The 72089-nt window shown below is 32.3% G+C and overlaps 2 protein-coding genes, 4 long non-coding RNA genes and 1 pseudogene across 8 annotated transcripts; 4 read left to right on the top strand and 3 right to left on the bottom strand.

Annotated features, from left to right (window-relative positions):
- Window positions 1-3930: 3930 nt before the first annotated feature.
- LOC108458880 (uncharacterized) lies at window positions 3931-7664 on the bottom strand. The gene is made up of 6 exons (XM_017758283.2): window positions 7508-7664; window positions 6896-7231; window positions 6148-6592; window positions 5475-5773; window positions 4552-4919; window positions 3931-4218 (listed from the first exon to the last, which is right to left on the bottom strand). Exons 2-5 carry the CDS (start codon window positions 7196-7198, stop codon window positions 4575-4577), a joined length of 1392 nt encoding a protein of 463 aa, XP_017613772.1. The 5' UTR covers window positions 7199-7231; window positions 7508-7664; the 3' UTR covers window positions 3931-4218; window positions 4552-4574.
- Window positions 7665-22351: 14687 nt separating this feature from the next.
- On the top strand, window positions 22352-24013 carry LOC128295156 (uncharacterized). The gene is made up of 2 exons (XR_008285478.1): window positions 22352-22469; window positions 23795-24013. It is a non-coding gene; the product is annotated as an uncharacterized LOC128295156 (long non-coding RNA).
- A 3326-nt stretch (window positions 24014-27339) lies between these two features.
- LOC108473792 (uncharacterized) lies at window positions 27340-28174 on the top strand (annotated as a pseudogene).
- A 19-nt stretch (window positions 28175-28193) lies between these two features.
- LOC108455548 (long chain acyl-CoA synthetase 1) lies at window positions 28194-34447 on the bottom strand. Of its 3 annotated transcripts, XR_008285762.1 has the most exons (21): window positions 34149-34447; window positions 33355-33518; window positions 33060-33123; window positions 32890-32979; window positions 32727-32783; window positions 32557-32605; window positions 32064-32140; window positions 31937-31976; window positions 31766-31860; window positions 31400-31567; window positions 31106-31216; window positions 30634-30721; window positions 30486-30552; window positions 30307-30382; window positions 29844-29961; window positions 29363-29608; window positions 29133-29272; window positions 28864-29046; window positions 28660-28779; window positions 28473-28572; window positions 28194-28397 (listed from the first exon to the last, which is right to left on the bottom strand). XR_008285762.1 is itself a non-coding variant. In XM_017754099.2 (20 exons), exons 2-20 carry the CDS (start codon window positions 33507-33509, stop codon window positions 28528-28530), a joined length of 1989 nt encoding a protein of 662 aa, XP_017609588.1. In that variant the 5' UTR covers window positions 33510-33518; window positions 34088-34445; the 3' UTR covers window positions 28194-28527. The 3 variants fall into 3 exon arrangements, 2 of the variants coding, with proteins under 2 accessions (XP_017609588.1, XP_017609595.1); XM_017754099.2 differs by having other exon boundaries at window positions 28194-28572; window positions 34088-34445; XM_017754106.2 differs by having other exon boundaries at window positions 28194-28572; window positions 34149-34445.
- LOC128295361 (uncharacterized) lies at window positions 34149-34650 on the top strand. The gene is made up of 2 exons (XR_008285763.1): window positions 34149-34264; window positions 34363-34650. It is a non-coding gene; the product is annotated as an uncharacterized LOC128295361 (long non-coding RNA).
- Window positions 34651-52915: 18265 nt separating this feature from the next.
- On the top strand, window positions 52916-54530 carry LOC108485638 (uncharacterized). Its single transcript, XR_001871341.2, has 2 exons — window positions 52916-53616; window positions 53698-54530. It is a non-coding gene; the product is annotated as an uncharacterized LOC108485638 (long non-coding RNA).
- On the bottom strand, window positions 53610-58487 carry LOC128295217 (uncharacterized). Its single transcript, XR_008285557.1, has 2 exons — window positions 58251-58487; window positions 53610-53870 (listed from the first exon to the last, which is right to left on the bottom strand). It is a non-coding gene; the product is annotated as an uncharacterized LOC128295217 (long non-coding RNA).
- Window positions 58488-72089: the final 13602 nt, after the last annotated feature.

Here is a 72089-nt window from a genome sequence, read left to right as displayed (position 1 = left end):
AAGGCTAAGTGTGATTGGCTCTAGCTTGAGAATCATAACACTAAGTTTTTTTATAGTCGTACTATTTAAAGGAGGAAATTCAATCGTATCATGGCTTTACTATCGTTAATGGAGAGTGGTGTTCTGACCAGAATATTCTTAAAAATGTGGCTGTAAGGTTCTTTAAGAAAATCTATAGAGAAATCCCTACTCCCATGATAGACCTTCCCTCTAATATCTTTACTTGCCTTAAGAATTAGGATTTTTTTTTATTTAGAAAAGCCAATTTCAAATGAAGAGATAAAAAATGCCCTTTTTGACATGACTTCGCTTTGGTCTGGAGAAGCGATAGGTTCAAGCGAACTTCTTTCAAAGTCTAGGAATCATTGCTAGTAATAAAATCGAGGCAGAGTTGAATAATACTTTGATTGTGCCTATTTTGAAAAAAGATAGACCAAAGGATTTTAATCAGTTTCGGCCTATCAATCTTTGCTCTGTAATGTATAAATTAGTGATGAAAATGGTTGCTAATAGATTTGAAGTAGTTTTTCCGAATTTCATTTCACAGGAGCAAGTTGAGCTTAATGTTGGTCGTAATACTTCTGATAATGTTATCATTGTGCAAGAAGTCGTTCATTCTATGCGTAGTAAGAGAATTGGTAAGAACTGGATGGCGATCAAGCTGGATTTGAAGAAGGCCTACGATAGAGTTAGTTGGGAATTTATTGATACGTATCTGTTAACAGCTAGGATTCCCGAGTTCCTTAGAAAAGTGATTATGGACGCTATTTTTTCTTCTTCTTTTTCTTCTTCTTCTATGCAAATATTATGGAATGAAGTTCATACTAAAAAAATTAAGTCTGTGAGAGGGATTAGACAAAGATGTCCACTATTGTCATATCTTTTCGTTCTTTGTATGGAATGGTTATGTCACATTGTTCGTGCAAAAATTGATACTGGTAAATGGAATCCAATTCAATTATCAAGATCGAGATCCGCATTATCTTATTATTATTATTTTTTTACAAATGATCTAGTCATTTTTAGCAAAGTAGAGGTGAAGCAAGCTTATTTGTTAAAAGGAATTCTGAAGCACTTCTATGATTTTTCGGGGCACAAAATTAACTGAAAGAAGAGCAACATGTATTTCTCCAAAGGAGTTGAGATAGAGTTATGTGATCAAATTAGCTAGATATTTGGGATTCAGAAAGTTCTTAATCTTGGGATCTATTTGAGGTGCCTCTTCTTCATGAACGGGTTACCAAAAGTATTATAAATTTCGTGGTAGAAAAAAGTGAGATGCAAATTGCAAAATTGGGAAGCTATGAAACTTTCCTTTGTGGGAAGAGTCATTTTGGCTCAATCAGTTCTTTTAACTATTCCAAATTATTTTATGTAGTCCATGTCAATCACGAAAGGCGTATGTGATGAGATCGAGAGGATAGCTAGCCAATTTATATGGGTGGTTCTGTGGGACATCCAAAAATTACTTTGGTGGGTTAGGAGTCTATCTGTCAGCCAATGTCTCGAAGAGGACTTGGATTTTGACACATTCAGTATCAAAATAATCCATTTCTTATAAAGATTGGATTCAGTTTGGTCACTATGAATGATGCTTTATGGCTTAGAGTCATTCATTCAAAATATGGATGGAAGGATCACATTCTGAATTCTCTTATCAGAAGTCAATGTTCACACTTATGGTGTTCCTTTTTAAGGTTTGGCCCCTCTTTCGTGAGAATCTTATTAGCATTGATATTTGCTATTGGGAGGATTCTTGGATTCTAGGAATTGGTTCTCCTTTTCTTAAGTTTTAGCTCACGCAAGCCTTGACTTGGAGAACACTGTAAGGGACTGGATCCTACTGATGGTTCATGGAACTTAGATTTGTTTCGTATTTGGTTACTCAAAGATGTGATTAAACGTATAGTGAGTATCCCCCTTCATTCTGCTGGTGGAGTGGATAGTGTCATCTGGGCTTAATCTAACTCAGGATCTTTCTCTGTTCACAGTGTTTATTGGGCCTTAAAAGAAGAATCTTGGCACCCCACAGATGTTAGTTAAAAGGTTGTTTGGAAATTCCAAGGTCCTCAAAGAGTTCGTCTTTTTTTTTGGCTTACATCTAAACAGAAACTTCTCATTAATTCGAAGCATACTAGAAGAGGAATTGGTTATTTCAACGCATGTCCTTTATGTGGTCATGATACTAAGGACATCCTACATGTTATTCGAGACTGTTCAACAGCAAAGAAAACATAGATGCATGTAATTCCCTTTAAGAAACAACATAGGTTCTTTTCTGACCCCTTTCAAATTTGGTTTTCCATTAATCTTTGTTGTCATTTTAAGTTGCAGGATCAGGGAATTACTTAGTCGTGCCTATTCGAATTAATTGCATGGCGAATTTGGAAGAACATGAACTTATCTATTTTCCAAAATACAACTTGAACGACTTATGATATTATCACAACTTGAACGACTTATGATATTATCAAAGTTTCTTTAAGTTGGCGCAACAATTTGAACTTTTTCTTAATGGTTCCAAGGCTAACCATCTTAATCTGGCAATCCACTCTCATTATGATGAAAATTGGATTCACTTATTTTCTGATAAAGTTGTGGCTAGAAATTCTGAGAATGCTTCCACTGAAAAGGTGGTTCGTGATCAAGGTGGAAAATGGATATTAGGCTTTAACCATTATCTTGGTAAATGCACGCCTTTTAAGGCTAAACTTTGAGGCATTCTTGACGGACTCCTTATTTTACTAAATAAGGGAGACAAGAAAACTATGATTCAAACCGATAACCTAAAGGTGGTTCAAGCTTTGACCATAGAGGAGTCGGTGGACTCATGTATTGCCTCGCCCAAAATGATTCAACGACTTATGCATTCTGAAGGTCAATGGGAGATCAAGCATGTACTCAGAGAATGCAACTTAATTGCAAATCAATTGGCAAAAATTAGCCTTACATGACAGGCAACCTTATAGATTTTTGAACTACCTCTTGATATTTTGTCTATGGTTCTTCACGGGGACAAGGCTTTTAGAATCTATTAATAGTTGATGTAATTTTGTTTTATTTTTCACCATAAAAAAAAAAAAACCTACAAAAAGTTCAAAAAAGTCAAATGTTGAAATCTATTGAATTTAATCGATAAGCATTTCGCATAATATATAGTGAGGGAGTATTTTATATTTAAAATTTATTTAGATATTTGCAAATATTGTTTAAATGCATTAAATATTTTTAAAAATAACAATACCGATACACACAAAGTACTAACAGGAAAAACATAAGCACAACAGTACAGTACTAATTTATATTCCAATAGCAGTAAAAAGTCTACGTAATTTTTTTATTCGAATTCTAAACGGGCAAATTTCTACCTTATAAGGGATAGCATAGCCAATGCCCACTGAGAGCACCGATCTACTGGCCAGAAGGAAAGTAAACACACCAAGCTTTTGGCAGCCAAATGTTCTTACAACTATTAGCATTCCATCAAATACATGACTAGACTGGCAAGTATGCCTTGATGAACTTAAAAAGTTGAAAATAAACCGTAATAGTTAAAACCGAAAGAAATTTTCAGATTACCAACTTAGGCAAATAACCTGATTTTCCACAGCTTCAACAATACCCTACTTCTAAAACCAAGTAGATAGATTAATCGCTTCTGAACTAAAAAAGGCTCCATCATACAAACATTTACAGGTTTGATGTCTACTTCAAACCAAAAGAATTGCCATGACACCAAATTTACTTGAAAGAGAAATAAATAAAAACCTGGCAACTATCAAATACCTGGAGCATGGACAGTACAATGGTCCATGAATAACACATTGGATGCAAGTGAAACCCCCCCCCCCCCCTTTTTTTTCAAATGATATGAAGGTTTAGTAAGAAATATAGTACAAAAACACAACAGAAAACTTGCTCATGCCGCCCTTTAAAATGTAGAGTCCACTACTTAATGCAAATCAACAATCATTCAGGACAAGGTTCATTTCCAAATATTACTACTCTCACTAAAAATCCAAAACTGCGTCTGATATTCTTCAATAAAGTTCTGGACAGAGCCAAATTATAATACTTGAATTTGGAACAAACTGCAATGAAAACATTAAAAGAGTAGTAGTAGTGTTCCCTTCTCAACTCTGATACAGAACCAACTTACTTACCTAGACTTGAGCTCACCAATCTTTTACTCCCTAACCGACCAAGATCTGATTGACCCTGAAAATTTTTGGAGCAAAGCTTTAAAGTAATTCAAAGAAGAAATAGAATCTAAAATAACCACAAATACAACTCCACTAACTGTCTTCCTACCAAAGTAGGACTCGGAATTAACAACCTAAACCCTCAAACATTCTTTCAACTGAGTACCAACGAAGAATGAAAATAATTGAATAATGTTTTCCATCCACACCCCAAGAGTATCTTATGTAGCAGAGACTTGCCACTTGCCAGAAATTCAGATAAGATTAAGAACAACGAAGGAATTGAGAAAGAAAAGAAATGAATGGAATCAATCATTTCCAATTATCATTAAAGCGTGCAATAACTCACCTAATCAAGCCTGTTATATTGATTTAGTACCGATTGTAAGCTTTCCCAAAATCGTCACGCCTCTGACGTTGAAACTCACCATAAGAGTCATGAAGCCTAGAGGAATAATTTTCCATAGGATTTGGGTACCTGCCCCTAGAATCCATAGGTAAACCAGCTCCAGCGTAATGAGCATGGACAGACGGGCCATCGTATTCAGAATAACCCTGCTGTTTATAAGCACCAAAGCTTGAAGCAGACATTTGTTGCCGTGCCTGTTGCTGACGCCTTTGGGCATCAAATTGAAGAAACTCTTCCCACTGTTTTGTATGTGTGTCCCTCAATATAGCTGATTTCTTGATGTAGTTCTCTCTCATCTCCTTGATAGTCTAAAATTTGTAAAACCATAAGTCAGAATCAGAATTTCCATGCTGATACAACAAACAGTGGAATGGCTCTCCTCTCCCTATATCATTCGATGATGAAGACCACACAACAGCAGTTCTTTCTTCTTGTCCCCCAGTGTAAAAGAGGTCAGATAATTCAATGTGACAGCACATTGACACTGATAGATACCTCACACACTCATCTCTAACATTCAACCCACACCATAAGATGCCCATAAACAATCTAAATGATGTATGGCTTTCCATAAACAGAGATAGTCTAAGGGTATACAGATTAGCCCCATAAGGATGAACAAGAGGGAAAAAGTCTACACAGCACTCCAGGAATATGTTCTACTAAGAAACAAAGTAAGAACAAAAACCTCTGTTTCCAGCTTTAGAGTTTTGAACTTCATGGTGTTCATTGTAGTTAATTAACAGTACAGAAAGTTACAATCCAACATTGATAACTAAGTTATAAAAAATTTTACCTTATCTCAGAAAGATATAGGCAGCACCAAAAGCACACACGATAGTCAAACAAGATAAACATCTTACCTCCCGATGCTTATAATTCTCTTCATCTTCTTCCTTATCACGAATTCTTCCAAGTTCCATTGCCTCTCTCTTAAATTCCAACTCCAACTCATCTAACGTTTGAGGGAAGGCATGGTATTCAAACTGATTGCCAGATTGCAAATCAGATCCCCGTCTCTCAGTATCCCATCCCTCAGTTCTATAAGCTCCCATGTTTCGATTATGACCATCGTAGGAATTAAATGAGTTGCCACCATAAGGTAAACGGCCTGGGGATTTAGAGTGGCTCGAGCGACTTCTAGCTCCATCATTACCATAAGCTTCATGAAATGAAGAGTATGGTAAGCACTTGATTCAAATGCGCAAAGATCAGCTTTTAACTAGACACAATATCTTATATTCACAAAGTGCACCCATCCGTTGCAATCCACAAATGCTTTCAGTAAATAAATTTTGGAGACAATCCATTCAATTCGGACCAACTCTTGACATTACTTCAGAACCGTATACATAATGCTTGAACATAAGAACTTACCTCTTGCTGCAACAAATGATAAAATGTAAGCAGCATTATTAAAATTTACAATCAAATAATTTTTATAACATACAGGATAACCTAGACAGCAAACACGCCACGAGCATGGGATTACCAGCTTTATATTGATGCCGTAAACATATCCTATGCTGTCCCTACCTTGCGGAGAATCTCTAGAAATTTTCCGTAGATCATCACGTACACGGTCTTCCACAGCCTTATCTTGCCTACCAAATCGCTGTTGGAAGTGTGGTGAGTTATGTGGTCCTGAATGAGCCCTTTGTGATTCAGGACGTCGCAACCGTGCACCAACAGGACTTCGCTCAGGTGACCTTGATCTGCTCATGCGAGAACTAGAAGAGCCCCTTTGATCACCTTCATCCTTTACTTTGTGTACAGCATCCACACCCTTTTTCAATATTAACCTATCCTTACCACTAACAATTATAAACTTCTCATCCATTTTGATTTTGCAACCAATATCTTTCTCGATCCTCTGAATAACTTTCTCGGTGAGAAGTGCTCTGGCATGTGGGTCTCTAGCAGGTACCCTTTCAAAAAAATCTTGAGACTTGCGATTTGCTCCAAGAGTGGAGGGGCAACCCTACAAATATATGAAACAGCATCACACCTAAGAAACAAGGGAATGAATCTTCTCTTCTCTAGGAAATTAAGAAATTCTACCATTACTTCTACCTAGCTCAAACAGGGATATCTGCCATTACTTCAATAAGAAATTGTGAGTGCAGAAAGAAAAGATAAAAGCAGAAAAAAGAAAGTGGGGGGGTTACATATACAAGGAGGTAAATGTTTATCACATTATAAACAGGTTATTCATGATATCTGTGTTATCGAAGCAACTAATGGTACATTCGAACAGAAACACGAACCCATTGATAGTTAATACCTGAGTAAAGTGACCCGATTCTCCACATATTTTGCAAATCATTTCTTCTTCTTTCCTCTTCTTCCAATTCCTCTCAGTAGCCTTGGATTTAGCCTCCCAGACCTTGGCTTCCCGGCTAGTGAAGTCAGTGGGGACAGCATTGGGGTCACGCTGTTCCTCTTCCTCATTTGAAGCAGCATGAGAACGTTTATTCTCTTTCACCCTATCTTGTGCCTTGGACACTGCGGACCCTAGCGGGCCAGTGTACTCCTTGTAAATTTCACTGAAATCATCATCGATATCTGGCTCTGGTCTGTTTGCCATCGATACTAAAACAAACTAACCATATAAAATTCCCTGCCCAACCGATTATATTCATCAATATCTATCATCTGGAAGCAACAATCAGAGAAAAAAAAACATATATGCAGGGAACATTTATAATTATTATAAACAAACAACCTCTTGCACTGTTTCTAGGTTTCGAATTGGATTCCCATCAAAATCTATTTATATAAAATCGCAATACAGAAAATCCGTTCGAAGGCAATAAGCAATATCGTAATATCATATAAGTATAATCAGTTCAGCGATCGAGAACGCAGAAAATAAAAGAGGAAAGGGAAATTATACCCGGAAAAAGAGAAGCTTTTGAGCGGCGAACAGTAACTTCGACGATGAATATAAAATCTTCTAGGGCTGTGGCTGTGGCTGTGGCTGCGACTGGGGCTGGGGCCTTTTACTTTGTTTTTGGGGACATGCTTTCGGGACTTTCCTCTTTAATAAATACTAGCTTACTTTACCTGTTTAATATTTAATTAATTTTTAAAAATTATATTTTCAATTTCAATAATTAAGTAAGATAATTTTTATTTAAAATATTGAATATAATTAAAAATATTATTTTATTAATTCAAAAAGTTTTCAAACCATAATTAAAACATTTTCAAATATAATTTTATTTAATCTGCAATATAATTTTATTTTATCTAATTAATTCAAATGACATTATTCAAAAATAATAGTTGATTAGCTTTATTAATTTTAATATATTAATTAAGTGTCTTTTACACAAATAAAATTAATATAACTTTTCTTAAATAAACTTTTTAACTAATAATTGTCATTTAAATAATAATTATTACAAACTTCCTGTTAGATTATATGCTTAGAGTTCTATTTAAATAATAACTTTATTTTAAAATTAAATCAACATTTTTTAACTAATAATTATATTAAATTATAATATTTTAAACGTGTAATAATTATCACATCTTCTATTAAATTATAATTATTTTACTTCAATTTTTATTTTAAATATGAATTTAGTAATATGATAGAAAATAAAGGGTATTCTCGTCAATTCAAAATTTTTTCAAACTCGGACTTTTATATAGAAAGAGATATTTCATTTCTCACCCTCATTCTTGTATAATTTTCATTTTAACGCTCATATATTTGAAAATTTTATATTAAGTTCTACTTAAGCCCTATACTTTACTCAACTTCCGTAACTAATCTCTAAACTTTAATTTTAGTAAATCTATTCATTTATTTAATAATTTATAAATTCAGTTTAATAGTTAATACCCATGGGTCATTAAAATTAATGATATTATAATAAACAATCAATAAAAATATAACATGTGTACAAAATTTACATCAAATCCATGTCATAATAAATAGAATTTTTAAAATAAATAATCCAAAAATTTAAAAATTTAAATAAAAATCTTGAAAATATAAAAAACTATAATAACATAAAAAATTACCTTTTCAAACACACAAAATTCTAAAAATCTAAAAATTCAACATGAGTGTATTGTTAAATTAACTTTGTGATTTGATGTGGTGGGATTACATGGTATGTTAATGGGTTAATGGGTTAATGGTGATGTGATGGGGTTGTCCTAGTTGTTGAGGTCCAACGAGGGAAATGTATAAGAATTGCCTTCAGTCTAATGAAAGGTTTTAAAGTGACTTTACTTGAGATAAAATATATTTGTAAAACCTTTGTGTTGCGGGCAAAATCTATCTAAAAAATGTTCAGCATTTTTATTTTCGAAAAATTGGAAAGAAATTTTCAAAATTTTTCTATGGTTTAGTTGTTATTGTGAAATTCTCATGAAGCTTCGAAGGTGTACGTTGTAGAGTTGAGCACTGTTGAGATAGTGAGATTTGACGGAGTGCTTGTTTTTATCATTTTCGATAAATATATCTATTTTACATTGCGATTTCAAAAGAAATTACATGAGGCTTTGGGAACAAGGTTGAATTTCAATACAACTTTTTATTCATAGACCAATGGTTTGCCTTAGAGAGTGATTCAGATTTTGGAATATATTTTACGATGTTGTGTGATTTGCCACGAATTATACTATTATTTACATCCTCTTTTACACATAATTGTAGATTGTTTAATAGTAAATCAAATCGTCTTAGTATATATTTATGTTTTTATTTTTGGAATAGTGATTTATGTTTTTTAGTAGTTTTTATTACATCTTAGATATCTAAATAAGGTTATATGGTCTTGTAGGACAAATCAGGAGCTAAAGATGCATATTCGAGCCGAGACTATTGCTTATGTCGCACACCAAGACATCGATGTCGCAACACCGAATAAAGAAGCAAAAAGAAGTCCTGGAGCGAAACTGCCTACTATGTCGCGACATCGACCTATGTTGCAACACGACTTCTGCACTGCCCAAAAATCCCTACACTTAATAGCTGAGTTTTTTAAGGCAATTAAGAGTATTTTTTCCTAATTGAATTGTAAGTACTTCAAGGATAGTTTAGGCACTTTAATATTCCGAGTTTAGCCTATATAAAGGCCATTGTAACCAGATTAAACACACAATTGGAAGGAGACAAAAAAATTTCTTAGGTTTTTTATTTCGTTCTTAGTTTTTACTTAGTTTATTTTATGTTCGTGTAATCAGAAAATCCTATTCTGACGTTAGACAATCGTGAGCGGAGATTGTTTTAGAGTTGCACTTTTACATTGATGAAATCCATGAGCATCTCTTTTCTTTATTCTATTCTTTATATCTCTTTCTTTAACATTGTTAATTGAATGTTTGTATAAAGATTATAATTAATTTATGTTTTATACATATTTCGCATGTTTCAACTATATTAACCTAATTAATTGGTTGACAGGTAGAGTTTAATTTGGATTGGTTGGATCTAGTTAAGTGTAATTAAACCCTAAGATTGACGACCTTAGGAAGTCATTTAGGTAGGAATTCACCCAAAATCGGTATTGCCTACCAATCATCATTTAACATATCAATGGTTAGGGAAGGAAGAACTTTAACCCTAGGCTTGACGATTCTAGGAAATCATATAGGTGGGAATTAACCTGAAACTAGCATTGCTTACTCGTGAAAACCTTAACTTGCCTCGGTCTGAATTGTGTCATCAAGAGATGAGTAGTTCTTTCCGACTAGTTAGGTTAGTAGAAGGTTGAGAAGCCTTACTAAGATAATTAGTAGTCAAATTATTTAAAACCCTACATCAATAGTTAATAAGGTAAAATAATTGGATCTAGGCTAAAGGAACTCGCGTAGTTAAAACAAGGGATAAGAGAAGTCGATACATGAACTTAGAAGTAGATTTAGGTATAGTTCAATTCATTTAGTTTATTATTACTATTATTATCATCATGCTTCTAGATTAACACTACTAATTCGTGACCCAAGTAGACTAGTAGTTATTTTTGGTAATTGGCTCAATAACAGTTTTCCCCAAACTGCAATCCCTAGGGTACAATCCTCAGAATACTTACTAAGTGTTTCGTTGTAAATAAACTATATTACAATTGACCCATATACTTACAAACACTACCTCGATTCCATATCTCTTGTAGCAATATTCACACTCTCGATGTTAGTACATCGGAAGGCGGTCAAGTTGTTGGCATCATTTCCGGGGATTGCGACGGTGATAGTTGTTATTGAATCAACTACTTTGTAGAATAATACTAGTCAAAAGACGAAAAAGTTAGATAGTGTGCTAATTTAATTAATTTATTATTTCAAATTTATTTTTGTTTTTATTATTTTTATTATTTCGTTATTTTTCTTGTTGATTAAGCAAATTTATCATAAGTGCAATTAATGATAATTACAATTGGTATGAAGACAAGACGTAAAATGATTTATACGATGACATAGAATCAAGTGGTTGGATTGAGCCTCGATAGACCAATGGAGTTCGGATAATGAATATGGAAAAGAAGGGTATCCCTACAAACCTTTTTATGAGTTAAATGATAAAAAGGCTGATATGCCTATGTAATAGCCCGATCTTGGGCTCAGTAGGAGTGGTGGTTTAGGGAACACCAATCTGAAGTTAGAGAAATTATTTTATTATTATATTAGAATTATAGCATGTTTATATAGGTGCATGAAAAATTTGATGAATTAATTTTAGCGTTTGGAAGCTTAATTTTGAAAAAGGACTAAATCGCATAAAGGGTAAAAATTCTATTTTACTTGATAGATTTGCTAAATAGCTAGAGAGCCATAATTAGAGGCCTTTACAGTACAATTAGACCTTTAAAAGAAGCTTCGCCGGCCATAGGGAGATTTGACCAAGTTGACTAGGTTAGGTGGGTTTTGTTGACTAATTTGGTTAAAAATAAAATTAAATAAGAAGAGAATGATATTTTCTTTTCTCTCATCTTCTTCCCACCGTTCATACCAGCAAAAGAGGGGTTTTTAAGCTTAAAAAATTTCAGCCAAGCTATCCTTTTGCAAGTAAGTCAATTTGAAGGTTATTTTTTATATTTTTTGTACTTCTAGAACCCTTGTAGCATGAGTTAGCTAATGAGGGGACCATTTTACAAAATGGTTAATAGTATAGGGTTTTGCCATGAAACTGTTTATGATGTTTGCTGAGTTTTTGTGGAAGAAAATGAATCTTAAGGGTGTAGTGAAGAACTTTTATGAAAAAACTTCTCATGAAAACCCTAAAGATGACCATTTTATAAAGTTTATAAAATGGATGGTAATGTTGTGAAAAAAAGGAAATTTTGGGTCACTATAAGAGTAATAAGGGTTCGGCTAGGATTAATATTTGAAGAAATTCGATAAAAATCAATTTTCAAGCCTAGGGGTAAAATGGTTATTTTGTGAAAGTCTAAGGACAAAATGGTCATTTTGCCAAAAATGTGAACTTATGATTGCTTAAATTTTTTTAGAGGTTAAATGAGTGAATTTTTATTATTTTATATCAAGAAACACGAAAACCGGTCTTGGACCAGGAGAAGACCAAGCAAGTTGAATAAATCGTCTAGTCGCCTACATTTTGTAATCCAAGGTAAGTTGTATGTCAATAATGCAACTAGATATTTATAATGTGTATTTGAGTTGATATGGCATAAATCGTCTCGATTTTGAAATATGAGAATACATGTTGTGAAACTTATGTAGTAAAGACTTTTGTTAAACCTTTGGAATAGACTTGGATATTTGTACCGTGATAATGGGCAATATATGCGCTAGTGTAAGACATGTTTGCGACACGCATCAGCAACAGTATGAGAGCTAGTGTAAGACATGTTTGGGACATGCATCGGCCTCGAGATATTTAAGCCAGTGTAAGACATGTCTGGGACATGCATCAACATTGATACGAGAACTAATGTAAGAAATGTCTGGGACATGTATCGGCCTCGCGATACACAAGCTAATATAAGACCTGTCTGGGACATAGCGTCAGCTTGTAGTGTGTCAGTTGAATACCTGTCTGGGACATGGCATCGACACCGATAGATAAGAGCCAGTGTAAGACCTGTTTGGAACATGGCATCGGCCTCGCTATATGAAAGCCAGTGTTAGACCATGTCTGGGACATAGCATCGGTATCTTAACTCATGTTAGGGTTATTGAGTATCCGTTAGCATTCCAAATGGTTCAATAAAAGGTTTATGATTTATATCGAAATGAGAAAAGTCATGATTATGTGATGAGTGGTACAAGTACCTAATTGAAATGTATGAAACATAGGTTCAATGTATGCAGTATGAGTTGTATTGGATGGTGATAAGCAAGTTGTACTTGCGTTTATTTATGGTATTCACGAATAATCTATGAAAGGTTATGAGCATACTGCCTTATGATAAGTATTTGTTGTTTATTTTCATGCAACTTACTAAGCTCTATGCTTACCTTATTTCCCTTTCTATTTTCTTATAATGCTGCCATAGTAGCTTAAGGATCATCTCTACATCGGAGAAGCCAGTCACACTATCATTCGAAGCACTTGGTATAGTTAGATCTTTTATTTTGATTATGACATGTATAGAACCTCGACTTTTGAGTTTTGTGTCATTGTTAATTTGCCAAATATGTTGGCTCACTTTAGCATTTGATTCATTTTGTATAACTAACATTGAAAGTTATTATGTGAATGCAAACTAGCCTTTCATGAATGTGAATTTGTTAGCATGGTTGATGTTAGATTTTGTTTCAGAGTGGTAAAAGCTTGGTAGATAGCCTTACATTGTCCATACGGGTAGACACACGGTCAGCTCCACGGACGTGTATCTTGGCCGTGTGCCCCAAATTTGGTGCTGACGTCAGAAATAGAATGTCAAGGTTTTTAGACACGGGCTAAGACAAGGGCGTGTCATGGCCGTGTGAGGGACACGGGCTATAGACAATGGCGTGTGTCAGGCCGTGTGAAAACCCCTGTAGGTTCTCATATAGAATTTAATTCATACGAGCATGGGACACGAGCGTGTCCTTAGATGCTTAGGTCGTGTGTGGCATACGGGCCATTAACATGGCCATGTTATAATGACCACATGGGCGTGTTGCTATTCCCCACGGGTGTGTGCCTTGTTTCAAGTGATATTTTTCAAAGTTTTCATAAGTGATCGAATTAATCTCAGACTGTTTCCAAAGCATAATTTGGGCCTCATAGACTCATATTAGAAATCAACGGACTATGAAAGGAAAGTTTTAATTTGACCTAGTTTTTACATTTCAAAAAAGATTGAATGCATGTGTTTAAGTCAGGTAATGCCTTGTGGCCAGCTCCGGTCTCGGACTTGGGTAAGGGGTGTTACAGCCTAAATACCCAATGGAGTCTTTTTGCAATCTATAAGAGATATTGTTATATGAAACAATTGAGCCCGACAAACCTTTAGCCCAGAACATAGACGCATAGATGGATAAATTTGATGATGATAACTGGTCTAAGTCAGTTTGGTATGACGATAGGTACAATAATGAAAGATAAATTTGGTTGAACGGAGCTTCGACAAACTAGTGGAGTGATAACAACGAATTCAATATACCCGAACATCTGGACGAGCTACCTTATAATATCTATGAGAATTATGATCACGAAGATAAAAGCAAGTATTCGGAGGAACCCTTACGTATGCCACATAAACATCCATCTGAGTGTGATCAAATCCACCAAGCTAACAACGAAACATCCATCATATTATCAAACATGTCAAATAAGATGACACAAATGATGGCAATTGTCACACCCCGAATTTGACGGATCCGAGAAGAAAGCGTGTAGGTGTGAAGTTATCTATTTTGGCGTGATTTGGTAGTTAGTCCACCAATTTATAAGTTTCTGGTGAACTAATGTTTGACGCATAGAGTATCTGCTCATAAAAGTGTCTCAGGATTTAATTCTCGTAGTATTCTTCAATTGAAGAAAGAGTACGAAAAGCGAAGAGTACGCCTCGGAGTTTTGGTTGAGTATAACACGCCTATCAAGCATATGAAAAAGTTGTAGAGAATTAAAGTGTCTATAAGGTCACGCCATATATGAGTTATCGCCAATAGGTATAGTACACCCAAGTTTACTCATATGTTGTGTAAGTGGGTTTTGTAACACGGTTGGTTGGGAGTCAACTAAAGGGATTGACTGGTCAAATAGTACCAATATCATGTCATTTGATTTCAAGATGACTGAAGTGCATCTCATGTCTTATTATTTAGGCCTAGAAGTCAAACAAACGAAATACGACATATGTTAGATCTAGTGCCTTAAGTGTAGTATTTTCGTCCATGTACAATTGTAATTTTTTTAAACAGATTGGTTAATAAAATAAATTCATGAATTATATTAATATACTTTGTATAATTATCCTTATATGAGTTTTTCACGCAAAGTAAAATGGAAGCAAATGTTGCTCACTGGTTGTCTAATGTTTAACTAATACTAAGTAGTATTACATGGTCGAATCATAATACGAAAAGACGCTTATATTTAGTAGGCAAATCTAAACATGTCCTTAGTCTAATCGAAAATGAGAAAACCTAAACATATTATCTATCAAGTCCAATTGGGGAGCTGCACTATCTTAGGCATCAAAACAAATGACTCCCAAAAGATAGAGGCATAAATATGACTGACTGGACTAATAGTACATCAAACTGGACCCAAAAAGAACAAATCCTAAATCCATTTATGGGTTTATTCACTTGTGACGTTCATAGTATGACATACCTAAATCCTGAGTAGATGACGGACTATGTATGCGTGACTTGTACACTTTGATGTAAGTAAAATCCTAAGTTCAAATAGATAACGAACCTAAAGTTGGTACATTGGGTTTACGACTTCTGCAGTATATAGTATCATTTACAATAATGGAATTCATAGCCCGAGACATGGGTAAATGATATCCTCTCATTGGCATTACATGGTTGATAAAAAGTAAACATTGTCACGGGTCGTTCGCCTTTGTGATGAATGACTTGATTACTATTTGATAGTAATTGACTTTTCATGAAGGAAGATGTAATGGTTACCATGAGATAAAATATGATCATATTGGGAGAATGGATGTTATCCAAAGAGATTAAGGATATCCTATGGGAGTAACACACTTATGACAAGGTCATTGGATGAGCATTAATCAAGTTGCTTTCGTAATGATATGCTGTTAGGGAAAGCTCAATCACAATACTATAGTGGAATGACTTCGTGACTAAATGAGTTTATAATTAATAGGCGAAAAGTTGGAACTTAATTATAAATCATTTGAGCCTCAATTGCATATGTCAAATTCGCTAGCTCGTTGAAACTAGAAATGAATTGCATGATAAATCAAATGAATATAAATGGATAGAAATGATAAAGTTAGAGAAATGATGTTACATTCAGAAATGAATGTGGTTTTCTCATTAAGTATGAAAATGACCGAGAATTAATTTATGATTTTTGAATTATTAATTAATTAAGTGAAGTTCAAAATGGATTAAAATTAATTACTTAAAGTGATCCAATTAAATGTAGAATAAATAAATATATTTTCTCATAGATTCTTTTATGGTAAAATTGTCATGATTTTAATGGAATTAGAATTGGGTTGAGAAAATTATTTAATTGAAAAATTAATTAATTTAAATTAATTGAGCAAATAATATTTAATTTTAGAAATAGAAAAAACATGTACTAAGTTGGAATAAATTATAAAGTGTTGGGTTGAAGTCTAGGAAGCACATATAATTGGACCAGTACAGGAGAGACTTATTCCCATTATATGGAATACATGTGACGACAAACCCTAGTAATCCTATCTAGGACTACCACCCTTCTCTCTAAATAATAGGGAATTGGAGATTTTTTCTATCGAAATAATATTATTTGTATTCTACCTGTAACGACCCGAATTTTACCGTTACTGAAAAGTATATTTTGGTCTCCGTTTCGAAAAATGGATTCGTAAATATTTATTAAAAATATTTACTAAGTAAAATAAGTAGTTAATTAGAGTTTAATTAAGTGAATTTAATTTAATTAAGAGTAATTAAGAAAAGGACTAAATTGAATAAAGGATGAAAGTTAAATTGTAGATTAAAAGAAAATGAAGAGGACCAAAATGGCAATTATGCCATTTGTCCTAAGTGATGACATAAACATAAAAATCTGAGATTTTATGTGTTAAAATATATATTATATTATATTATATTATATTATATTATATTATATATTATATATTATATAAATAAGTAAAGAAACATAAGAAACAGAATAGAAGAAACGAAACAGAGAAGAAACAGGGGAGAAAGAAAGAAAGAAAAGAAAAAGGGAAAATTAAAGGTTTGAAGCTTTAAGCTTTAATAGTCAATGTGGTACCGGAAATCTCGGCTAAGAAAGGACAAGACAAAGTCAACGGGAGTTAGCTCGAAAATTACGGTTTGTATTTCTATAATCCAAACTTAGTTATTATTTGTCATATTTATATACATATGGCAATTGTTAGTGTTAGAATTATGATGTTTTACAATTGGAATGGATTGATTTTGGTATGCGATGAATTTATTGAATTTATATTGATTGAATTTATATTGATTGAATTATATAATATATATGACTTATGTAGAAATTTGAATATTTGGTATTGAAATTGAATTGTATTGAATTATGAATTAATGTGCATAATTGAAATATATTTGTTGAATTGAATGAAATTGTATGAATTGTGAAAATGGGTAAATATGTGTAATTATCGGAATGAGATATTGATGAAAGAATTATTAAATTGAGAAAGTCAATGAAATACCCTATTAACTAGTCGGTGAGTCGGATATAATTGGCATACCATAGGATCCGGAAGTGTACGGATTTGCGGCTTTATCGATCGTGCACTTTATGTGTCGATTTCGTGCACCTCGTGTGTCGTATCAGCACCTCGTGTGTCGTTTTAGGCACTTTATGTGTCGTATATCGATCAAGTACTATGTACCGCTTTTAGGCACAATGTGCCGCATCTTGGTGTGTTTGGGTTGAATCCGTGTATCCGTCAAAGTCCGGGTTTGTTAATAGGGGTAAATAAGTGAAAGATAAATCGAATAAATTTGATTGATCAAGCTATTGAAATGAAACGAGAAATTGAATTGAGAATTGAAAATTTAGATATGAAATTGAAAATATGAACCAAAGGTTCATGAAATGATTGGAGTTCGAATTGATGATATATGATGCCACTTGATGGATTGAAATGTGATTTGAGATATATGAATCGTATGTATATCTTTGAAAGCTATCGAGGATAGTAAATTGATATGATATAAATGAAATTGACTGTTATTGAAATGAATTAAAATGGAATATGATTGATAAGTGTATAGTTGAATATAGTTTAATGAAATTGAATTGTGAGTAAATTAAGGTATAAAATAACTGATTATTACTGAATAATTGACTGTTATTGAATAACTGGTTATTACTGAATATTTGATTGTTACCGAATAACCGATCATTCTTGAATAAATAATTGTTCGAGAGTTAATGAACATTACTGATTGATTAATTGCTATTGAAAAATAATAAATGATTTTGAATTTAAAGTTGACCAAAATATTTGGTTGGAAAGTGAATGTTTGAATTCTCATTGAGTTTGAATAGTTCAATATATATATATATATAAATTAATACGTTTATAATTGTTTAAGTGTTCGATTATAGAAATACCATCGAGTATACCATACTCAGTGACGGTTTGTTTCGTCGCGAGTTGAGTAAAGATAGTACGTTGAATCAAGCATCCCAAGACGATCCCGAATTCATTAAGGTAAAGTATGTTGAGTATTGATAATGGCATGTACCTAGGACGTTTTATGAGAGTCATTTAGGTTATAGAAGTATTGATGAAATGAGTAAATTATGGTTGGCAAGCGGTATGTAGTATGAATTTTGAAATTTACTAAAAAAAAAATTAGTAGTGATTCTAAATTAGTCCCGAATTGAATTTATCGTTCTTATTGGACCGCGAGGGCCCATTAAAGGACGAAATCTTAAAACTAGGATGTGTGTGAATATTTATTTTAATTAATGACCGAAATTGGATCAGATCTTGTCGGTAATGTCTCGTAACCTTGTTCGATGGATTGGTATAGGGTTAGGAGACGTTACAAATTTAGTGGTATCAGAGCTATTCAGGTTTAGCCGATTCTCGGACTAAATCGAGCTCGGAATTGAGTTTAGAGGTACATGCCATAATTGAGTCGAAATTGAGTCGGGATCGGATGCTGATATATTTGTTTGGTACTGTTTTATAGTGAAAATGTTAGAGAAAAATATCGATGGTATTGATTATGAAATGTGTATTGGAGATGAATAGTCTCGTGAATTAGATGAAAACCTGAATCAACAACACCGGTATAAACTCAATGGGTAATTAATTCTTGAATAATGACTGATGAAATAATAGAAAAGAAATGATAAATAATTATTTAGAATTATAAGCGATGTTCTTGATGAGTAGAAGAAATTGTATCTGCCATGATATCTATCCCTCTGCTTTCTTACTCGGTTCCCGAAGTGCTTTAAGATATAGAGCTTGTCTGAACGGGTAAATTATCTGCTGTTAATAATCTGTACATATATATATAGTGTGGATGAATTGAGAATTACAGTTGAGAATGATCTTGAAAGAACTAAAATCTGGTTAGAGAATATTATCGGGATTGTAAATGAATTGTTCTATTCACCGATTAAATGTTAGAAGGGTATAACATTTCTGTTAAAAGATTTAGGTTATCAGTGGTAGAAAAATTGATTATGTTGTGATTAAGAAAGGGTTATTTGGAAATTTTCTGAGATGAGTTCTGAAGAAATATATATATATATATATCAGTCAGAGATTTCTTGATCAGAAACGTACAGAATTCTTGAAGCTTAAACAGGATTATATAACTGCAACTGTGTATGAAGGGAATTTGTTTAATTAAATAAATATATCAGAGGGTATATTCTGATAGAAACTATAAGGTACAAATGGTTTGAAGATGGTTTAAAAGAAGATAAAAAGTTGAGGAATGTAGAATAAAGAGTGGCATATGTGATTAGATATGATTCTTCTGATTATTATCTTAGTGATTGCTTGAAGAAAATTGAAAAAGACATTATTCAGAGTTCAAGACCGAGTAATGTAGTTAACAGAGGTAGGTTACCCTGTAATCTCAGAAATACGAGTGAAAGCCGAAGTGTGACAAATGACTTCACTGTAAAATCTGGAGAATGAACATCAGCCAGGGTATATGTTAATTGTATATAAGAAGATATTTCTCTACCGGATGTCATTACAAGTACTTTCTTCTTTATCGACACTAATATGATTATTTTAAATTGATCTTAGTTTCACTATTCCTATGATTACATAAGTTCAGTATCTATTAAAGGTTTGCCTGTTGGGTTTGCTGAAATTTTTGGGTTGAAGCATTAAATTTTTCAGATTAGTATTTATGGGCTGATAAGATCTGCAGGAACTGTTTGATAATGATACTACTGTTTTCTGATCGATTTGATATTCTTACTGTTTGATATAATCTCAATAATGAAATGGTTAATTTTGCATGATATGGTGGTAAATTATAAGTAGAAGTACAATATGTTGCAAGATCAAGATGATGAAATGTTTTGTTGAATCAGAGAAGATTGAGCTAATTGTCTATTGTGATATTGAACATGCCAACACAGATATATGCTGGAAAGGGGTCATGGTATTTACCTTGTTTATGTATTGAATATTAAAATATTTAAGTTAAGGTTTAAATCAATGGCAATAGTGCAAGAGAATTCGATGTGTTTCGGAAGAGTTGCCGAACTCATGTTGATTGAAGAAGTTGAATGAGCTGTAGATTTTGTAACTGAAATGATAGTGAAAAATATATTTGAAATCAGAGGTTTTCTAAAACTAGTCAGTTATTACAGAAAGATGTGGAATTGGAATGATCTGATAGACATTAGCAAGGTTCTGATTAGTTGAAAGCTCAGTTAACTGAAGCACTAGTTCTGGTTCAGTCTGAAATCCGATAAAGAAACTTGTGATTTACAGGGATAGCAGTGTTTTGATGCAAAAAAAAAAGTGAAGTAATGGTTTATGTTACGAAATGTTAGAATCACATAGGAAGAATTATTTGATACCTGATTCGGAAGTGGTAGTTATTGTTCTTGCATTAAAAGATCAAGATATGATAATTAATTATCATCCGAGAAGACAAATGAATGCATGTATATTCAAATTGAAAGATTTGTTTTGTGTTATGAGCTATGAACACTCGATTGTCATTATCTGATGATCGCTCAATTCTAGTTGAAATAAATGTTAAACTTACTTCCCTACAGTAGGTCTGCACGTTCAGAAATGTAGCAATGAGTTATCGGTTAAATGGATATAGTATACAGATTTCTGATTAAACATTTCGGATTGGATATGATGGTTGTTTGCTATTTAGAAATAAAAGCTGAACAGAGAGATTCAGAACTTATACAGGAGAATTTGCATGAAATTATAGTAGTACTATGTCTATGCATTCTGGAAGAATAAGATGTACAGTGATTTGAGACAGATGTATTGAAGACTGAGAAAAGAAAAGCAATACTTTGAATTTGTATATAAATATTTATATTAGGTACAAATATCTTCAAAACTGTTACAACCAGTGGTGACATCAGAATGGAAATGTGATAGAATTTTTATGAAGTCTAAGTTGGAATTATCTCTATTTTTGAAAAAGAATATGCGGAGCTGTTTGATTCGTGAAATTGAAGAAAAATGGAAGTAATTCGAAATAGACTGAAAGCAGTTTTGACAGAGAGAAATTATATATATACTTGAAACGTTGGGATATTGAGTATTTTGTTAGTGATATGATATTTCTTAAAGATTCAGTTTGAAAAAAAAATTAAAGATCAGGTTGAAAAAGAAATTGAGTTCTTGTTCTGTTGGGCTATATGAAGTTGTAGAAAATTCAGACCGGTAAAATATTGTTTGGTTTTGCTTCTGAAGTTGCAGAAAGTTTATGATAATTTTTCATGATTTAAAGCTCAGAAAATTATAGAGATCAAATCTCTTGCATGTTATATCGACAAAGGATATTGAGATTTGATGTAATCTATAGTATGAAAAAAGAGCCGGTTGAGATACTAGCCCGAGCGGTAATGTCATAATATTGAGGAAGCAATATGGGAACCGAAAGGAACAGCGAGATCTTTGTACTTATACCCCCACCTCTCTTTTAGGCAAATTTCGAGCACAAAATTTCTTAAGGGGGAGAGAATTGTAACGACCCGAATTTTACCGTTACCGAAAAGTATATTTTCGGGTCTCCGTTTCTGAAAAATGGATTCGTAAATATTTATTAAAAATATTTACGAAGTAAAATGAGTAGTTAATTAGAGTTTAATTAAGTGAATTTAATTTAATTAAGAGTAATTAAGAAAAAGGACTAAATTGAATAAAGGATGAAAGTTAAATTGTAGATTAAAAGAAAATGAAGAGGACCAAAATGGCAATTATGCTATTTGTCCTAAGTGAGATGACATAAACATAAAAATCGAGATTTTTATGTGTTAAAATATATATTATATTATATTATATTATATTATATTATATATTATATATTATATATTATATAAATAAGTAAAGAAACATAAGAAATGAATAGAAGAAACGAAAGCAGAGAAGAAAGCAGGGAGAAAGAAAGAAAGAAAAGAAAAAGGAAAATTAAAGGTTTGAAGCTTTAAGCTTTAATAGTCAATGTGGTACCGGAAATCTCGGCTAAGAAATGACAAGACAAAGTCAACGGGAGTTAGCTCGAAAATTACGGTTTGTATTTCTATAATCTAAACTTAGTTATTATTTGTCATATTTATATACATATGGCAATTGTTAGTGTTAGAATTATGATGTTTTACAATTGGAATGGATTGATTTTGGTATGCGATGAATTTATTGAATTTATATTGATTGAATTTATATTGATTGAATTATATAATATATATGACTTATGTAGAAATTTGAATATTTGGTATTGAAACGTAAATTGAATTGTATTGAATTATGAATTAATGTGCATAATTGAAATATATTTGTTGAATTGAATGAAATTGTATGAATTGTGAAAATGGGTAAATATGTGTAATTATCGAATGAGATATTGATGAAAGAATTATTAAATTGAGAAAGTGAATGAAATACCCTATTAACTAGTCGAAATTTGAGTCGGATATAATTGGCATGCCATAGGATTTGGAAGTGTACGAGATTTGCGGCTTTATCAATCGTGCACTTTATGTGTCGATTTCGTGCACCTCGTGTGTCGTATCGAGCACCTCGTGTGTCGTTTTAGGCACTTTATGTGTTGTATAACGATCGGTACTATGTACCGTTTTAGGCACAATGTGCCGCATGGTGTGTTTGGGTTGGAATCCGTGTATCCGTCAAAGTCCGGGTTTGTTAATAGGGGTAAATAAGTGAAAGATAAATCGAATAAATTTGATTGATCAAGCTATTGAAATGAAACGAGAAATTGAATTGAGAATTGAAAATTTAGATATGAAATTGAAAATATGAACCAAAGGTTCATGAAATGATTGGAGTTCGAATTGATGATATATGATGCCACTTGATGGATTGAAATGTGATTTGAGATATATGAATCGTATGTATATACTGAAAGCTATCAAGGATAGTAAATTGATATGATATAAATGAAATTGACTATTATTGAAATGAATTAAAATGGAATATGATTGATAAGTGTATAGTTGAATATGGTTTAATAAAATTGAATTGTGAGTAAATTAAGGTATAAAATAACTGATTATTACTGAATAATTGATATTCTTGAATAACGGTTATTCTTGAATATTTGATTTTTACCGAATAACCGATATTCTTGAATAAATAATTGTTCTGAGAGTTAATGAACATTACTGATTGATTAATTGCGATTGAAAAATAATAAATGATTTTGAATTTAAAGTAGACCAAAATATTTGGTTGGAAAGTGAATGTTTGAATTCTCATTGAGTTTGAATAGTTCAATATATATATATAAATTAATACGTTTTATAATTGTTTAAGTGTTCAGATTATAGAAATACCACTGAGTATACCATACTCAGCGTACGGTTTGTTTCCGTGCGCAGGTTGAGTAAAGATAGTACGTTGAATCAGCATCCCAAGACGATCCCGAATTCATTAAGGTAAAGTATGTTGAGTATTGATAATGGCATGTACCTAGGACGTTTTATGAGAGTCATTTAGGTTATAGAAGTATTGATGAAATGAGTAAATTATGGTTGGCAACGGTATGTAGTATGAATTTTGAAATTTACTAAAAAAAAAAAATTCGTAGTGATTCTAAATTAGTCCCGAATTGAATTTACTGTTCTTATTGGACCGCGAGGGCCCATTAAAGGGACGACATCTTAAAACTAGGATGTGTGTGAATATTTATTTTAATTAATGATCGAAATTGGACTGTACTGACTGGTAATGTCTCGTAACCCTGTTCCGGTGACGGTATAGGGTTAGGGGACGTTACACTACCACTCCAACCAGGATTCTACCAACTCTCCCTATAAATAGATGACACTGGTAGGTTTCAAATCACACCAAAAAAAAAAAAAAAAAGAAAAACACAAGTTTCTATAAAGTTTCAATATTTTTATTTTGGCAGAAAGTAGTGAAAATTTATTTTTAAGAATAAATTTTATTTTTTGAGATTGCAATTCTACCAGTTTCTATTTAAGAAAGATTTACTTTCCTATTGAAAGTAAAGAAAATATTTTTGGTTCTGTGTTTGATTCGATTTGTTCGAGCCCACACTTGAAGCAGTTCATGGTATGAGAATAGCGAAGAAGATCGTTTGGTTGAAAGTCGAGAATGACAATTATCCGTCTATCCAAAAACACAAGTACGATTTCGCTCTAGAGTTTATTGCTATAAATATCACAAATTGGGTTAGTTTTCAAAATTTTTATTTTCCGTTGTGTAAGAAAATCATTTTCAAACCAGATTTTTTCCAACAACATATTCATCACGTAAGAAGGCTATGCAAAGCAAGTATTGAAGAAATTCAAAATGTTTGACTGCAATCATGTTAATACTCCAATGGAGTGTGGAAGGAAGTTTTCAAAGTTTGATGATGAAATAAAGAAAAATCTAACTCTTTTCAAAAGTCATGTAGGAAGTTTGAGATACTTGACATGTACAAGACCTAATGTCCTATTTGCAGTTAAAGTAGTGAGTCGTACTTTGAAGCTTCTATGTTACCTCACATGAAGGTTGCTAAAAGGATTCTTTGTTACCTAAAAGGTACAATTGAATTTGGGTCATTCTACTCATCTTTAACTCATGGGATTTTGTGATAGTGATTTTTCCAGTGACATTGATGATAGAAAAAACACCACTAGAAGCAACCCATTGTGACACTTTCAACTTGTGATGCTCAATATGTGGCAGCAACTTCTTGTACTTGTCATGCTATTTGGCTTAGAGGATTTTTGAAAGAACAAGAGAGAGCAACCAAAATTTGCATTGATAACAAGTTAGTACAAGCACTCACGAAAAATCTTGTGTTCCATAATTGAAGCAAACATAAAGACACAATATACCATTTTATCAGGGAGCATATTATCAAGAAGGAAGTGAAGCTTAAGTTTGTGAATACTCAAGATCAAGTGGGAGATATTTTTACAAAACCTCTCAAGGTTGAAGATTTTTGAAGAATTCATGGAAAACTTGGAGTAATCAAGAAAAGTTCAAATTAAAGGAAGTGTTGGATATTATAATTTGAATATTCTAAAATATATTTGCTCATTTATGTACATGTATATGTATTTAATGAATGAATTTCGAGTGGACGAATATAGTGCTCATGCATGAATGTATTTAATTAGTATACATGAATGTATTGAAACCAATAATCACTTACAACCTTCATATAAAGAGTTGTATGTGATGAAGCATAACAAGAGAGAGTGAAAGACACAAAAGTATAATACAAGTGAGTTCATTTTCAAATTCCTTCCCAAGGTTGTTTCTTCCTTCACAAGATAATTATTTCTCTTCCACCTCCTTCCAACAAAGGTTTAATACTTTGATTTCAATCCGCCCTGTGCTTGAGGACTCGTTGTTCTCTTTCTCCTCTTTGAAATAGCAAAGAGAACAACCTTTGATATTGGAAAAAAAGGTGTTGCCTCATTGTAATAGCAAGCTTTTGAACCTAACCAGAAGATACCTTAACAATTTATGGAATAGAGTGGGAGAGAGCAAAGAAGGTTCCAATATCATGTTATACTTGACTGTCATTTTTAAGTTTACATCAAGCTTTCAATTACTCAATTGATAGAAACTTAGATAAATTAATGATTTGACAATTTTTAAAGAAAAACTCATTTCTTCTGCTATAGAATTTCACACATTCACTCTCTTCTTCAATCATATAGTGTATTCAAAATAGAACTCAGAACTGCGGCTAACAATTCGATTCCTCATCGTGAGATTGTTGTTGCTGTCGTGAGAATCAACGGTCTGAGCCGACAGCCGAGGCACACCATGGCTCGAAGAAGATGAAACTGTTATGAGAGCAATCATACAGATCAGAAACATGATTCAGAGCACCCATATTTTTCTAATTTTTCTCTTTTGATACAAAAAAAAAAAAAAGAAAGAAAGGAAAAGATGGTGGAAATAACACTAGAAGAGCTTCTCGTTCAGATTATAGGCAAGATAAAAACGTTGGATCTTTTAGACTAAAGAAGCCACTGATTCATTTTGTTTTTCTTTTAGACTGACTTTTTTTTTTCCCTTTTATTTAGTGAGAAGTTAAAACCTAACATGAAATGGGCTGATGATCAAAGCTGTTCACTGCTTCAAGTATGACTTGAGTTTAAGTCGCATTAATTGTATTGATTATTTAGGCTTTGACATATTATTGTAATTCAAAAAAAAAAACTTAACGATGTAAAATAAAATGAATTTAAACACGTGTCAACATATTATAAGTGGGGCATGGGGAGGGGCAGAATTTTTGCTCCAAACCAATCCTAACTATTATGTTCGGCTCGGCAAAAACGCTTATCTTGACTAATGACATTTTTAGTTAAATTAGAAATTTATATTTAATATTAAACTGAAAAAATAAAACCTTCCCTACTGTTTTGTGCATAATTGAAAGAAATTATGGTGAATATATGCAATGTTTGACTAGTAAATACAATCCTGGTGAAATATGACAAAACAGAACACTTTAATGTGAGGGCTGGGGGCAAATCTAAGGGCATACCCACATTATAAACAGTGGGGGTTACTTGACTTAAAATTTGAAGTTCCATCCCATTTCTACTAAAATCTTAAATCCCTTTCAATCTCTTTGCAAAAAATTTGTCCTTGAATCTTGTTGGTGCATGATTTTCTTTTCTTCAAATGCATCACTAAACCCATGCACAAATGTCATCCATGCTGCGTTTTGGTTTTAAGAATAGTTGAAAGAATTTCTTTTTTGGAAGAAGATGAAATTTAATTATCTTTTTATGAAGGATAATCCAATCAAAGTTAAATATCACTTTTAAGTATTTAATTGGGAAAATTGCTATAATTTAAGAGCTAATTTTTTATTTAACCCAAAAGGCATCATTTCATTGACGTTATAAAATTAAAATTCCTTCATCCTCCAAAACGTGTGAAAAAAAAAAAGTTCAAAGCTGAGCATTAATCAAAAAATTACATGCAGGCTCCACAAAAGTGAATGGAGTCAAAGTCCCTTTAGTTTCCCTATTCTAATAAATGCAGCCACTCATGGAATTTCTTAAATTAGTAACTGGTATACAGAGGAGCTTTAACATTTTGGTTGTGAGAAATGGGCTATTACACTCACTTGGTTCCCTTCAATGCCAAAATTATTGAAACAACCGTCACTGACGAGGCTTCTGTAGCAGAAATTTGGGTTCTCCAGGTTCGATCCAAGTTCATGTTCAATGGGCAAAAACTTACTATTGCAGGGCTAAACTGTAAATGGAAATCTCATCCAATAAGATCAATGAGCAACAAAATTGCCACTCTACAACTCTGTGTTGACACCATGTGCCTCGTTATTCAGCTCCTCCACATTAACCACATGCCTCAGTCCATCAAAACCTTTCTCAGTGACACGGACGTGGTTTTTGTGGGAATCGAAATTGAAGAGACTGTGTTTAAACTCCAGAATGAGTATGGACTGAGTTGCGGAAGGATTATTGATGTTCGTTCCTTGGTTAAGGCATGGTTCCCACTCAGCTACTATGGGAAGCCTGGTTTGAAAGTTCTTGCTAACAGATTGGTGGGGCTCCATAAATGGAGACCAAGTGATGATGAGTGCCTCAATAAACTAGGTTTCTTGACGAGGATCAGGTTAAGTTTGCATGTATTGATGCATATGCTTTGTACAGGATTGGTCACAAGCTTTTCAAGGAAGATGAAAGGGCTTCTCAAGCATATGTGAGTGGATGAACAAGTATGGTGAAATTTGTGTTTTTCCAGTAGTGAATAGACATAGCCATTGCGTTTTTGTCAATTCTGAAATGAGTTTTTCTAAATGAAAATATATAAAATACATATTACCAACTCAAAAGTATAGGTGAATAATACAAATAAATAAGAAGGTGAAACACCCACGCGTATGATTAAATTTTCAACTTTTGTTGTGCTAATATCACCATAATATCTTCTTCCTTTCCCCACTGAAATGCAACTTGTGCCTTCTGAATTCTATATTGAAAACCAGTTAACGACAATTATTACTTATATTATGCATTAAGCATAGGCATTCAACACCATTTTCACCTATAGGATGACGATAAACCGTGGGGGTATGGCACAAGCATACTACTTCGGCTTTTCATTTTTTTGTAGTCAAGTTATGGTAGAGTGCATCTATTTCAGCCTGTTCAAACATCATGTGAAGTAACTTGGTAAGTCACCTGGTAACTAACAAGAAGCATATATGAATGAAAAATCATGCACACATTACCTGATAATATTTGAGCAGATTGTTTCTTTTTTTCTTCAATGTTGCAGTCACTAGATCTCGCTCCATGTCGAAAGCCCGGGCTTCCAAAATCACTCCTTTGATATACTCAAAACCTCTCATCTGGTGTTCAAATATGCAAACAAAATGTTAATGGAAAAAAATGTAAAGAAAGATGTAGAGGAAGAAAACTAAAGTAGATGTTACCTTGTTTTTCTCAGCTGTGAATTTGAGCTCTGAGAGGACATAATTCTGAAGCTTACTCAGAGAACAGAGCTCAGAGAGTGAAACAGTGTAACCATTCAACTCAGCCCATTTTTTAGCATTTTCTTCATGTAGCACAACCACTGCAACTAGCATTGATTTGAAGCTGTTTCCATAGACCCATACCTAAAGAAATTTGTTTTTTAAATTTGATTAAAGGGCATTACTTTGTTGCGAAATCAATAAAGGAGTCGATCAATGGAGATTCTCACATCATCGATGATTGGAGTGACTCCGTAAACATTTTCCAAGTACTCTAGTGCGACATACTCTCCCTGGGAGAGCTTAATAAGATTTTTCTTCCTATCAATAACCTTAACAATTCCATTAGGAAGCATTTGGCCTATGTCTCCTGAGAATGTCAAGAATGTCAGAATTAGAATTGAAGATTGGTGATTAAAATTTCAGTTTGAGAATTTGACTGGAAATCGAACCGCCTAACCTGTATGAAACCATCCATCCTTGAAAGATTCTCTTGTCAGTTCAGGGTTTTTGTAGTACTCAGAGAAAATAGTCTTTCCTTTCACGCATATCTCACCACAGGGAGGATTTCCGAGTGGATCATAGCCCATGTCTGAAACCTCCTCTAAGCGCAAGTCGTTGTACACAGCTGGAGACCCGACAGTACCAACAAAGCACATCTCATCCGGAAAACCAATAGTGCAAGCTCCACATGTTTCAGTCAATCCTATAATTATCACAATACAAATTGTTCAATGTGCAGATTATCTGTATAAGAAAATTACAACTAAGGCAACATATGCACCTGACGGTAATAAGCACTAGTGCTAGGATCAGGGAACTTTATATATAACTAAGACATGCCCATTCTTTTCTTTTTCTTTTTTTTTCTATTCCCTTGTTTTAAATATGACATAGATAGCCTGCCGTTATTTTCCATACTCCAATAGACAGGAAATTACCATAGCCTTGGACAACAAAGGCACAACAAGTGACCCGCAGGAATTCTTCAACTTCAGAGCTCAATGGTGCACCTCCGGATAGTAACAACCGAAGCCGACCACCTAACTTAGCTTTGACCTTGTAGAAATGGAAAAAGAGATGATAACACATTAGATAGTCGAGAGGTTATTTTCCCCAAAGCTTAAGAGTACACACTACTCAAGGGAACGACAAAGGCATACACCGGGGAGAACTGGGCCGGTTTGGACCAGTCTTCAGAATACTAGAGCCAATGATAAGTTGGCACCGAAATTGTATATCCGTTTAGAATAATGCAAAGCCCAATGAACAAGTATTAATGTGATCTGGACCCGTTAATCGATGTTTCATATTGTTGGGTATATGTATGGAACCCATCAAGCTTCGAAATATGGCCAAATTTTCTGTTTAGAAGTTTGGTTTCTGAAGGAGATAAGACATTACCTTCCTGAAGGCCAACAAATCTGCTAAAGGAGATGCAAATTTTTGCTTATACCCTTTATTCATCCAAGAAAGTTTGCTGTAAACAAAACACGCATGCATCAGCCCCATGGTTATTCTATATGCACTTCTACTACAAGTAGGAGGAGTTGTGTTACTCTTTGTAGGGAGCATTGTCTTACTGTTTGTAGAGAGCATCAAAAATCCACTTCCTCAATGGACTTAGTTCTTGCAGTGCTTTTTGAATACCTGAAACACGGATTAACTTTGACGAACAAATCATTGTTACTTAAAAATTGATCAGAAGATAATGGTTTTCCAATCACTTGCCTTCATGAATCATATCATAAACTCGAGGTACACCTGCTAAAAATGTGGGTTTCAACTCCATTATGTCATCCCGCAGTTCCTTCAAGTTCTGTAAGAACCAACATATTTTTCACATTAAGTTACAATTAAGTTTTAAACAAAAAGAATAAGAAACCAAGCAAAATTTTAATGTAATATGGAAATTCATAAGAGAAGTTCCAGTCATGGATCGAGATGACCACCTCCCGTCTTCTCTTTCCCCTCATCTGATCCTATGCTTATATGTATCTAAATAATTCCACCATCACCGTACCTGGCAGTGGCATAATAAGCACCATTCCCATGATTTTAACACCTTCTAATGACTAATAAACTTCATTGATGTTATTGATTACAAGTTCATAAGTTCTTTAACACCCCCTCTCGCCTAGGACTGATTTTACATTTCCTCAACTAAAGAGTTCCTTAAAGAAACAGAGCTCCAGTAGCAAACCCCATGGTAGTAGCCAACGGATGCTCCTCTATGGAAAAAATATTCTTCTATCATGCGGTCAAGGATATGAGCAAGGGGCAGGAAGGACAAATACACATCATCCACTGTCATCTGTTTAACAAACGATATATCAGGAAGGTGAACCAACATTATATGTTAAAACGAAAGGCACACTTGAAATTGATCCTGAAGTAAATGTGAGCAAGAAAGGACACAGCAGTGTTACTTTGAACAAGAGGAGCAGATTGCTATTTTGAAGAGATTGTTTATATTAAGTTCCAGAATTAAGTATACCTTGTCCTCAAATTGATCCAAGAAAAGATCAACTCCACATACAAATGTTGCCATTGTTTCGTGTGTTAAAACAACGCCTTTAGGATCTCCGCTGGTTCCACTTGTATACATAATGGTGCAAATGCTAAATGGTTGAGGTGGTGAAATCTCCCAAGGGTTTTCCTTTCCCTGATGAAACAATAGGCACAGACAGGAAAATGAAAATGAAAAAGTGGATTCAACATTTCTCTCACAACATTTAAAAAGGTGAACATGAGTATCGAGAGATCTTACTATGATAATTTTTTATGCAAAATCAATGTGAAATAGACGATTAGTTTTCAATCCCTCTCTCTCAGAGTATAGTTATTAAGAGTGAAACCTAACCATGTGGAGAAACTCAGTCCACGAGTATGTCTTAATCCCCATTTGAGATGCCTTAGCATTGTCTTCTTCAGCCAACGATGTGAAGCAAACAATTGCTGCCACCAGAGAAAAACTTAGCATAGAGCCTTCAAGCAGTTTCAGCAAACTAAAGTTTATTTACTCATTTTTCACCTTTCAGCCGTTGAGCCGATTTACAATTAGGATTCAAAAGCTGCAAAGGCATGGGAAACATTAGAATGTTGATTCTGAAATTGGAGAAGTGTATGGAAAAGGGCATAAGTCAAAACCTAAACCTTACTTCTTTTACTTTTATGTCTTGAACGAATACAAAATCAACCTCTGCATGGTCTATGATAAAATTTACAGCTCCAGACCCTGCACACAAGTTAAAGGGAGATGAACCTTAAGCTTAATATTCTATACTATTCAAATCAACAGTGAGACCTATAGATAGCAGGCATCTTGATGGTCCAAAAACTATGTACAACATCATGTGTGGTAGAAACACCTTCCACGAAGATCAATAAGAAGCTCCTAGAGGTAAATTAACTTATTAGCTAGAAAAGGTTTCAGTATAATAGGATTTAAGAAGAGTGATGGCCATGGACACTTGGAACTGCTTTTGTAAAAGCTAGCCCCAAAGTTTCACTGCTGCAATGGCAATAGACAATGGGGGAAGGTAAGAATCTAAAATGTTAGGCATTAAATTAAGGGAAAAAAAGAAGCTTCTTGAGCAAAGAGAGATCATAGAATTTGCTTCAAAAGAAGGAAATTTCTCAAGAGGCAATTACCTAGTGTATCATAGAGAGGCACACAAACCAAACCGTGGGCACCGCAGGCCTACACGTTGGAAAAAGTTGTTAAAGGACCATTCTAACGAGTGCTGAAAGGGAACTTGAAAGGTCACTACTTTTAAAAGCATTATCATAATTGATACAATAGCCAAAATCTGAAAGCAGACCTCCATTGCCATAATCCACTGCGGGCAGTTTGCTCCATAAATCCCAACCCGACATCCCTGCAACAAATATGTGAGTAAAACTGTAGCGAGGAAAGATTCAGACTAAACAATAAAATCGCTTTGTCTCCAAGGCATCAGAAAATTGACATATGTTTATGCTTACAGGTTCAGCACCAGATGCTTGCAATGCAGAACCAACATGCAGAACTTCATCATAAACTTCCTTATATGTTTTCCAGATATAAGGACCCACCTAAATGATAAACAAAGTGAGAAACAGCTAGAACAAATCTGGTACAAATTATGAAATCTTGTATTGAACATAAATTTAACCTTGCCATTGACAAATTTTCGCCATCCAAGCATCCTGTTTCCAGGGTACTTCTCAACAGATGAACTGCAGAATATCTATCTTGTTGTCAAAATTCATGAATGCTAAGATATTTAGTTCGTGAAAGGATAATCTAGAACTGTATTAGTATAATCAGTTAAGCAATAAGGCCTTCCAGCAGGCATTTTCAATGCAAATTCCTACTCTAGTATGTTAATGATACTGGCTTTTGATCAATGTAAAAGCCTGTACTGTAACATCAAAAAGTAAAAATACAAGTGCAACATATTAAGTTACCTGAAAAGAGTCCATGTGGTAGACATCTCAGGATCAGGTGGAGGGTATCCTTGCTTGGCGAGTAGGTTACGGTACACGGGACCAACTGATGGCTTCCCATCTCGTCCTTCCCTTCCATCCTCCACCTTAACTGAAAAAACCTTCATATTTTCCATCTTTAGAACCTGTGCAGGGAAAACAAAACTCTAGGCACTTAAAAGAGACTTACAAAAGTCCAAAAATAAAGAAAATTCAAGCATACACAGTTCAACAATACGGCAACAAATTCAATAAATAGCAATAACTAAAATATTAAAGGTCAACTACAATATTCTGAAAATTAAAAGCCATGGAAGTTTATTTCAAAAAAAGAAGAAAAGTCATGAAAGTTGCTAAGAAATGTGGACAAAACTGCAACAGGATTCAAACTAAACAAATGTTAAATCCACTTCTAATCAAATCAAAGACCAAAAAGTACAATTCAAACAAGTGAAATTCTGATAATTTCACCTGTTGACAGAGAACATAAAAAATCCTTAATTTCCAAAGCAAGTGAACACTTAAAACTAATACCCACAGCCCACCATATATTATACTATATATAAGGACTGCTAAAAGTGAAAACTAATACCCACAGCACCCCACCGTATTATATATAACCCAAAAGTTAAAGATAAAACCATTGGCAAAATGGCAACTTATAGAACAAAACGAAATTCAATATAAGAAAATAAACTCAGAAACAGATGCTTACAAGAAAAGTAGAGAAACCCCAGAGTTAAGAAGAAACGAAGGTAAGGGGGGAGTTTGCTTACAAAGTGGAATCGTGAAAGGCTCCGAGGATTGTCATGAATTTAAGGGAAGAAAGGGAGATTCGGAAGCGAGTTTCATGGCCATCGTTAATGAGTTCGTTGAAACAGGCATACAGTGTGTTAAGTACTTCCATTAACTGCAAACATTAATTGCACTCTTTAGGCTTTTAGCTTAAAATCTTTCACGGGAACTTTGACAATTTCTTTTTTTTCGCAGAATTTGTTCCGACCAATCAACAATTCCAAACTGGAAAGTTGTGGGTTATTATTACGCTATACTGTGTAGTGAAAGAGAGGGTGGAGGTTGTATAAAAAATAAAAAATAAAAGTGGGTGGAGGTGCCTTGCTGTAAATGTAATTGATTTTGATTAGTTTTTTCTTTGGATATAATTCTTTCCGACAAGCGTCAAAGACTTATAAAGCCAGTTTATTTGTATTTTATTATATTTTTACTTAAAAATAAATAAATAAATTAAATGATAATGTGTGATTATCGGGTTGCTAATATTAGTCCCTTCACATAAAAACTTCTATCTATTTCATTTCCTGTCAACAGTTTCATACATCTCATTGGTTAAAATTTTATTCATTTTACTTAAAATAGCCTCTTTATGTCAACATGTAATGTATTTGACATGCTATGTGTCTTACTTTAGTTTCAATTACGTCAATATTTTATAATAAAATAGATTATTTTAATAAAAAATTAATTAGATCTTTGATTTAATATATTATTTACTTTTTAGTAGGGTAAAATACAGTTCAACTCTTTATATAAAATTCTTTACTGAAACATAATATTTGAGTAAAATATTTATAAATGAATAATTCTGAAAATAGATGATTCAAGATTATATTCAGATATTTTATTATTATTTAGAAAAATAATATTTGTATTTTAGAGTATCTATAAAATAGTTATATTTTAACTTTTGATAGGAAATTAATTTTTTATAAAATTTAATTAATTAAAATATTTAAAATATTCATCAAAAACATTATATTGAGAAAGAAAAATAAATTTTTAAAAATAAAAAAAATTATGAATGAAATGAGTTGAATTTATTGATTTCAACCAACTTTGCCATCATTGTGCCCTTGGTTAATGGCAGAATGGTAAATTTACGTTAATTTTTCTAAAATGAAAAGGATACTTTTATATTTAAAAATAAAAATAGATTGGTCTCAACTCAAGTATTTTAGATATTATTATTGATATAAGAAGGCGTGAGTTTGAAAGACACTAAAATGTATTATCTTCTTACTTATAAGTTAAGAGGAGAAAGTTTAAAATAAATAAATTCATAATAAAATAAAGTATTAATATTTCTTTAAAAGATTTGAGAAAAAAAGATTTATCAGTTTTTGTAAGAAGTTATCAATTTTTCCTTCTATTAATTATTACCTAAATACTTTTAATTTAACTAGTTATTATACTTTCGAATATTTTTATTTACTTTTTTCTTTGGAAAATTTATTTACTTTATTGCGTAGGAGACTGTCCTAAAATCTAGCGGCAACCAGTAAAGCTTCCAGCTAAAGTTCAGAATACAAGAGAAAGAAACTTTGTTAGTTTTATAGATAAGGATGGGCAATCGACGTCGTACGAATATTTCGGTGCCCACAAAGCCGCCGCCCCCCCATCTCCCCATTTGGCACAACATTTAATCACACTTGCCCTGTCTACTAGATTGTGTAATAAATTTATAAAATTTGAAATACAAATTAAAAATTCATATAATAATTGAATTTCAACATAATTATTAGTGCTGTGGCATGTTTAGATAATTATTATAATTAACTAATTTTATTGAATTTAGTATAAATTTTAAAAATATAAAAATTAAAATAATTATGCAAGTAATTATAAATAATTATATTCAAGTTCAATTATCTTGAAGCTTTTAAAATATATTTGTATATAACAAAATTACGATATAATTATATTATATTACTCAAATTTGAATTCCTTGCAATTACAAGAGCTTAATTACACTTTCATTCACTTACTTTATAGTGTCAAAACACATCTTAGATCAAACTTAGTTGAAATAATAAAGATTATAATGTATTGAGTTTAAATCATGTGATTCTCATTATGTGTATATAAATTTTAGATTTATCAAAATATAAAAGATATAAATACCATTTAAATAATATTTGCTTTTGTATAAATATATATATTTAGCAATTTCATAATTAAGTTATGTTCAGGTTGATAAGTGACATCAACTCAATCAATTTTTAATGTAATATAGATATATATATTATTTTGTAATTTGTTTGATGTATTTTATGTTCATGCAAAATTTAATAAATTGATAATACCAATTATAGAAAAATGCATAATGATTTATTTGACTTCCAAAATTGCTATGTTTGTCAAATCTCTTTAAAATGGATGAAAATTTAATGTTTATTAACTTTGCTAAGATTGCCACGTGGATGCTACATCAGTAATTAATTTTTTAAAATTAAAAAAATATTTCTAAATACTTTTATTTTAAAATTAATTAATTATTAATGTGGCATACACATGAATATTACATACAATACAAATTTAAAGATTAAAAAGATAAAAAATTAAATAGAGATCTAAAATATTTTTATAAAATTAAATAAAAATTAGTCAATATGAGATACTTATATTTCATAAACACCAATTTAATAAAAAAAATTATAGAAATGGTCATTGAATTTGGCGTTATAATTTACGGCTTCTGGAGCATTCTTTGGTATTGAATCCTAAGGAAAATCTGTTTGCATAGTTTTTATTCAAATAAAACAATTGTACGATGAAGGAATATTTAAGATCCATGAAAGAATCCTATGGAAAATCTGTTTGCGTACTGAATTCAGATTTAGTTCCACTGGGTCCTCCTAATTAGTTTAAATATTTAATTTTGATAGTAAGATAAATTCTTATTTTTAATATATTTATTTTATTAATTATTGAATAAAATACTATTAAATATAAATTTTTTATTAAGAATAAAGTTGGTGTGCTGAATTTCAACTCTTACAAGGATGGACTAAATTGGAACAAAAAAGTAAAGAGAAGGACTTGATTGAAAGATTATAGATAATTGGATAAAGATTGAAGGATTTTTAATATTGCTTAAACTTTGTAATTAGTTTAAATTTAATCTCTAGTTTAAATTTGATTTTTAAATTATTTATTTATTTAGTGATAATATTAAAAATCTAATAAAATTTTAGCACTAAAAATGTGTATAAATGCCTAGTGGCTACAACCAATTAAACACACACCTGGCTTTCAATTTTTTTTCTTTTTACTTTCAACTTTTTGGTTTAATTACTTTCCAAGGCCCTGCCCCTTTCTATCGTCCACAATTCCATTTAAACCATTTATTTTCTAGCATGATTCTTTCCATGATTAGCTAAACTTTTTTTAGCCTTAGCCCAGTTATCGCTTCGACAAGGTAATCGTGAGATATGAACCCACATTAATTACTTTGCAATTTGGTATTCGTTATCTCTCCGGTGTATGGGATAGTACAAATTCATCCCTTAAAGTTGATTCGATTTTAATTCAAAAAGTAAGCGTTGGGTTGGAATCATTTGGCGTACAATTGGAAAGTTGAGTCGGCCATGCTATATTCAAAATCTCGCAAACAAATTGGTGTGTTCAATTGGAAAAAGCTAGTTGGATTATGTCAAGGGAGATAGTGATTGGATTTAAACGACCCATACGGTTGAGGCCGTTAATTCAAGTTGGGCTTTTCAGATTGCATGACTATTGAAGTCTTAAATTACGGGTACGTACCACGTGGTAGAAAATTTGACAAGGGTCGATTTGCAAGTGATACCAGGATCGACTACAAGAGGAAGAGTTGGAGGTTTGAGTGATCCTTAATTGCCATAATCAGTTTATCACTTGGAATGGAAAATCCATTTCAAGGATTGATTCAAGGTTGGAGTACACCGAGACTAAGGCCAAACTTAAAAATATTTTATTTACTAATTTACTTTATTTGCTTAAATTTATTTTTTCAATTTCAATTCTGTTTTTATTTTATTTTATTACACTTCGTATTTCCTTATTTTATTATCTTTATAAATTTAAACCCCCCATTTTTATTTTTTCAACATTGCTACGCATAGGTCGTGGGCACAACTGTGACCGTAACAGCAATTCTGGTCACAAAAAAGGCGAAATTAGATTGCCAGTCTATGTGGATTCGACCCTACTGCTCTATACTGCTAATATTGTTATTTTGTTGTAAGAATTTATATTTGGTGGTTTCAACACCCATCAAATTTTAGCGCCGTTGCCGGGAATTGGTGAAATTTTCTAATTTTTGTTTGTTTTCTTTCTGACCAAGTCAGAATCAGGGACTCTAGCATTTGAACAAAGTTAGCTCGAACACTTCAAAGAGAAGCTATTCGACGCAGTAAACAACCACAACCTAACTTTGAAGAAGGATCTTACACCGAAGATATTTACTTATCTGAAGATTCAGATGAAATGGAAGATTAAACTATATGCCAACTTGCTGCTACACCAAATGAACAGCAACCACTATGCATAACTTATCCAGCAAATGAAACACCGTTCGAGTGAAAGTCGAAATTAGTACATTTATTGCCTACTTTTCGCTGTTTGAAAAACGAGAACCTCCATACTCATTTGAAAGAGTTCCACATGGTTTGTCTAAACATGAAACCAGAAGGAGTAACTAAGGATCAAATAAAACTACGGGCTTTTCCTTTTTCATTACCTGACTCTGCTAGAGAATGGTTGTTCTATATTCCTTTGGGATCTATTAATGCTTAGATTGATATGTCTCAATTTTTTCTTGACAGGTTTTTCCCAGCAGCTCGAGCAGCCGAATTAAGGAGGAGTATAGTTGTAATACAACAAAAAGAAGCAGAATCATTCTATGAATATTGGGAGCAATACAAGAAGTTGTGCGCAAGTTGCCCACAACATGGCATTCCTGAACAGTCACTCTTACAGTATTTCTACGAAGAGTTACTCTCAATGGAAATGAAGATGATTAATACCACTAGTGGACGGGTTCTTGTGAACATGTCTCCCCAAAGAGCTAGAGAATTAATTTCGAATATTGCCGCAAATTCTCAACAGTATCGACCACCTATGAAACCTACGAGAAGGGTTCATGAGCTAAGTATTCATTCCATAGTAAATAAGATTGATGAACTTACTAATGTGGTTAAAAATATACTTATAGGATAGACAAAGCCAGTTTAGTTGTGTGGGATTTGTACTAAGCCTGATCATCTTACCAACTCATGCCCAATTTTACTTAAGGATACAACTGCACAAGTAAATGTCGTTGGGAACTTCTTAGGGCCACCTCAAAGGCATTACAATCCATATTCAAATATGTACAATACGGGGTGGAGGGATCACTCAAACTTGAGTTATGGATCGGATTCTCAATATAATCAACAATATCAACCAAGACCACCTCCGCCTCAACAGTATCAACCTCCAAAGTCATCTATTGAAGCCATAGTAGAGAGGTTGGCCATTAACACCGAAAAATTCCAACAAAAGTTTGAGGCGCACTTCTAAGAAATTGACTAGCAAATAAGTAAGTTACCACTTACGGTTAGCTATTTGGAGAACCAAGGAAAATTGCCATATCAAACCAAGCCAAACCCACGTCAAAATGAAAGTGTAGTGATTATAAAAGATGGAACAAAGTCAGAACTAGTGTCTAGCATGAGTCGTGACCACGACATTGAACAGGAAGCTGAACCAGTAACTCTCATTGAGTTGACGCCTCATAAACCATTTGTTGTACCTCCCCCATACCTTGGAAAGCTCGCCCAAGTTAAAAAGGAACGAGAGGAAAAAGAAATCCTTGAGACATTCTGGAAGGTAGAAATTAATATTCCTTTACTTGATGCAATTAAACAAGTTCTACACTATTCAAAATTTTTGAAAGAACTGTGCATCGATAAAAAAAAAACTCCAAGGAAACGAATGGGTGAATGTAGGAAAAAATGTTTCTGTAATGCTACAAAGGAAAATCCTGCCTAAGTGTAAGGACCAAGGTATGTTTTCTATATCCTGCAAAATAAGTAATATTGACATAAATAAAGCCATGTGTGATTTGGGAGCATATATTAATGTAATTCTTTTATCTATTTTTAAATTGCTAAACATGGGTCATTTGAAAGAAACAGGGGTGATTATTCAATTGACAGACAGATCATGCGTATATCTAGAAGAGGTGTTGGAAGATGTTCTTGTAAAGGTAAATGAACTAATTTTTCTGCAGACTTTTACGTCTTTGAAATGGGGGACGACCACTCAAAAAATATTTCTGATATTCTACTCGAGAGACCATTCCTTAGTACCGCACGTACAAGGATTTATGTTTGAAGTGGAACCCTCACTATGGAATTAGACGGTGAGGTGGTAAAATTTAATGTTCATGAGGCAATGGGTCAACCCAATATAATGTTAAATATTTGTAGTGTTGATACTATTGGACCACTAACGAAATTTCATTTTGAGTATCATAAAGGGGATGGATTACAAGCTGTACTTTCCAAGAGTTTAGACTTCAATACGATGGATAAATTGGAGGAGATAATGACATTCAGAGAACCGATTAAAAAAACCGTTATTCTATTGGATACTCCTCAATTTCCTAGAAGCCAAGGTAAGTACTTTGAACTTTCTCCTTCTAAAACTAAATTGTTGCCTTCTATTTTGTAGGGCTCAGAGAAGAGCTTAAACCATTGCCAAAACACTTGAAGTATGCCTATTTAGGTAATGAAAACACTTTACCAGTAATAGTTTCCAGTAAAATTTTGGGATTGGAAGAGGAGAATTTAATTCGAGTCTTGAGAGATTACAAAGGGGCTATCAGATGGGCGATCGCCGATATAAAAGGGCTAAACCCCTCAACTTGTATGCATATAATACCGATAGAAGAAAACATAAGCCCAAAGAGAGAAGCTCAAAGACATCTTAATCCACAAATTATGGAGGTTTTCAAAAAAAAAGTTCAAAAGTTACTGGACGCTGGAATAATCTATCCAATTTCTGACAGTAATTGGGTCAGCCCAATTCATGTGGTACCCAAGAAAACAAGTATGACTGTAATAAAAAATGCAATAAGAGATTTAGTTCCAACTCCAGGCTAAAATGGGTAGAGAGTCTATATAAATTACAAGAAGTTGAACTCTTTAACTCGAAAAGACCACTTTCCACTTCCTTTTATTAATAAAATGTTAGAACGTTTAGCGAGAAAAACTTACTACTATTGTCTTGATGGTTATTTAGATTTTTTCCAAATTCCAGTGGCATCGAATGACAAAGAGAAAACAATGTTTACATGTCCCTTTAGCATGCTCGCCTATAGATGGATGTCGTTTGGACTTTGCAATGCACCAGCTACATTCCAGATGTGTATGGTAAGTATATTTTTTGACTATATCGAGAAAATGATTGAGGTGTTTATGGACAATTTTACAGTTTATGGTAATTCTTTCAATAAATATCTGTCAAACCTCGTTAGAATTTTGAAGAGATGCCTAGAATTTAATCTAATTCTTAATTATGAAAAATGTCATTTTATGGTAGATAAGGGATTGATTTTAGGGCATATTGTTTGCACTGAAGGGATCATGGTCGATAAGGTCAAAACTGATGTTATTAACTCACTTCTATACCCCAAAACTGTGAGGGAAATTCATTTTTCTCTTGGTCATGCAGATTTTTACAGGCGTTTTATTAGGAACTTTTTTAATATTTCGCGACTGCTTTGCAATCTCTTGCAAAGAGATAAAGAGTTTGAATTTGATCAAATGTACAAAGACGCGTTCGACACTCTAGAAAAAAGCTTGTTTCAACTCTTATAGTACAACTGCCAAATTAGGACTACCCTTTTGAGCTCATGTGCGATGCAAATGACAAAATTGTAGGAGCTGTCCTTGGGCAAAAAATTAGGAAGAAACCTCATATCATATCCTACGTCTCAAAAACATTAGATGTTTCCCAGAGCAATTACTTGACTACTGAAAAAATTATTAGCCATTGTATTTACTTTGGAAAAATTTAGATTGTATTTATTAGGCACTAAAGTTATTATATTTTTTTTACCATGCAGCGTTGAAATATTTGATCAGGAAAAAAGAGGCAAAACCTAAGCTGATTCAATAGATTCTTCTCTTACAAGATTTCAATCTCGAAATTAAGGACAAGAAAGGAAGTGAGAACTTATTAGCTGATAATTTGAGTTGAATTCCTTTCTTAAAAGATGACACACCTCTTAAAGATAACTTCCGGGATAAAAGTCTTCTATCAGCTCAGACAGTTTACCCATTGTTTGCAGATATGGTAAATTACCTCACTACAAGTATTGTTTATTTAAACTTATCACGTTCTAAAAAGGGCAAGCTCAAAAGAGACTCACGATATTATATTTGGGACTATCCATACCTATGGAAACACTGCTTCGATCAGGTAATTCGACGATGTGTCGCAGAAACTGGGGTACAATCTATTCTTTCTTTTTGTCATTCTTATGCTTGTAGAGGGCATTCGGTTTTAAATGCACCGTACGTAAGGTACTTGAGTTTGGGTTATTTTGGCCACACATTTATCGTGGTGCTTGTTTATTTTGCAAAACTTGCGAGAGATGTCAAAAAGTGGGGAATTTAAGCCGAAAAAATGAGATGCCCTTAACACCTATACATGTATGGAAAATTTTTAATAAGTAAGGCGTCGATTTTATGGAACCGTTTGTTTCGTTATTTAATAATATTTACATTATTCTCACTGTAGATTACGTATCTAAATGGGTAGAAGCAAAAGCTACTCGACATGCTAATACTAAAATTGTAGTGAATTTTCTAACGAATTCTATTTTTTTCAGGTTTGGCACACCGAGAGCATTAATCAGTGATCGAGGAAGTCATTTCTACAATAAGGTATTTGATACCCTATTGAAAAAGTATGGGGTGACACAACATGTGGCCACGACTTATCACCCACAAACAAATGGTCTAGTAGAAGCTTCGAACCGCAAAATAAAGTCAATTCTAGAAAAGACCATGAAACCAAATAGGAAAGACTAGAGCTTACATTTAAACGATGCATTGTGAACGTATTGTTCTGCTTACAAGGGACCCATAGGAATGTCCCTTTACCAATTTATATTCGGTAAACCGTGCCACCTTTTAGTAGAGTTAGAATATAAGGTATTTTGGGCAGTAAAAAGATGCAACATGGAGTTGGACGCTACAGGTAAGTATCAAAAATTAGATATTTAAGAGCTTGAAAAGATCCGATGTGACATATTTAAAAATTCCCAAATTTATAAAGACAAAACCAAGGCGTTTCATGACCAAAGAATATCTTGCAAACAATTTTAAATTGGTCAAAAAATGTTATTTTATAATCCAACATTGAGGATTTTTGCAGGTAAACTTCGAACCAAATAGCTTGGTTCTTTTGTTGTTACTAAATTGTTTCCTCATGGTGCAATCGAAATCAAAAACAGGAATCCGGGAAATATTTAAAAGTCAATGGGCAAAGGTTAAAACCCTTTTATAAGAATTTTCAAGTACACGTGGTAGAATAATTATTTTTTGAGCAGTCAAACGATTAAATTTTTCAGGTCGTTGAGCTAACGACGTTAAACAAAAATGCGTTATAAGAGGCAACCTACATTTGTTTTCATTTAGTAATTTATTTTATTTATTTAATTTAATTTTGAATTCTAGTTTAGTTTGAAAATTAAATAAAATATTATTTTAATCCATTTGATTATGATATTTCCAGAAGCATGGACGACGACTGTCATTTGTTTTGGACGTCGAAATTAAATTATTGTAGGGGCACATTCAAATTTGAGTTGCACATCTTTTTTAATCAAATTCATGGCTAAGTAAACAAACAAACCAAGCCCAGAAGAAGGGAGGAAGACTCAGCCCAAGCGGCCAAAGAAAGAAACGGGCCAACTGGCTTGACACAATCCAAAAGAAGAAAAAGAGAATATGGGCCAAACGACTAAGAAAGAAAAAGAAGGAAAAAAAGAGAAAAAGAAGAAAAAGGAAAGAAGGGCCCAACGACCAAGAAAGAAAAAGAAGAATAAAATAATAATTTTTTTCAAACCCCCACATTCCCCTTTCTTCTTCTTCTTCACTTATCTTCTTCACCAAAACCCTAACACCTCAAGCCGTTACCGTTTACCCCTTCACTGCCATCAATCCCTTGACCACTGACGACCTCTTCGCCACCACCACAGCCGTTAGCACCCACCATCGTCCAAAAAATGAAAAAAAAACACCTTAAAAACAACATCTTTCACCATCTACGCGCCACCACAATTCTCCACCTCCCTTCCGTCAAACACCTCCATTTGAAAGCCATCATTACAGCCGTTCACAGCCCCACTATTAGACCTACGCCAAATAACACCCCTCCCTTAAAACACCCTAAAAAATTTATCTTTGTTGACCCTAACCCAACCACCACTTGTACAAACCCCAAAACCTCACATTTTACCCCATAGCCACTGCTAGCATCATCCAAAATTTTGACAAAATTGAAACCACCATCCGTCGCCAATCTCTACCATCCGCCATTGATCTCTACTGTGGGCTACCACTAAACAGTCATCTCTGATTGTCTTTTACCCGAAAAAAATCTCATGGTTTATACTAGATGCCAATTAGCCAACATTTTACTGGTTTCCTTAAATCGAGGCCAAAGCTAATTTTCAGCGCCATCGGTCGTTGATCTTAACGACGAAGTTCCAAAACAACCACCACTGATAAACGTTGTTGGAACAAGTCAACATCGACAAAGAAGCCCGACACCGGTAATGATAGAAAGTTCACACGTTCGTCCTGACTAGTTTAGAAACACAAGGTATAATGTTCCAAACCTACAAATTGATTTACTATTATTAACGTTTCCTACAGGTTGTTTAGACGGAGCTAGAACGATAAACCCAAGTTAACAATCTACTCTTTGGCGAATAAGGGTCAGAGTCAACCCCGAATAGCAGTACTAAAGCTGCTGATATACCGAGCCTACTACAAATCCCAGTAAAAAATGAGTACCAACCTTCTTGTAATAATAGGCGCGACAGCAAGACCGAACTTATATAATGCCTCCAGAACAGAGACTTTGAAGATTTCTAAATTTTACAAAATTAGAACACCAAACAAGATATAAGGAAATTCAACATTGGCCAGTACTAGTTTGCAAATATATCTTTCTCTTTACTCTTGATGCACTTAACATGCGTGAGTCAATATTTAATTATTTTGCTACTATTGGTTGGATATCATATGCGAATATTTATTGTGTTGCATACTATGAACTTGTGTTCGAATTTTATGTGACATTTAACTTTAATGTGTTTGAAGTTGAAACTGTTGAAACCCTGGATGTAATTAAACTCAGATTGCTTGGTAATTCATTTTCTATGTCTATTTTTGATTTTAACATGGCCATGGGTTTCGTTGACCCTGACGATGTTCAATCTGATTCATACCATAGTGCTCTTCTTGAGATATCTAGTAATTTTGATGCCAATTTGCTTACTCGGTGTTAACAAACTCAGTATCCCAGACTTACAATTCTAAGACCTCTAAAGCTTTATTAGTGCATGAACCGGCCCTAAGGTACATTAATAGGTTTATCACTTTTAATTATTCAGGTCGCAATGATTCTACGTCTATCTTAACTAGAACAGAGCTATTTTTCTTATGGTGCATGCATTCCGGTTTTAGGGTCAATTTGGGATATTGGTTTGTACGTAATTTTCATGTTGTAATTTGAACTCATTGATCTCTCATACTCGGACTTTACATCACACACCTAGCCAAAAATATGCTTTCATCTAAATCTGATTTTTCATCATTAACGTATGCTTATAATATGGATCCTTTGGATTAATATTGTTTGGATTCTATGGGTTTGCTTGCCGACACCCTTACTTCATTTTATTTTATTTCCCCAGGTACACGAACTGCTTGAAGCAATAAAGTCTTTTGACGAAGACGTGATCCGACTACTAGAGAACAAGAGGAGCAACCACCTTCCACTATGGATGAACGACTTCATTGCATCGAGCCTCGCCTAGAAACAATGGAAGCTAACATCTCAAGCAGGCTCACCATCTTGCAAAGCAGTCACTTCCACAGCCCTCCGGCCTATTAAATATAAACGGGGAGTACACTTTTCTTCACTCTTATTATTCTTTTTTCACATTGGGGGCAATGTGGGCTAAGTAGGGGATCATGCTATACTTTTTTTTTTTTTGCATGTGTTTTGTTAAGAATAATTTCTTAATTTGTTTCAGAAATAAACCTCTAATTCTTATGTTTAGTTTACTTAAATAAGTGCGTGAATCATGAGTAACTATTGCTTGCTTGATCAATGAATATTTTATAGAATTGAAAATGTTATGCCTTAGTCAATATTTTATGAAAATTGTTGGCTCTTTTGAACTTACCTAATAAATGTTAAGAGTGAAGATTTGGAAATGTGACCAAGTTGAGTAATTGGGATGAGGTGCTTGGGTTGTCATCTCATTTTACGTCAAATGGTTTGGTGACAAGCCGAAGTTTGTAACACTCCGCTAATCGAGCTGCCTTGAGAAAGGAGAAATAAATCAATTAGGAGAATGTAAAATTGAGTAACCGGGATAAGGTGTTTGGGTTGTCATCTCGTTTCGTGTCAAAAGGTTTGATTATGTCTCGAACTCGTTAAAAATAAATAATTAAATAAAGAGAACGTGTCGAGTTAAGTAATCGGGGTGAAGTGCTTGGGTTGTAATTTCACTTCGCGTCAAAAAACTTGACTACGTTTAAATAAAATAATTAAAAAATAATAAAAAATATTGATAAATTTATATGTTGGGTATGATGGTTTCGCAAGTTTGATTAAGTCTAAATTTAGTGAAATAGTTAAATTTGACACACTATTCAAGATTTTATAAAATGCTTATTGATTGAGTTTAGCAATTGTTTATTTTGTATTCACCTAATTGTTTGAAGTATGTTTGACTAGGAAAGGGGGTTTTTGATTTTGAAAAAGATTGACGAGTTATTTCTAGTGGATATCATGCTTGAGGACAAACATCGACTAAGTTGGAAGCATTTGATATCAAGATAAACTCGTATTTTTAATATATTTATTTTTGGCTAATTATCAAATAAAATGCTATTAAATTTAGAGATCGACTACGAGAGAAAGAGTTGGCGGTTTGAGGGATCCTCGATTGTTATAACCAGCTTATCGCTTAGAATAGAAAATCTATTTCAAGGATCAATTCAAAATTGGAGTACACCGAAGCTATGCTAAGCTTAAAAATATTTTATTTACTAATTTACTTTATTTGTTTAATTTTTTTTTCAATTTCGGTTATGTTTTTATTTTATTTTATTACACTTCGTATTTCTTTATTTTATTATCTTTGTCAATTTAAACTCCCCATTTTTATTTTTTCAGCATTGCTACGCACAAGTCGTGGGCACGACTGTGACCGTGACAATGATTCTGGTCACGAAAAAAAGGTGAAATTAGATAGTCAGTCCCTGTGGATTCGACCCTACTGCTCTATACTGCTATTACTATTATTTTATCTTAAGAATTTATATTTGGTGGTTTCGACGCCTACCAAATTCCCACCCAAAATAAATTATAACTATTAAGTTGTAATTATAAAAAAAATTCTAACTAGTAAAGATTTTTATGTCAATTTTAGTAGTATAAATTATTATTACATAATTAAAAAAATATTTTTTGAAAGTAATTAAAATTAGGCACGAGGGTTTGATTGAATCGAGTAAAATAATTTAAGTTAATTGAGTTGACAAGTCCCATCTTGTTGTTTTAATTGATTTGAATTTTTTCGAATCGAGTAAAATTGTTAAAGTTAAATTAAAAAGTGAAACATGTCAAATTAAAATCTTATTACAATATAACAAATTTTATGTTAGAGTACATAAATTTAAAACCATATATATTTGAAAATTTTTCAAAGCAAAATAAGACAAAAAAAATATTTTAATATGATACACTTGAATCGTTAATTAACTTATTTAGGGCTCTAAAATTGTTATTTTATAAAAAATTAGTTTTTAACTTTCTTTACATACTCTTTATATATATATATATATATATTAAATTTGTATAATTTTTTTAAAAAATTCAACTTTTGGAATTTTTATAAATATTTTAAAATTTAATATTTATTTTGAATTTTTGTTGAGAGAGAAACCGGTTTGTTTATTTTCAAAACTAAAAGGAATCAAAGAGTATTTACACAATTTGTTATTTGAATTATTCAAATTGTAAAATTCAACTCGATTCGACTCAAACTCAAAACTCAAATTATTTATTCGAATTGACTTGAAAAAATGAAATAACTTAATTCAATTAACTTAAAATTGAAACTTATTTTTCAAATCGAATTTTGCAAACCTCTAATTTCTTTAATTCTCTAAACATATTAAGTGGAGTAGATCTATTATCTAAACATAAAATTAGATACAAATTAAATTATTGAAAACTTTTCGAATATTAAAATGAATGTGGATATATCATTTACTCAAAAAGAAAACAAAATAAATTGGATTAAAAGCTCCACCTAAAAGTTATTGCTATTATTAGCTATTAATATAGAGGGGGTTGTAACCGCCACCTAAGATCAAAGTCGGATGTAAAAGCTAATTAAGGCATTAACAGCCTAAAATCATCCTAGACCTTTCTTTAATGGCCTATCAACTCCCCTCTATGCAATGAAGATGGTTTCTGGTAGGCAGGATGATTTTTGTACCAAATAAACAAAACAAATTAACTCCATGTTTGGATGAATTCATGTGCAATGTGATTCCAACCACCACCTTTAATGTGGTAGTGTCCCTTTTGATGTTACTTGGGAAAAAAATTAAATAAGACATCCAACCTTGTGAGAAACCGAACACCTGCACCGCTATCCTTGACCATCCCCTAAGAAAAGGAAAATAAGATTGGAGAAAATCAGACGATTGTTGCTGACTAGGTAAACCCCAACCGTGTCTCGATTCTAAGATTCTGTGACCGTACGAGCTACGCTACACCTTTCAAGAAAGAGACATTTTTATAAAAATAACCTAAAAATTTAATTAATTATCAAAATTTTTTATTTTTTAATTAAACACGAAAATAACTTAAAATCTATAGTAAAAGTTGGTAGAGCCAAACATGTCACGTCAGTAATAGGAAAAAAATTAATTTTTTAGTGGAGCCTTGTAGAATGGCGTCACCTGTATAACTATTAGAAAAATAATATAATTTCTAAAAATATAAGAGATTTTTAAAAAAATTTTTTATTTTTTGGTGGAGTCAATTCATTTGGCGCTACCAGCCTAACACCTGTTATTTTTTTTTAAACTTTTAACTTTTATCTTTATCCTTATTTATTTTATTTATTATTAATTTTGAAAAATTTGAAATGTATATTTGAAATGTTTTATAATATATATTTAAAATATTATAAAACAAATAATAAATTTGAAAGGTCATATATTTAAAAATAATATATTTTAAGTAATTGAAAAACATAATTTCAAATATTATAAAATAAATTTAAAATATTTAATATTTAAAATAAACATTTAAAATATTATAAAACTAATAATAGATTTGAAAGATCATATATTTAAAATATTTAAATATTTTATATTATTAAAATATATTTAATATTTAAAAATAATATTTAAAATTTTAAAAATAATTTCAAATATATATATTTAGAATTTTAAAAATATATATTATAAAAATTTTAAATATACATTTTAAATTTTTAAAATTAATAATAAAAATAAATAAAATAAATAAGGATAAAGACAAAACTTAATAAAAGTTAAAAAAAAAAGAAAGAAAGAAGGACAAAGGTTAAAAAAGTTTTTAAAAAAATAATAGGGTATCAGGTAATCTGGTGGCCCCAAATAAATTGGTTTTACTAAAAAATAGAAATTTTTTTAAAGTTCCTATATTTTTAGAAATTGTAATATTTCACTGGTATTTATACAGGTAGTGCCATTCTATATAGCTCCATCAAAAAATTAATTTTTTTTCCTTGTTGTTGACGTGGCATGTTGGTGAAGCCAAATTTTTTGACTCCACCAACTTTTAGATCATTTTCGTGTTTAATTAAAAAAATAGATTATTTTAATAATTAATTAATTTTTTTGAGTTATTTTTTATAAAAAAGCCAACGAAAGAGCAATAAATTATGTCCACATACCATTTCCGTGTGCTGTCTGGCTTGTTTAGGAATCCAATGTCTGCGCTGGTAGAGTTAAGTATGACATCAAAGAACTTCATGTTGAACTAATTAACTTCAGTTAGCCACCGTCCAGGGTAGAGGTGGTCCAAGGTTCTTTGGTGCCCACGCCGCGTTCAATGCTAGCTGCCACTGTCTGTCAAAAGCCTCTAAAATGGAGGATTGGACAAATATGGGACTCGAAAAAAGGGGATTAGGTAAATTTTAAGACATTTTTTTATATGGCCAAGCCTTGGGCAAGAATTTTTGACTCAAGTTCATGAATATATTATGTTATAAAAATATTTTATTAATTATATATATTAAATAATAATTATATATATTTATATTAAATCAATAATTTAATAATAATTAAATTTATTATCCAAAATTAAGGGTAAACGTTTGATTGAATCGAGTGAAAAAATTTCAAGTTAATCGAGTTCACGAGTCCTATTTTATCATCCTAATTCAATTTGAATTTTTTTCGAATAGAGTCGAGTGAAATTAAATTTAACTCAAGTCGAATCGAGTAAAATTTAAAATAAAAATATTGTTATAGTATAACTAATTCCATATTAGAACATATAAATTTAAAATAATATATTTTTAAAAAATTTTCAAAGCAAAAAAATGATACTTGATTATTTCAGAAATTTTAAAATTTTTAACTTTTAGAATTTTTTAAAAATTATAATTTTTAAAATATAAATTTTAAAATTTTATGAATATTTTGAATTTTAAAAATTATTTTGAAATTTTGGAAATTATTTTAAATTATTTTTGTAATTTTTGTTGTGAGAGGCCAATTTGTTTATTTTAAAGTTGACAACGATCAAAAAAGTATTTATTAGGGGTGAGCATTTAATTGAATCGGATTAAATCGAATGAAAAAATTTCGAGTTAATCGAGTTGACGAATCATATTTTATCATCCCAATTTGATTTGAAATTTTCTCGAATCGAGTTGAGTGAGATTAAATTCTAATCGTATCGAATATATTTGTTCAAGTTAAATTTTAAAAAATAATTTTGGGTCCTTGTAACCATTGTCACCCATTGTAATAAAATTTGTCCACCTTAATCAAAATTTTTATTAATTTTCATCACCTCATAATTTATTTAATAAACTTTTATATACAAGTTAGCTTCTTTGTTTGCTTAGTTGTTTCAATTATCTTCAGATTTTTGTCACTACGTATTTTGGAATTAAAAATATATTAAATGTAAAATGTGATTTTTAATAAAAGTTATTTTAAAGATAAAATGTGAAATTGATACAAATATAAAATTTTAACATGAATATTTAATGGCATAATTAATAATTCAATTTTAATATAAATATTCAATATGACTAAACAATTCAATAATGTAAATAATATAAAATGTGAAATTTAATTTAATAATATAAATAGTAGATATAAATAAAATTATTACTATTTATGTTTAGTGATTTTTTAGATAATTTTGATTTTTATTTGAGAATAAAGAGTGAGAAGTAAAAGTTTAGGGGGAAAATAAAAAGTTTTGGGGATTAAAAGTTTGAGGGAAAGTAAATAAATAGGGGGAGTAAAATTTTAGAGGAAAAATATTAAAAAAAATTGAGGGGGGATGAGTTTGGGAGTAAAATTTTGAGAAAAAATAAATGCGATAGGAAAATTTTGGTAGGAAATAGATTTTGGATAGATTGGGTGGTTGGGATAAAAAATGAGTAAAAGTTTTGGGAGAAAGTAGAAAGGAATAAAAGTTTTGAGGAAAAAATAAAAAAGTTTGGAAGTTTGGGGTAAAAATATAAAATATTATAGTTTGATATTTGAATTATTCGAATTATTCGAGTTATTCGAATTCGAAAACTCAACTTGATTCGAACTCGAAATTCGAAAAAAATTCGAGTTGACTCGAATAACTCGATTCATTTAACTCAAAACTCGAATTTTTTTCGATTTTTTCGAGTCGAATCGAGTTGTGCTCACCCTAGTATTTACAGCAATTTTTTATTCAAATTATTCAAGTTATTCGAAATGTGAAATTTAACTCGACTTGAATTTGAAACTCAAAAAGAGTTATCCGAGTTGACTCAAATAATTTAAATAACTCGAAATTCAATTTTTTTTCGATTTTTTCGAATTAAATTGAGTTTTGATCACCCCTACCCAAAACCTAAAAAAAAAAAGCTTACCCAACTAAAATTTAAAATTTTAAAAATATATTTAATGCAATAAAATATTTATTATATTTCTTTGTGTTTTTAATATAACAAAAATTACTATATTTATAATAGTGTTTTTTAATATAAATACTTTTTAATATGTTAGAAAAATTTTATTTTAAAATTTTTAATGCATTTAATGTATTATATTTTTTAAAAATATTTTAAATAAAAAATAATTTAAGAAATCAAATACGAATAGACTAGATTTATTTTTCTTAAATTGGAACAACACATGAATACATTTATGCAATGCAGAACAATAAACAATAAGTAACATAATTTTAATTTTTTTTTGAAATAACACAACTGGAGTATATTAATTAATAAATAAATAACAATCTAACAACAGTAGTAAATGGAAAACTGAAACCCTTAAATAGTCAAACTGCATGTCGTAAAAATAAAAACTATACCCTAACCTAATTAATGAACTCTGTCATTTGAAAAGACATATCACAATCAAAATTCCATTCCCAAAACCAGGTCCTTATGGCTCTTAGAATCAGAAGCATTCAACAATGGCCTGAAATCCCCACTGCCTATTTTATCCTCCTGACTCTTACTTTCCTTCACTACTGTTTTCCCCAATCGGTGAGCAACCTAACAATACCTTGAACCTGATTTTCATTTTACAATACTAGAGATGCTCCCCCAACCATTCCTCGTGGATTTTTCTCCACTGCCTCTTTTGCAAAATCCGGCACCCCGTCAAGCAGATAAGTCTTCCCTTCAACCCTTAATCCTTCAATGGCCAAAAGATGAGCCACTTGGTTCCCCTGCCTCTGAAAATGCGAGAATCCACAGTTTTTAAATCTCTTCCTCAAAGAGTATGTAAGCACTGGTGCATGAACCATCATTCTTGTTTGCTACTTGTTTCTTTATCACCGTAAGCGAATCGCCTTCGATCACCACATCTTGAAACCCCAAATTAATTCTCAATTGGATTGCTTGGAGACATGCAATAGCGTCCGTAGCAAACCCTGTTGGTATGTGATTATTAATAATTATTGTTGACCCCAGAACAACCCCTTTTGATTTTTGATAACAATCCCCAAGCATGATTTCAGGGAATGAGCTTGAAAAGCCCCATCAAAACTTACCTTGATGAAAGTTTCTCTGGAGGCCTCCATCTTACAATCTCAACTCTCATAGCGTGTGACAGTTTGTTTAAGGCATCTAATTTTTTTAATTGAGCTTTAATCCTTTCTACTATTGCTTGAGCCTGATTTTTAATCCCATCCTGCATATATTTATTTCTTTCAGTCCATAACACCTAAAAAGTACACCCCACCATCTTGCAAATCTAGTTAGATGAGGTAGAAAATAAATTATCAAGTCAATCCTGAAAGATAAGACTAGTGAACTCCATATGCCAGTAAATGTTTAATCTATTTCACATTTCTACTGTAGTGATATAATCATGAAACGAGTGCTCTATAGTTTCCGGGCCATTCAGACACCTTGGGCAGCCTAGAGACCCCACTAATCTTCTATTGTAGAGGTTGTAGAAATTAGCAATATAATTTTGAAAAATCCTCTAGACTGTAATTTTTATCTTCTTTGGCAAGTTAAGTTTCCACAACTTCTTGAAAAAATTTGTATAATTTATTTAATTCTAGTAAATCCTAGATAAAAATGAATTTTGTATAAGAATGTTGTACCCATTACGAACCGAGAATACCCCAGATGCTTCACCTCACCAACCAATTGAATCCTTCTGAAGTGTTTGTGCTAAAGGAATACACAGAATTTTCCTTGCTTCCTCAATACTAAACATACTAGTAATCAACTGAAAATTCCACTACCCAGTTTGTTGATAAATTAAATTAGAGAAATTTGTTATATTTTGGCCAGTAGATCTTCTCTGAATTTTGTGCCCCTTCAATCCAAGAACCCACGCCTTTGTCCAAACATTAATTTTGGAACCAGTACCCACACACCAGCATAAACCCTCTCGGAGTAATCCCTTTACAGACCATATACTCTTCCAAGTATAAGATATGTAAGCTCCCAAGTTTGAATTCATGAAACTCGACTCCGGGTAATACTTTGTTTTTAGCAATCTTTCCAATAACGTGTTTGTATTAGTCAATAAATGCCAACCTTGCTTTGCCAGAAGCTCCAAATTAAACTTTGTTAAACTTCAAAAATCCATTCCTCTATTATCCTTGAGATCACATAAATTCAACCACTCACACTAATGAATCTCTTTCAACAAATACCTCATTACCTCCCTGTGATAATAGCTTCACATACCAACTTTTAATACGACTTAGCATACAATCATTCAACAAATTAAAAGCTTGTTTCTTTTTTCATCCAACCATTTTAGGAAAGCCTAAATATTTTTTTGGGTCTGATGAAAAATGTACCTCTAATTCTTCAGAGATCATTCTTCTTTGTTATTATTGTATGTTTGAACTGTAAAAAATAATTGATTTATCAAAGTTAACACATTAGCCTAAACTTCTCTCATACTCTTGTAAAATCTGCTTAAGACCAAGGCTCCTTCCCTTGTGGCTTCACCAAAAAAAAAAAAAATTATTGGAAAATAATAAATGAGATATTTCTCGCACTCCACGATAGATTTTTTCCCTTTTTAATAAACTATTTTTTCCCTTTTTGATAAACTATCCCTTATCGCTAATCTCATAAGGGTTGAAAGACCCTCACTACATATTAGAAAAAGATAAGGGCTAAGTGGATTACCTTGTGTAAGGCCCCTAGTTGGTGTAATGACCTCTCTTGTTTCCCCATTAAACATTACGAAATAAGAAACCGTACTAATGCATTCCATAATGAAATAAACCCAACCAGTTGAAAAACCAAATTTTAGCATTACTTCCCTCAAGAACATCTACTCCACTCTATCGTACGCTTTACTCATATCAAGTTTCAATACCAAAAAGTGTCTCCTTCCGATTCTTCTCTGTTTGAAGGCATTCAAAACCTCATAAGCTAAAAGAACATTATCCATGATTTGTCGACCCAGAACAAAAGCATTTTGTGCCTCATTGATATAATCATTCAACACTTTCTCGAATCAGTTTACCACTATTTTTTAGATAATTTTATAAAGAACCAAATATAGACTAATAGGTCGAAAATGCATAAACATGGTCGGATTCATAATTTTTGGAATAAGAACAATGTGAGTACGATTGATCTCTGATAAAGAAGTGCCTCCATTAAGAATATCTAGACAAAAGGAACCAACATCTTGGCCTACAATATGCCAATACTTCTAATAGAACAAAGCGAGTATACTATTAAGACTCAAAGCTTTAGTTGGACCAATCTTTTTTAGCGCAACAAGAATCTTCTCCCATTCATATTTTGATGATAAGATCCTGTTTTGCTCCTCCGTTATACACTGTCTCATCCCTTCTAAAATATGATCCAAGTTGTTAGAACCTTGAGATGAGAAATGATCAAAGAGATAAGTATTTGCTATATTTAACATACCTCATTGCTTCGTTATAGTCCTTCCGTCCTCACCTTGTAACCCCTTAATCTAATTTTTTCGAGGACGTTGAAATGTAAATCGATGAAAAAATGTCGTATTTTAGTCCCCTAATTTCAGCCAATTAGTTTTCTCCATTTGCTCGTAATAACATTTTACCTTGTCTATTTCCAAACTTTTGTATCCAAAAGCTCCGTAATATTCATATCATCTCCGATCCCCAAATTCAAATTACCTAATTTTCTCTGAAGTGTTTCTAAATTACCCTTCTTTCTCTTTTTCAACGAATCAGCCCAGTTCTGCAAACCTAAACATAAAAATTCCAGACGCTCAGGAACAGTCCCCCATTGGCACTCCATAATCTATGAATCTTAAGCTCACAAAACTTCTCTAAAGTCCACCATGATTCAAAGCGAAATTTCTACCGTGGTTTCTCCCTATCCTATTGTTTAGTAGTTAAAAGCAATGGACAATGGTCAAAAAACAAATGTGTCAAATGGAAAAGAAAAAAGTCAGGAAATTTCAACCACCAAGTCGAGTTCGCCACTCCTCTATCCAACCTTTCTCTAATGTTGTTTTCTGCAAAGTTCCATTTTTCCCATGTAAACCATAATCCTTCATATCCCAAGTCTTCAAGCTGACACGCAATCAAAATATCTCGGAACTCCTTCATACGCTCTTCCTCCCATGGTAACCTACCATTCTTCTCATAGGAATAAATAATCTCATTAAAATCTTCCTATACTATCCAAGGAAAACTTTGATCTTAACCCAACATTTCAAGAGATTCTAAACCTCTAACCGCCCTTACCTCAGGAGAGCCATAGAAACTCGTCATGATTCATTTTCCCCATCTGATTTTTCTTGAATCTCCACATTTATGTGATGCTTTGAAAAACTCTTTAAACTTACAGATACATCTCCATTCTATCCCAAACAAATCCCACCTTTCGTACCTTCAACTGGTCCATTAATTTCATTGTAAAACCCACATTTTGTATGAACACCCTCCATCTTTTGTGAATCCAACTTCGTCTCCATATAGAAGACAATTTGGGGATAAGTAAGTTTCAGCATATTTTGAAGCCTTTTAATTACTCGCGGACTCCCCAACTTGCGAACATTCCAGCATAAGAGTTTCATTGCTGCCAATCAGCTTGCCCTATGGCAACCATCGATAATTCTAAGAGAAGAGTCTGCATACTCTCTTCAGCTACCATCAATGCATCTGAACTACCAGAACCATTAGTAGTAGAAATCATTTGTTTCAGTCTCGTTTTGCCATTGAGACCTGCTGTTGGATTTTCCTCTAAATTGTGTATCGTCAAATCCTGTCCGTGCCCAATTGACTAACCTAATCGCTCTCTACTTTCCATATTCAGATTACCTTTCAAATTTATACCTAAGACTTATACCTAAGACTAGGTTAACTTGATTTTTATAATCCGATAGTATAGTACCCAGAGAACCTTCTGACTTACCATCCTCCCTCAGCCAAATACTCAGCGCCATAACCGCCCTCATTGTCTGAGCCCATAATGAAATATCCCATCCCATATCTCTCTCTTGGAAATTGTTATTCAATTGAACTAGACAGAAGTTATCCCCATGCCCCGACGGCCACATAAGAAACAAAATAATATGAGTTTCTCATATTGGAATTTCACATAAATAAATTTACTAGGAGAAAGCTGAAGTTACTTTTTTCGTTTTAGTGGCAAACGTACATCAATCTTTACCCGAATACGCATATATTGTTTTACCCCTCTAATAAATTGCCTTGAATCATACTCTTCAAACACCCTAATAAAATTACCAAACTATTTTGCAACCACTTCAGAGAAGAATCTCGACGAAAGATCGTGGATTTGAACCCAAAAAAATGAATAAATTAACGCAATTTACATCGGATCTTCACTCCTTTCCATATTCTGAAAAACCAACAAATGATTATTAAACATCCACGGCGCACCATTAACTACTTGATCGTTATCCACCCTATTATAAAATCGAAACAAATAGCGTTTCTCCCTCAAATCTGAGATCTACACCCCCAAAGAGTGCCATAGATTTGCCAACGTATTCCTCATTTTCAGGAAGTGAACAACATTAGCCGTAAGAAAGCATCTAACAAAAAAAAAATATTTGGGCCTGCACCTTTACTCTAGCTTGAATCTGCCATACTTCATCTTCTTCATTGTTGATATTCAAACCCTTCATTGCGTTTTCCATTGATCAAAGCCCTTAAGAATTCAACGTTAAATCCAACAATTTGTTACTTTTTCATTTTTTAAAAAAAACCTCGATCGATAAAATAAAATAAAAGAACTCTAAAATTAAAACTTAGAAACCAAGAAACGTGCCACAATAGAGCAAAAGAAAAAACATAGAAAATGTGTCATATTGGCAAATTGAAATTACACAAATTTAATTTAGACATCCTATTTTGTTTTAGGCGTAAGCCAAAATTAGCCCATAACGTTTGGCTATCTGGTCACTTTGGCCCTCTATATTTTTTTTTGGAGCACTTTGGCCCCTAACGTTTTAGTGGTCAATTTGGTCTATTTTTACCAGACATGTTGACGTGGCCATTAGTTGATTAACGACATTGATTTAAATTTTTTTTATTCCATCAAGGCGCCAATACATTTCATACCTAATTAAAATTAAAAATAATTAAAAAAAAACAATTGAACCAGATTTTCTAAAAAAGCCCAATCCTAAAAACAAAAAAACTCTTGAACCAGTTAATCAAAAGAGAGAGAGAGAGAGAGAGAGAGAGAGCAGACAATGAACACTAACTCGAGAAATTAAAAAATTTGTGTAAAAAAAGATTACCCAAAGGCTGTTGCAGAATCGCATTTGATTTTGGATGATATTTTAGGGTATGTTTTTAAAAGTTTTCACTTTGAAAATGTTATGTATGTTATTTCGATTCATGTTTAGGGTTTTTGAGTTTGAGGATTTAGGGTTTTAGGTTGTCGAATTTGGAGATTTTGATTTAAGGTTGTCGAATTTGAGGATTTGGGTTAGGGGTTCTAATTTTAGGGATTTTGTTTAGGGTTTTTTTATTTTCGAATTTTCGTTTAAGGTTTTTGAATTTTGGGATTTCTGTTTATTATTTTCAATTTTTGAGACATTGGTTTAGGCTTATCAATTTGGCTACTAATTAAAAGAGGAATTTTTGTGTATTTTAGTTTTTTTTGTTTAGGGTTTTTGATTTGGGGACTAAAAATAAGAAAACTTTTTGGTTTTAGGGTTTATTGGTTAAGGGATTTTGATTTCGATAGTGATAGTGATAGTGGTCGACCCCAACATTTGACAAATTTGAATGTTTGGTTATACCTTTTTGTTCAGTGCACGATTTTTATGTGGGGTTATAATGTTGGTTGGTGAGGACATTAATTCTAGGCATAGTTTGTAGGTGAACTTATTGAAGTGGTCCCTCCATATTTTGTTGTTTTTGTTCTGTGATTATATATGTAAACTTTATCAGATTTGATAATATAATTATTAAATCATTTAACTTTATATGCATTTTGTATTGTTCATATTATTTAATGTTTTTTTTGTCTATACCTTTTTTGGTTGCACTTTGTTTGTCTGTTAGTATGGAATCTTATTGTTTTCTAACTTTTGTAATATGTTTTTTATTGCTTAAACTGAAGATGTCTGTGGAGGAGGAATGCTACATAAACTTGTATGTTAGGGGGTAAATTTGTATGTAATCCTCATATTAGGTATTCAAGAGGTGAGATGGTGAGGCTGAAAGAGGATCCAAATACAATATCATATTTTGAGTTGTATAAAATAGTTAAAAAAAGGGTTAGGGTTTAATATATTGCATGTAATACCCCCTACCCGTATTCATTGTCGGAATAGGGTACGAGGTATTACCGGAGTTTACGATTTTTTTTTATATTCAATATAGCCCCTTTATAAATATCTAACCTTCCCTGCAATATTAAATTGAGGCCGATCCATATCAACCAAACCAATTCAACATATTTTCAAGATAAATTCATGTATATTTATAAGATAACGTCATCACATACCCAAAACCAGGTTTGTTAACCACACTAATGGCTAACTTTACATTCATTTCACGTTAACATTTACTTTATTAGCTTATACATGCCATTGATTTCCAAAATAAAGTTTCTTTATATACCGAAATCCTGAGGTTGATAGTGTGATGTGTCTCCGACCAAATCCGACCTCCGAGCTCTTAACACTACAAAACAGGGGAAAATGAAACAGGGTAAGCACTTTGTGCTTAGTAAGCTCATGTAACAAGAATTATACTTACCTAATATCTTCAATACAATACAATAAACATTCCTATATCCATTCAATGCATTATTACCCTAACATGCACAAACTCAACATTCAAGTTAGTACAATAATTTCCATGTACCAATAATATATACTATGATTGATGAGTTCATCAATACCATGATTTCCATTTCCTTGTTATTTTTCCATATTTATCCCATTTAATTTCTTGGAATTTTCGATGGATTTTCAGAGGTACACTTTTAGTGTACATTTCCGGGTCCGTCAATTCATATTCATGTGCGCACATTTCCATTTCAGAGAGCACACTCATGAACCTCATCCTTACAATGGGATTACTAGTCCAAAGCTAAATCCTCGCAGCGACAATTACTCTAACGAGCTTGGATCGAATTACTAGTACAAAGCTAAATTCAGACCCTAATTCGGATTACCCGTCCGGGCTAAATCCATTTTCCACATATTCTTTGGAGGGCTATATCAGATAGGATCACCCGTCCGGCTAGATCTTTTTACCGTCAATTCCTTTTAGAGATCCATCGAAATTTCCTTTCATTCAACCGGATTTCTTCCCTTTTATCAAATATATCAATGTTTCATAAATTTTCATACAATGAACTTTCAAATCATATTCACATCAATAACATACATTTCAAGCATTTAAGAATATAATTCAAGTTACACGAACTTACCTTGATACTTGTTCGTGTACAAAAATCTACTAATCCTGAACTTTTTCCTTTCCTCAGTTTAGCTTCATATTTGAATCTTTTGGATTAAATAAATAAATTTAATTATCAATTTAATACATTTCATGTTCATATGCAACAATTTCTATAATTTCATTATTATTATTTATAGTTTATTCAAAGCTGTCTATTTGAGTCATAGTCACTAAATTATTTATAACTTGAGCTACGGAACTCCAAATTAAGATCAATTAATTTTTCCTGAAACTAGACTCATATATCTTCTTACCATAAAATTTTCAGAATTTTTGGTTCAGCCAATAAGTACATTTTATTCTTTAAAGTCACCCATATTCTGCTGTCTGATAGTTCTGACCATTCTTCACTAAAAATTAATTATCTCTTCATACAGAATTCAGATGATATTCCCGTTTGTTTCTATTGAAAATAGACTCATTCAGGATTCTAGGAATATAAATTTAAGCCCCTAATTATTTTTATTAAATTTTTTATGATCTTTCAAATTCAGAACAGGGGAACTCGAATTCATTCTAACCTTGTCTCACAAAATTCATTATATCTCATGATTTACAAATTCATTGCTTACATCGTTTCTTCTATGAGAAACTAGACTTAATAAGCTTTAATTTCATATTTTTTTCATCTTCTAATTCGATTCCTAAAATTTATGGTGATTTTTCAAAGTTAGTCTACTGCTGCTGTCCAATATTGTTTTAGTGCAAGCTGTTTATTACCATTTTCCCCTAAGCTTTTAATAAATAACAATTTCATCCCTACTCAATTATCCTCTCAATTAAGCTGATTTTTCTCAATTAACACTTTATTCTATCACCTTAAACTAGTTTACAACCTTTAGGAATCAAAATTTCAGCAATAGACTTTAATTCCAAACATTTTCACAATTAGGTCCTAAAAATCAATTTCTATTGAAATTACCTAATAAAATCATCTCATAAACAAATTAAAGCTTTAATTTCATTCTATTTCATCATAAAATTACAGCACTGAACCATGGTAACTTTCAATTTCATCCATGAAATCAAAAACTAATGAATTTAATAGTAGGACCTAGTTGTAAAAGTCTTAGAAACACAAAAATTACAAGAAAATGGCAAGGATTAACTCACTTGGTTCAAAAATTATGGAATACCAGCTTAGAGAACCCTCCTATGGCATTTTTTGCTGCTGGAATTGAAGAGAAAAGAAGAGAAATCTAGATATTTCCTATTTAGTCCTAGTTTTATTTAGTTAATTTTGCAATATTCCAATTTTTCCCTTAATTTATCAATTTTCCTTCTGATTTCATGTCCTTGCCGTCCAGCCCAAATAAATTTTGGGTCTAATTGCCTTTTAAATCCTCTCTCATTAGACACTTAAGCTATTTAATCATCTCATCCACTTTTACACCTTTTACAATTTAGTCCTTTTCATTTAATTAACTATCCAAACATTAAAATTTCATAACGAAATTTTAATACCACATTACTAACATTTTATAAATATTTATAAAATTATTTTCGACTCGGTTTTACGAGATAAAGGTCCCGATACCTTATTTTACCCAATTTCTTCAATAATTTCTTTTTCTAACTAACCACTAAATCGGTAAAATTTTTTCTATCAATATTTTCATACGATTTTCCTATCATATCAATTTTCATGCAAAAATATTGAAATAAATTTCTCTTTAAATCGAATTTGTGGTTATGAAACTACTATTCTGATAACCTTGAATTTAGGCCATTACACTGCAACTAATTTATTTCCATGTACCTAGCAGTAGGACTTTGTAAGATAACATTAGGGTTGTGTGGAATGATAGTAGCACTATTGACATATTGAACTTCTGGGTTAAGCATAAGGAGGATGAGAATGTTTACTTGATGAAGATGATGTACTCTTCAGATGGTGATGATGATGAGAAGCTTCAAAAAGCTAAAAAAAAGTTAAGGGAAGTGGAAAGGGAAACCAGTGGGAAAGTTAAAGAAACAGGAGTTGATGAGACTGAAATTGGAAGCTTTGGAGAGCAGTTTCGGACTGAGGACCCTGAAGAAGTCGATGGTGAAAAACTAAATTATAGAGTTGGTAGGGAATAAGAAAGAAATGAGACTGAATATTTTGATAGTGATGATCATGGGAGCATACTTGGGTCAAATGATGATGACAATACTGATGCTTATAGAAGAAGAAGTGGGTTCCCCACTTACAATCCAAACTTAACAAGTCCACACTTCTGTACTAAGATGTTGTTTAAAGATGGTAAGCAATTTAAATTTGAAATTCGTAAGTACTCACTGTGTTGTAAAAGAGAACTTAAGATAATCAAGAATAAACTAAATAGGGTTAGAGTTAAATGCATTGCATCTAAAAAGTGTAAAAGGGGATTATTTGCAAGTTACAGTAACATGTCCAAGTGCATGCAAGTGAAAAGTTTTCGTGATGAGCACAATTGTTATATTTGTTTTAGAAACAAAATTGTTAATGTGAAAGTAATTGTAGAAATTTTGAAGCTACTATTAGGGACCACCTAAAAATGAAACTAAGGGAGACACAAAGAAAGCTAGCTTCAGAAACACAAAGAAAGCTAGCTTCAGAAATGCATGTAAATGTTAATATGACAAGGTGTATGAGGGCCAAGAAAATGGTGAAGGATAAGTTGGTAGAAAACTTTGTAGAAGAATTTGCTATGCTGTGTGATTATGCTGATGAGTTGAGACTACAGAATCTTAGAAGTACTATAAAGTTGGAAGTTAATAGAGTCATACCTGAATCTCCACCACATTTCAAGAGGCTTTATGTTTGTTTTGAAGCACTGAAAAGAGGTTGGAAAGAAGGGTGCAGACTTATACTAAGTTTGGTTGGTTGCTTCTTAAAAGGTCTATTTAAGGGTGAGATGTTGTTTGCTGTTGGGAGAGATGGAAACAATCAGATGTACCTAGTTGCCTGGTCTATTATTGAGGGGGAATGCACTGATTCTTGATCATTATTTCTTAGTATTTTGATAATAGACTTAGGAATGGAAGATGAGTTTATATCATCATCAGTGACCAACAAAAGGTAAACAATGCTATTTTTTTGCACCAATTTATTATTGATGTTTTACTTATGTTTTGTAAATTAATTTGCAGGGTCTTGAGATAGCTATAACGCTTGGTTTGTGCAAGTGTACACAATCATTATCAAGTAATAAGTAAGTAGAAGAGTTATCGTCTCTACAAGGACTGTGTATGTTAATCAATATATTGCAAAATTAAAGTTAACAATTTAATGATAAAAACACAATATCTTGAGTGATGGGTGACTAACTAAACTAAATTATTTAGATGCAAGATTGATCCTTAATGCAATTTAAACTAAATATGAAGTATGAAATGAATAGGCTAGGATAATTACATCATTCAACTTAGCTTATTTTTATCGTGCTTAACAGCGTTCAAAAATTATTTCATGGCAACTTGATTTTTCATGAGTTTGGAAACCAAATTAAGCCATTTCGGAATCTTTTACTTAGTCAAACATGCATTTTACTAATCATATTAAACTAAGGGTTTCTTAGGATTCATATGAAGTAACAGGGACGAGTTAGGTTTGAAACAATTTAATCACATAAACTTAAAAACTATGCAAGATAATAGAGCTCGATAAAGTTATTACAAACCTTTAATTTAGTCGGGTTAGGATCTAAATTAATCATGCACATTTCAATTATTGTGTCCAGTAGTCATCGTCTGGTTAGGATCGCTCAGCTAATTCTAATGCATCCAATCACATATGAATGAAATACATACTTGAGTTTAATTGAAAACATGATCGACTGAGGTACAAACACTATAGACATGATTCAAAAAAACTTCACTAAATAAATGTAATCATCCTAGCTAAGCAGAATTAAGCTACCATTATTGATGACAAGATAATAAAACACATTGCAAACATGGTTAAAATCAAAATAGCAAAGTAAATGAAGAATAAACTCTGTCGAATCAGCAATCTCTTGAACTTTGATTGAAGATGTTTTCCTTTGATCTTTGTGTTGCTCCTTTGCTAATGTCTCCTCAAGGTGGCCGACTAAGAGATGATCTTATTAAGGTATTGCTGACTAAGAAAAGAAAGAACTATAGGATGCTATGCGTGGGAATGAAGAGGGGAAATGAGAGAATGAAAAAACGATATGAAATGAGAGATGAGGGATTGATTAAGGGATGAGAGATATGTGAGATGGGAGTGGGTATTTATATTTGAGGTTGGTGGAAGAGTTTACTAAAAATAGTGAAAAATATTCCCCCATTTACTCCTTTACTTGGCTGGCCACACATTGTGGAAAAGGGTGGATGATGATTGTTTGATTCAAGTATGAAATGCTAGAATCAAGCAAGGGTTGGACAGTTTCAAGGGCAAACTTTATGTGTTCTTTTCTAATTTAATTTCAATTATAGAAAACTAAAATAAATATCCAAAACTGATTTTTAGGCAGCCAACATGCTTGTGGCGAATTGGGCTTGTATTCCCCTTGTTTGGACGGTTTTGTGACCCATTAAATAATTAGACTTGTTTACCATGTAACATCATTTTTAACTAAGTCAAAGTAATATCCCTAAAACCCAATTTGCATGGTTTTTCCATTCAAGTAGGGTAAAATTGCTCATGTCCATGCAAGAATTATAATAAGCTTCGTATTATACCAACTTCATGGTCCCCCTGCATAATAAAATATAACACATTAATAAATAACATGAAATAATTTAATTTATACACAAAATTAATATAATAAAGCACATATTTGCATTTTTTATAAATTCATGCCTGTCATTGGAATATAAACAAAATTCACCTAATTAATTAACAAATATTTGGAATTAATATTATTTTTAAGTTATAAGGTGTTATAAACTGTTAAAAAAAAACCTATATAAATTAGAGTTTACAATAGCCATTAATGACATTCTGCCTAGAGTGGAACATAGAAATTGTGTTAGACATGTCTTATCAAATTGGTCTAACAAGAGGAAAGCAAAGGATGTGATTTTGCTTTTTAGAAAACTATGAAGTCTACAATAGAGAGGGAGTGGGAATAGAACAAAGAATATTTGTATAAGATTGACGAAGGTGTTGTAAAGGAATTGTTCTCCAAGAATTCGAAAGCTTGGACCAAGACCTTCCAAGGGCTTCACTTAGTGTCAGATATTGTTGACAATAACCTCCATGAAGCATTTAACTCTAGCATCGTGGAGTCTATATTCAAGTGCATAATAACCATGTTGGAGGAAATCAAAGTTAAAATGATGACCAAAATAGTGGATAAGAGGAAGCAATGCAATTTATGGAAATATAATTATTGTCTATTGATAAAGAAGAAATTTGATGACAACAAGAAGGAAGGTGTTGGTTGAAAGATGATTTCGAATGGGGAAAATGGGTGTGAAGTTAAGAAAGGTAGAAAGCAGTACATAGTAATTGTAGAGGATAAAACTTGCAGTTGTCGAAGTTGGCAACTATCTAAGATCCTTTGTCTCATGCCTACTCTGTTATATGGTATCTTGAACAAAAACCTGATGACTACTTACATAGGTACTACCATAAGGTGACATATTTTAAAGCATATGCATATGCTTTACAACCCATAAATAAGTCACATGAGTAGAGAAAATCTGGTATTGATCTCGTGCTTCCACCAATTGAGAAAACAATACCTGGTAGGCCAAAGAAGAATAGAAGGTAGAAAATGAACAGAAAAAAGTGAGGCATGGACAACTCAATAGGGCTGGTCTAATTTTGAGATACAAGAAATGTAACACCCCTAACCTGTATCAGTTGCTAGAACAGGGTTACAGAGCATTACAAGGGTTTACGAATCAAACAAATAGAAATTTCAAACTTTTCATAACATATCAATATTTATAATTAAACTAATCAAAATCATATATATTGTCCCTTATACGAGCCCTCAAGGCCCTAAATACACATTAGAAACAAGTCGGGACTAAATCGAAAATTCAGAGAATTTTTTAAAAAATAAAAAAATTCAAAGCTGCAGGGGTCACATGGCCGTGTGACTCAAATGGTCAGAAGACACACCCGTATCTCAGGCTATGTGGGCATTTGAAATAGGGACACACGGCCGTGTCCCAGCCTGTGTCCATGCTTGTGTAACTTTGTAACTTAGTCACACGGCTAAGTCACACTCCCGTGTGTTAGGTCGTGTAATAGCTTGACTTGTAACCCTTTAAAAACTACAGAAGACACACGGTCGTGTGTCACACATGGCTGAGACACACGCCCGTGTCTCTGCCCGTGTAGACAAAAATAGGCTATTTTACAAGCCATATTTCTCACCCACTATGACATCCGCCTACACTTAACATTGTACATATAAATAAGTCATACTATGGCATCCAAAGCAAGCAAAATCAAGCCTTAAACATTTAGTATATTCACATACAACCAATATGCCCTTAGGCACCTCAAATGACAATTATAAACATATTTAACCATGTAATCCATGTAACCAAGTAATCAACCAACTTTTACGTATAATTGCATTAATACACAACATGTAAATCACTTACCAAAACTTACCATTTGGTACCAATTGTACCACTTATTCAATAGCATCAAATACATATACACTTACTATAACATAGTACCAAATCACACCAAGTTATAAAACATAACTCATATGCATGTTCAACTACAATTTTACCTTTCATCATTCAACCACAAATCATCCACACATCAACATTATAAGGCAAATTATGCACATACCAAAATACCAAACACAAGCCAAATAAGTGGCTAATCTCAACAAAACACATATAGGCCAACATTTAGCCAAAATAACCTATATAACCAAAATCAAAACATTCGAAAGTACCGATAGAATCGATCGATAGTGTGATATAACTCCAACAAGCCTCCAACCCAATTGAGCTTCCGACAATCTGAAATGTAAAGAAAAACAACTACATAAGCAATGAATACTTAGTAAGCTCGTATAAACTTTAATCATATCAATTCATTTCAAATATGAAATTTATACATATCAAGGATAATCCAATATCCATACCACAAGATTCATGAAGCTATATTCAACAACTCACAAGGTGAATAAAACCACAACATCACTTATACATATCATCTCTAGCATAGTAGGATTTTAAATAATTTTAAACATTACCACTCTTTTATGAGCTCAAGCATATTTTCATTTGAACACTTAACATTTCAATGTAATTTATAATTAAACATATTACCATTCAGCCAACAGCTTGACACTTGTCTAAGCATCAAACAACGACACTAGTTAGCATACTTGAACATATTTCATATAAATTTAACATCGATAACCTTATTATCTCAATCTGTCACACTTGAGTTTATTACTCGTCTTAACTTACATAATTTCGACATATAAACATATTAAAGATATTCATATATGTACATGTCATGATACATATCATTCTCTTATCGTTTTTTCATATACATATATCATCCATTTCAATATATCAATATATCATGTACCATCATTTCCATATATTTCATGTATATACCTATATTAGTTCGTATCGAACTCATATCATCTCGTAACAGAACATTACTTGTTGAACCATTTAGAATATCATTGGATACTCGGGTAGCACACACGAGGTGTATTGAACTGTAATCCGTCAATTCTTGTACATGTATGCTCTTACAAGTTGTAAACGGTAAGCTCACGTGAGCTAAATATCGGTAAGCTCTCTCAAGCTGAGAATCGGTAACTCTAATGACATGCTATTTGTATCCTACAAATTCCTAAGGTTCAAATAGGACTCGGTAATTGTCGTACGTCTTTGGATTTACGCCATTTCATAACACAATGAATTGCATACTAACATATATATATTTATTTAATCACAATATAATCACATATTAACATTTAATTTAATCAAAATTATATAGAATATAGTTCATACGAACTTACCTGGCTAAATTACATAAAAACCAAGATTCAAGGGCATTTTGGTACTTTTTTTATTTTCCTTGATTTTCCACCCGATCTTGATCTAAATTAATAATTTCATTCAATTGATTATTTAGACAAAAAAACAATTCATTTCATTCAATTTAGTTATTTTTTATATTTTTACAAAATTACCCCTAAAGTTTTACTTTTATTCAATTAGTCCTTGAGCCCAAAACATGCAAATTAACCATTTTTAATTCAAACCCAAGCTAGCTGAATGTTCATGATATTCAAAACATCCCATTTATGCAACAATTTCACATTAAATCCTTGTACTTTTATTAGTTTAACAAATTAGTCCCTAATTGAAAAATTCATCAAAATCATTTAACAAAATAATTTTAAATATCAATCAACATTCCAAATTCATAATCTAACATAAAAAATCACAAGATTCATCAATGCCAACATTCAAAATCTTTAACAGGTCAAAATTGAAGGTACGGGCTAATTGGACCCAGTTGAAATGAACTCAAAAACATAAAAATTATTAAAAACAGAGCTAAAATCACATACCAATTAGCTTGTGAAGTTGCCCAAAATTGAAGGTATAAAAATGACTTCCTTATTTTTAGCCATTCGGTGAAGAAGACAAAAATTAAAAGATGATGGTAACTTTTCTTTTTCTTTTATTTAATTTAATTTATCAAATTACCATTTTACCCTTTGTTAATAATTAATTAAAACACCAAGTCAATACCCATATTTGTCCATTAACCTTTAAATGGTAGTTTAATTACCATTTAAGTCCCTTTTCTTTATTCAATAAGCCATTTAATCACTTAAATCAAATAGTGATTAAATTTTACATTTTTATAATTTAATCCTTTTAATTAATTAACCATCGAAACGTTAAAATTTTTCAACGAAACTTTAATACCACCTCAATGACACTCAGTAAATATTTATAAAAATATTTACAAATCGATTTATAGAAACGAGATCCCGATACCCATTTTCTAAAACCACTTGACCTTAGGGTCTTACCACTTGAACTTAATAAATCGCTTATAAAATAAAAAATAACTATATCAAAAACTTTTTCAAAGTTACAATTAACTCGTAAATATTAAATAAAATATTTACGAATTTACTCGTCAGATTTGGTGGCCTCAAAACCGCTATTTCTAACACCACTCAAAAACGGGCTGTTATAGGAAATGTGGTGGTGAGAGTCACAATAGAAGATCATGCATTCAACCTAACAGAAATAGATCATAGATATATCATTAACACTTTTTCACTATCAAGTTCTTAAATATTTAAGTCTAATTTGGGGTTTTACATTTTTTTCTTAATCTAGTGCCATTACAAGAACTAAAAGCCAAAAAAAGAACAACAGAAGATCATGCAATCAACCTACCACAACTGGATCATAGGTATATCGTAAACACTTTTTTACTGTTAAGTTTTAAAATATTTAAATCTAATAGGGGGTTGTGATTTTTTTGTCTTAGTCTAGAACGAATACAAGAACTAGAAGCCAAAAAAGGATGGTATATCAAAAACCTATTAGCACACAAGAATCCACAGCAACAAAGAAAATGAAGAAATGAATTGAGATGTTATTCTAACTAAACCTTTTTTTTGTTTGTTGAAATAGTTGCTTAAGATATATTTTGTTTGCCATTACATGTAATAGTCGCCTAAGATATTTTTTGTATTTCAGGCTTCTAGGACTTGCTTGAAGTTGGTATAACAATGATGATATATGTAACAAAATGATGTGTTATACCATTACTGCTATAGGCAAATATGTGGGTCTAGGGTCATTTTGTTAGTTACTATTTTGAACATGACATACAAGGTCAAATATTCAATATTTTAGTACATGTAACATTCTTTTGTCAACAAACATTCTTTGGTTCATTTTGTTTGAATACCTTTCATTATACTTCCCTCAAATTAGCTACAAATACAAATTCGAATGTGACAATTTATGTCAACAACAAAGTTTGAAGGTACTAGATATACAAAACACAAGAACATGACACCATACTTTTCAAATTATAACATTCCTAAATAATGTGAAACATAAGATAAATAATACACTGCAAATAAACATTTTCTTGTAAAACTCTTTCTCTTTCTTGATTCTTAATCTTTGTGCTTAATTTAATGTGATCCATAACATCATCATTGACCTCTTTCGTTTTTTTGTCCTTGCCCACATTTTGCACACTGTCACTCTCAGACATCTCAACATTACTGTTTCTACTACCACTCTCAAACATCTCAACACTTCCATACTTCATAATCTATTTCCTAAGTCCCGTATCCTCTTTTGCAAGTTTTCTTTTGCTATCACGTAATTCATGTATTACTTCATTCGTCCTGTTACACAGCTTATCAACATACCACTTAAAAAATCTGAATCCACCAATCTATAATTCACACAAAAAAGTTCGACATTTTATTATATAAACCCTACAATTCACTTAAAAATTTAATGCTACAACGAATTGTAGCACCAATTTAATCCAACCGACATAAAAATCAAACAAATTAAAAAAATCTCCAATTTCATATGTACCCTAAAACAAATTGGTTAAATATATACTTACCTAAAAATTTGAGCAACCATAATACCTTCTGCCTAGGTTTAAATCGCTCCATAAAGTCTCTCTCAGAGCTAACTTGTTACAGAAACTTGTTATTTTCTCTCCATCATAAACAAACTCCATTCGTGATAAAGAAACTAGCTTTGAATAAGGCAACTTTTCCATTGATGGCTTCCAACCACTTTTTTCAGACAATACTTTTTATTCTTTTATTGACCCACTAGATTTCAAGCTTCGGTTTCTGTAGAATTTTAAATTGAGAGGGAGAGGATTTAAGATTTAAGGTTCTTCATTTAGGAGCTCTTAGATTGTTTTGGTTGTGCCTATGTGTGTTTAGGGTTTTTCATTAATTTTAAAATTATTTACAAAATAATGTCACATTAACAATTAAAAACACTTGGAGCCTAGGTGGAATAAAAAAATTCCA

The sequence above is a fragment of the Gossypium arboreum genome, chromosome 7 (genome assembly GCF_025698485.1).
Source record: "Gossypium arboreum isolate Shixiya-1 chromosome 7, ASM2569848v2, whole genome shotgun sequence".
NCBI classification, from domain to species: Eukaryota; Viridiplantae; Streptophyta; class Magnoliopsida; order Malvales; family Malvaceae; genus Gossypium; species Gossypium arboreum.
This window is presented reverse-complemented; position numbering and strand designations above follow the sequence as displayed.

What these genes read in the sequence shown, in the direction of transcription:
- LOC108458880 (XM_017758283.2), bottom strand. Translation starts at nt 7,198, where the DNA reads ATGGCAAACAGACCAGAGCCAGATATCGATGATGATTTCAGTGAAATT. An exon ending in AATCGGGTCACTTTACTCAG is followed by an intron (nt 6,593 to 6,895) that starts GTATTAACTATC and finishes ATATATTTGTAG; the next exon opens with GGTTGCCCCTCCACTCTTGG. An exon ending in AGAATTATAAGCATCGGGAG is followed by an intron (nt 4,920 to 5,474) that starts GTAAGATGTTTA and finishes TACAAATTTTAG; the next exon opens with ACTATCAAGGAGATGAGAGA.
- LOC108455548 (XM_017754099.2), bottom strand. Translation starts at nt 33,509, where the DNA reads ATGGAAAATATGAAGGTTTTTTCAGTTAAGGTGGAGGATGGAAGGGAA. An exon ending in GGATGGATGGTTTCATACAG is followed by an intron (nt 29,273 to 29,362) that starts GTTAGGCGGTTC and finishes TGACATTCTCAG; the next exon opens with GAGACATAGGCCAAATGCTT. An exon ending in TCACTCCAATCATCGATGAT is followed by an intron (nt 29,047 to 29,132) that starts GTGAGAATCTCC and finishes AAATTTCTTTAG; the next exon opens with GTATGGGTCTATGGAAACAG.